This window comes from Oncorhynchus gorbuscha, linkage group LG12 (genome assembly GCF_021184085.1).
Source record: "Oncorhynchus gorbuscha isolate QuinsamMale2020 ecotype Even-year linkage group LG12, OgorEven_v1.0, whole genome shotgun sequence".
In the NCBI taxonomy this organism is placed as follows: domain Eukaryota; kingdom Metazoa; phylum Chordata; class Actinopteri; order Salmoniformes; family Salmonidae; genus Oncorhynchus; species Oncorhynchus gorbuscha.
In genome coordinates this window covers 26,368,531-26,440,619 of record NC_060184.1, presented here as the reverse complement: position 1 = coordinate 26,440,619, position 72,089 = coordinate 26,368,531, and the positions used below count along the sequence as shown (strand labels likewise).

General features: G+C 42.1%; 3 protein-coding genes and 2 long non-coding RNA genes across 13 annotated transcripts; all 5 read left to right on the top strand.

Moving 5' to 3' along the window:
• The first annotated feature begins 5,883 nt into the window (after positions 1-5,883).
• Positions 5,884-8,843, top strand: LOC123991629. 7 transcript variants are annotated; one of them, XM_046293264.1, is made up of 8 exons: positions 5,884-5,971; positions 6,626-6,645; positions 6,802-6,996; positions 7,132-7,337; positions 7,586-7,630; positions 7,770-7,798; positions 8,155-8,200; positions 8,441-8,843. In XM_046293264.1, the coding sequence occupies exons 1-8, from the start codon at positions 5,964-5,966 to the stop codon at positions 8,516-8,518; spliced, it is 627 nt and encodes a 208-aa protein (XP_046149220.1). In that variant the 5' UTR covers positions 5,884-5,963; the 3' UTR covers positions 8,519-8,843. The 7 variants fall into 7 exon arrangements, with proteins under 7 accessions (XP_046149220.1, XP_046149218.1, XP_046149224.1 ...); XM_046293262.1 differs by having other exon boundaries at positions 7,737-7,798; XM_046293263.1 differs by having other exon boundaries at positions 5,885-5,971; positions 6,632-6,645; positions 7,737-7,798.
• A 9,628-nt stretch (positions 8,844-18,471) lies between these two features.
• On the top strand, positions 18,472-21,404 carry LOC123990439. Its single transcript, XR_006830636.1, has 3 exons — positions 18,472-18,531; positions 21,064-21,083; positions 21,263-21,404. It is a non-coding gene; the product is annotated as an uncharacterized LOC123990439 (long non-coding RNA).
• A 135-nt stretch (positions 21,405-21,539) lies between these two features.
• LOC123991628 lies at positions 21,540-26,199 on the top strand. Of its 2 annotated transcripts, XM_046293260.1 has the most exons (11): positions 22,358-22,487; positions 23,185-23,204; positions 23,383-23,577; positions 23,720-23,925; positions 24,174-24,218; positions 24,378-24,393; positions 24,620-24,820; positions 24,924-25,126; positions 25,223-25,258; positions 25,466-25,511; positions 25,752-26,199. In XM_046293260.1, exons 1-11 carry the CDS (start codon positions 22,480-22,482, stop codon positions 25,754-25,756), a joined length of 981 nt encoding a protein of 326 aa, XP_046149216.1. In that variant the 5' UTR covers positions 22,358-22,479; the 3' UTR covers positions 25,757-26,199. The 2 variants fall into 2 exon arrangements, with proteins under 2 accessions (XP_046149217.1, XP_046149216.1); XM_046293261.1 differs by lacking the exon at positions 23,185-23,204 and having other exon boundaries at positions 21,540-22,487; positions 23,381-23,577.
• A 17,815-nt stretch (positions 26,200-44,014) lies between these two features.
• On the top strand, positions 44,015-46,945 carry LOC123990444. The gene is made up of 3 exons (XR_006830639.1): positions 44,015-44,074; positions 46,606-46,625; positions 46,804-46,945. It is a non-coding gene; the product is annotated as an uncharacterized LOC123990444 (long non-coding RNA).
• Positions 46,946-47,080: 135 nt separating this feature from the next.
• LOC123991627 lies at positions 47,081-51,724 on the top strand. Of its 2 annotated transcripts, XM_046293256.1 has the most exons (11): positions 47,899-48,028; positions 48,726-48,745; positions 48,924-49,118; positions 49,261-49,466; positions 49,715-49,759; positions 49,919-49,934; positions 50,161-50,361; positions 50,465-50,667; positions 50,764-50,799; positions 51,007-51,052; positions 51,293-51,724. In XM_046293256.1, the coding sequence occupies exons 1-11, from the start codon at positions 48,021-48,023 to the stop codon at positions 51,295-51,297; spliced, it is 981 nt and encodes a 326-aa protein (XP_046149212.1). In that variant the 5' UTR covers positions 47,899-48,020; the 3' UTR covers positions 51,298-51,724. The 2 variants fall into 2 exon arrangements, with proteins under 2 accessions (XP_046149213.1, XP_046149212.1); XM_046293257.1 differs by lacking the exon at positions 48,726-48,745 and having other exon boundaries at positions 47,081-48,028; positions 48,922-49,118.
• The last annotated feature ends 20,365 nt before the right edge of the window (positions 51,725-72,089 follow it).

The window sequence follows — 72,089 nt, the reverse complement described above, 5'->3', positions numbered from 1 at the left end:
AATTAGTAGATTTGGCTGGAAAACACTCTAAAGTTTCCAAAACTGTTAAAATAATGTCTGTCAGTATAACAACTGATATGGTAGGCGAAAACCCGAGGACAATCCAACCAGGATGTATTATTATTGTGAAAGGCTGTTTTTCCATTGAAAGCCTATCCACCATACAAATACTTAGGACCCAGTTCACAATCTCTATGGCTTCCTCTACACGTGACCCGTCTTTAGGCATTGTTTCAAGCTTTTACTTTGAAAAATGAGGGAGATACACTGCTTTCAATGAGAGGTCAGTGGACATTTCCAGACATGAACCAAGCGCGTGATCGGGAATGTGCATTTCTTGTTTACCTTTTCCATTGAAGAAGCTTTTGTCCAGTTGAAATATTGATTATTTATGACAAAAACAACCTGAGGATTGATTTTAAACATCGTTTGACATGTTTATACTATCTTTTATTGTACCTTTTAAAACTTTTCGTCTTGGTGTTGAGAGCGCACATTGTGCCTTTGGATTTCTGAACTAAACGCAGGTATTTGAACATAAAGATGAACTTTGTTGTACAAAACAAACATTTGTTGTCTAACATAGAGACCTGGGAGTGCCACCAGATGAAGATCATCGAAGGTGATTCATTTTAATGCTATTTCTGACTTTTGTGACACTCTCCTTGGTTGGAAAATGGCTGTATGGGTTTCTGTGTCTCGGCGCTGACCTAACATAATCGCAAAGTGTGCTTTCGCCGTAAAGCCTTTTTGAAATCTGACACAGCGGTTGCATTAAGGAGAAGTTTATCTTTATTTGTATGTTTAACACTTGTATCATTTATCAATGTTTATGATGATTATTTCTGTAATTTGATGTGGCTCTCTGCACTTTCACCGGATGTTTGTTTGAGACGATGCATTTCTGAACATAACACATCAATTTCAAATTAGGTTTTTGGACATAAAGATTAACTTTATCGAACAAGACACACATTTATTGTGTAACATGACATCATGTGAGTGCCATCTGATGAAGATCATCAAAGCCTATTTGAAATCGGACACTATGGCTGGATTTACAAGAAGTTTATCTTTAAAATGGTGTATAATACTTACATTTACATTTACATTTAAGTCATTTAGCAGACGCACTTATCCAGAGCGACTTACAAATTGGTGCATTCACCTTATGACATCCAGTGGGACAGTCACTTAACAATAGTGCATCTAAAACTTAGGGGGGGGGTGGGGTGAGAGGGATTACTTAACCTATCCTAGGTATTCCTTAAAGAGGTGGGGTTTCAGGTGTCTCCGGAAGGTGGTGATTGACTCCGCTGTCCTGGCGTCGTGAGGGAGTTTGTTCCACCATTGGGGGGGCCAGGGCAGCGAACAGTTTTGACTGGGCTGAGCGGGAGCTGTACTTCCTCAGTGGTAGGGAGGCGAGCAGGCCAGAGGTGGATGAACGCAGTGCCCTTGTTTGGGTGTAGGGCCTGATCAGAGCCTGGAGGTACTGAGGTGCCGTTCCCCTCACAGCTCCGTAGGCAAGCACCATGGTCTTGTAGCGGATGCGAGCTTCAACTGGAAGCCAGTGGAGAGAACGGAGGAGCGGGGTGACGTGAGAGAACTTGGGAAGGTTGAACACCAGACGGGCTGCGGCGTTCTGGATGAGTTGAAGGGGTTTAATGGCACAGGCAGGGAGCCCAGCCAACAGCGAGTTGCAGTAATCCAGACGGGAGATGACAAGTGCCTGGATTAGGACCTGCGCCGCTTCCTGTGTGAGGCAGGGTCGTACTCTGCGGATGTTGTAGAGCATGAACCTACAGGAACGGGCCACCGCCTTGATGTTAGTTGAGAACGACAGGGTGTTGTCCAGGATCACACCAAGGTTCTTGGCGCTCTGGGAGGAGGACACAGTGGAGTTGTCAACCGTGATGGCGAGATCATGGAACGGGCAGTCCTTCCCCGGGAGGAAGAGCAGCTCCGTCTTGCCGAGGTTCAGCTTGAGGTGGTGATCCGTCATCCACACTGATATGTCTGCCAGACATGCAGAGATGCGATTCGCCACCTGGTCATCAGAAGGGGGAAAGGAGAAGATTAATTGTGTGTCGTCTGCATAGCAATGATAAGAGAGACCATGTGAGGTTATGACAGAGCCAAGTGACTTGGTGTATAGCGAGAATAGGAGAGGGCCAAGAACAGAGCCCTGGGGGACACCAGTGGTGAGAGCGCGTGGTGAGGAGACAGATTCTCGCCACGCCACCTGGTAGGAGCGACCTGTCAGGTAGGACGCAATCCAAGCGTGGGCCGCGCCGGAGATGCCCAACTCGGAGAGGGTGGAGAGGAGGATCTGATGGTTCACAGTATCGAAGGCAGCCGATAGATCTAGAAGGATGAGAGCAGAGGAGAGAGAGTTAGCTTTAGCAGTGCGGAGCGCCTCCGTGATACAGAGGAGAGCAGTCTCAGTTGAATGACTAGTCTTGAAACCTGACTGATTTGGATCAAGAAGGTCATTCAGAGAGAGATAGCGGGAGAGCTGGCCAAGGACGGCACGTTCAAGAGTTTTGGAGAGAAAAGAAAGAAGGGATACTGGTCTGTAATTGTTGACATCGGAGGGATCGAGTGTAGGTTTTTTCAGAAGGGGTGCAACTCTCGCTCTCTTGAAGACGGAAGGGACGTAGCCAACGGTCAGGGATGAGTTGATGAGCGAGGTGAGGTAAGGGAGAAGGTCTCCGGAAATGGTCTGGAGAAGAGAGGAGGGGATAGGGTCAAGCGGGCAGGTTGTTGGGCGGCCGGCCGTCACAAGACGCGAGATTTCATCTGGAGAGAGAGGGGAGAAAGAGGTCAGAGCATAGGGTAGGGCAGTGTGAGCAGAACCAGCGGTGTCGTTTGACTTAGCAAACGAGGATCGGATGTCATCGACCTTCTTTTCAAAATGGTTGACGAAGTCATCTGCAGAGAGGGAGGAGGGGGGGGGGCGGAGGATTCAGGAGGGAGGAGAAGGTGGCAAAGAGCTTCCTAGGGTTAGAGGCAGAAGCTTGGAATTTAGCGTGGTAGAAAGTGGCTTTAGCAGCAGAGACAGAGGAGGAAAATGTAGAGAGGAGGGAGTGAAAGGATGCCAGGTCCGCAGGGAGGCGAGTTTTCCTCCATTTCCGCTCGGCTGCCCGGAGCCCTGTTCTGTGAGCTCGCAATGAGTCATCGAGCCACGGAGCGGGAGGGGAGGACCGAGCCGGCCTGGAGGATAGGGGACATAGAGAGTCAAGGGATGCAGAGAGGGAGGAGAGGAGGGTTGAGGAGGCAGAATCAGGAGATAGGTGGGAGAAGGTTTGAGCGGAGGGAAGAGATGATAGGATGGAAGAGGAGAGAGTAGCGGGGAGAGAGAGCGAAGGTTGGGACGGCGCGATACCATCCGAGTAGGGGCAGTGTGGGAGGTGTTGGATGAGAGCGAGAGGGAAAAGGATACAAGGCAGTGGTCGGAGACTTGGAGGGGAGTTGCAATGAGGTTAGTGGAAGAACAGCATCTAGTAAAGATGAGGTCGAGCGTATTGCCTGCCTTGTGAGTAGGGGGGGAAGGTGAGAGGGTGAGGTCAAAAGAGGAGAGGAGTGGAAAGAAGGAGGCAGAGAGGAAAGAGTCAAAGGTAGACGTGGGGAGGTTAAAGTCGCCCAGAACTGTGAGAGGTGAGCCGTCCTCAGGAAAGGAGCTTATCAAGGCATCAAGCTCATTGATGAACTCTCCGAGGGAACCTGGAGGGCGATAAATGATAAGGATGTTAAGCTTGAAAGGGCTAGTGACTGTGACAGCATGGAATTCAAAGGAGGCGATAGACAGATGGGTAAGGGGAGAAAGAGAGAATGACCACTTGTATGTTCAAGGAATTTTAATTATCGGATTTCTGTTGTTTTGAATTTGGCGCACTACAATTTCACTGGCTGTTGTCGAGGTGGGACGCTAGCATCCCACTTGTATCAGACAGGTTAACCAGGATGTGGGTAGGTTTCTGCGGTCTTATTACTAGGACCGGGCCGGGGGAGTGGGCGGCGTTCGTGCCCTGGGCAGAGATGGCCCAGAACCTCTCCCCATTCCAGTGCGTACTGGGGTATCTGCCGTTCTGGCTCCTTGGCATCAGAGTCAGAGACCGAGGCTCCTGCGGTGGAGGCTCCTGCGGTGGAGGTTCCAGCGTGGAGGAGACATGGGACGCCGCCCATGTCCACCTTCAGTGCGCCGTGCTGCGCCAGAAAGCCAGCGCAGACCGTCACCCGAAACATGCCCCTCCGCCTGCCCTGCCGGAGGAGGGGTCCGCGGTTTGCGGGGCCATTTAAAGTCCTGAGGAGACTGAACAAGGTGTGTTTCAGGTTACAGCTCCCCCCGATTACCGTATTAACCCCTCATTCCATGTGTCTCTCCTCAGGCCGGTGGTGGCTGGTTCGCTCCAGGAGTCTGAGGTGCCGGAGGTTCTTCCGCCCCCCTCTGGACATCGAGGGGGCCCCGGCATACGCCGTTTGCTCCATTCTGTTCCCCCCATGTCTGTGTGTGGAATTGTTTGTTGTAAGTGTATTGTACATTTCAGACTGGTGTGCGACGGGTTATTTCTACCCATATTTTGCTGTTCTGGGTGCAGTTTGGGTTTTTGCATCATTCAATTTCTCCGGTTGTTACCCATTTCTGCTCTCCTGCGCCTGACTTCCCTGCAGCCAGTTACGCACCACTTACAAGGACTAACTTATTCCTTGCCACCCACTATGAAACTAACTACAACTCTTTGTTAGTTGTGGCAGTCATTTCAGTCACTGTAGTAGCTGACATGTATAGAGTTGAGTCATCCTCATACATAGAAACTCTGGCTTTTCTCAAAGCCAGTGGCATGTCATTAGTAAAAATTAAAAAACGTAATGGGCCTAGACAGCTGCCATGGGGAAATCCTGATTTTACCTGGATTATGGTGGAAAGGCTTCCATTAAAGAACACCCTCTCTGTTCTGTTGGACAGGGTAACTCTTTATCATAAATATAGCTGGGGGTGTAAAGCCATCACACACATGTTTTTCCAGCAGTGGACTATGAACACTATGACACTGCACTAGCCATATCCACCCGCCCACTGCTTAGTACTGCCTCTCAGGGACCTTGTTGCATTACTCTCTTTGCATTCTTCACGGTACTACTGGACTCTGACATTGCTTTTCAAAGTCTGATGAAGGAAATGTTTCCGTTGTACATGTCTACCTCAGTAACCTATTTGCTGCTATCCCTGCAATTCAGTTGCATGCATCCTTTCACTTTCAATTTGCCTTCATTGCACTTTAAGACTTGTCATTTGTACTTGCCATTTGCCTTCATTGTACATTAAGACTTGTCATTTGTACTTGCCATTTGCCTTCATTGTACATTAAGACTTGTCATTTGTACTTTCAATTTGCCTTCATTGTACATTTATACATCCCACTTAATAACATACATTGTATTTAATTGTTTCACTTGTACATTTTTTGCACTCTTTTATTTGCACTTCTGGTCAGATGCAAACTGCATTTCGTTGTAGTGTACTTGATCCAAGTTTTATTCTAATCTAATCTAATGATCAATAATGTCAAAAGCCGCACTGAAGTCTAACAAAACAAATTAACAATACTGGATGCGATTTCTGTCTGAATAATACTCATATCGTTAGTGACAAGTTATCCCTTTTTCTTTTCGTTTTACTTTTACAACGATCGTTATAGATGCTTTTTAGGTTGTTTTGGAGGCTAATGGTTCACTATGGCATACCAATCTTTAACTAAATGCCAGTTGAAAAAACAGGTGATGCTGTAGTTTTAAAAGCCTGCTATAGTGTCTCTTGAATATGAAAGTGAAGCTGTTTCTGATAAAAACCATCTCTCCTCCTCTTTTCCCTCAAGCTGTGAACTTTTCACTTTCCTCTGGGCATCAAAGAAGGGAGTCAGATTGTCTTTCAATAGTCATCATCCAAAGAAATTTACACCATTATGGTTCAGTAAGTCAATTTTCCTCTTTACATTTAGCACTAACTTAGACATGATACAGTTAAAGGCAGATCTGATCTGTGTATCGTTTGTTCAATTGATATCTGTACTTAAACAACAAAGACTGATCTTTTTTTCACTAATTGATCTTTTGAACAAGATCAGCTCTTTTTTAAATAAACTGTCAAAACTTCAGAATTGGTCTGCCTGTGTAAATGAAGTCATTATGTCTCAGATTAGTTGTTCTTAGGAGTGCACCTGTCTGAACTCAAGGAAGGATGAACAATGAGCAATGCATGAGTTATCGTAACACCACTATGATTTATGAATAAGTAAAATTGATGTGGTGTGTATAGGCTATTGGTGCATATTGGAAAATATAATGAGGTTTATGATACTAATTATATGGGTGTAAAATAGATGTGAGCAATCCACTTTCACTTGAAGTTTTCTGTAGATCACATGGTCCAATAAATGCAAGAGGGGATGTGGGTGTGAGACTGCACAGCTTATCTCAGAGGGGTCTGTCATAGTCAGAATGAAAGTGAAAGATGACTTGAAATACTTATATTGTCTGCACACTGGTTGTTATGTTATACAGTAAGATATGTATTTTATTGTCTGTTACATGATGCATATTTTTTCCCTGTTTACTCCACTTACATGTCCAGAATGGAACGCAGAGGTAATTATTTTAACAGGACACAGACCTACCACTTATTTAAGGTCAGATCTTAGGTTAGGCTTATAGCTGTCTGGGCAGTGATCTAAACCAAAACATTGCTACTTTTAGTTTTAGAGTCTGTACTTGACTTTTATTTTTTTGTCCATTATTAAACAGAGGTGCCAAGGTTGATGAGGTACTACACCATCACCATTGGCAAGACTATGAGTTCTCATAATCAGTTTATGAGACAACTTGGAGGAGGCTTCACTGAAGTGTTGTCACCAGCGCAGAGCGATATCATCATGGCTTTCTGTCCCATCGTCTCTCGTGCTGGTACTGATATTGAGGCAGCACTGCCGCAGATTCCAGGTAGCCAAACCTCAAAGTATCCTCCGAAACTATATTACTGTCTCTTCTATCTCCATATCAGAGTTGATCTAGATAGAACATGTATCAAGTGGCTAATGACATGAATAAATGCATTGTCCCTCATTCTTTTGACAGAGGGTAAAGATGTCATTCTGGTAGTTCTGCATCACTATTTTAACCCAGAGTGCACTGTACCTGACAGCAGCAGACTAGTGACCAGAAGTGATGTAATACTCACAGTGGACTGTCTGTTCCATGAGAGTAAGGGAGGACTACTGAACTGTCCTCGCAACAAAGCAGCAGTTGGTAAAATTCGGAACCGGCTGAACATGAAGCCAAAGGTAGTTCACCCATATTCTATGTATATCTGTCATTCAGTCAGGATCATTCATGAATTGGACACACAAACCAGACTCAGCGGGTTAGCAAAAACAGTACATGCAAAAGCAGACATTTTAACTGAAGCGTTTTATTAGACAGGATCCAAGAGTGTAAATAATTTGTTTTCATTTAAATATGAGTATTTGTTATTTTTTATCAAAGTATACTGAACTTCTTTATTCAATACATTTAAATATTATGTTCATAGGTGATAGATGCCATCGTGGACATCCCTGATCACAGAAACAGGCCAGTATGTATATTTTCATTATAGGAGTTGCCACTTAACTCAACAGTTTTATACCACTGTATGATGTCATATTTTAGTCTTATGCATCTTTTTATTTTATTTTACGTAGTTTATAGAGATCCATTTTTTTGTCATTTGTAAGCTCTCTGTCGCAGCACACATTTATTGGAGGTAAGTACTAGCTATAATTCATACATTAATATGATATATACATTATGTATAATATTTACATTCCCTTGTCATTTAAGAAAACTGCTATTGGGGGATCAGTGTTGATGCCTGTAAGAAAAACAGACTGTTAACAGATGGAAGCAGTGTTTGACCACATCCACCACTTTCTCATTTCAAGTGCCTTTACAAGCAGGGTCTATCTTTATTTTCATGATTTCTTCTTTTGTATTGTTGGTCAAAGTCCTATTCAGAGGTCTACGTGTTGCTAGTAATGTAGTACATATACAGTACAACCTCCATACTATTCTGAGGTTTCTGAAGCCAATATGTCTTTTTCCAATTGTTTTAATTTCCAGATGGTGTGTTCCAGTGTCCTTGATTGCATCTGGGCAGACAGGCGTTGTAAGTCCATCATTAAGTAAAACTAAATTCTACAACATTACACTATTTACAGTTGCTTATATACATGTTATATTCATAACTAATAACTATGTAATCCATAGATGTAGATTTGGGTCATTATGACATGTTTTTATAGAGGTTATATTGTTTGCATTTCAGAAACATTGACTGTATTGTGATAATTGTACTTTACTGTAGCTAACTGACATACAGCTTTTAATGTTTTCTACTCTCTTACAGGTTGCCAGAGATCACCATTTGCATGTGTTGTTGGGCTCATTATGTTTATTGTTCTTTTGTGTTTGGTGGTATCTTTGATTGTTTCTTTCAGGAAACAATGAAGTTTATCATAATAACCTAATGGAAATAGAGCAAGTAGGTCTAAACATCAACAGAGGAATAAACTGTAGAAATTACACAGACAACACAGATAAACTGATTTAAATATACATTAAAAATAATGAATAAAGCCTAATAAAGCACCTACTCTACATACCTCTATCTATCTATCAGGATGGTATATTAGTTTAAGATGGCATGATGCTCATGTAATATTGTAGGACTACTCTGATAGTATATTCTGTGTTGCACTTTGTTCTGCTTTGACTGCCCTTCTTTTAGATATTAAAGTCATGAAATTTCAGTTGCTTTATGAGTGTGAGTCATTGATGAAGCACAAATAGTCATCATTACGCTTTGACATTAAGAACATGAACCTGTATTGGGGTAGGAGTGATGCTGCGTTGTTAACCAAGTGGGAAGGTGGTATTTACCAGTTGTGTAGTAAAAATACCAGTTTGCACTCGTTGAGAAACGCTGATTGACTAATGGCCAACAAGTTGTGTCAACCATGAACTAAAACTACAGCTATGCATAGCCGCAGGAAGTAGGGGTCCTGGGGTTGCTACCCCTGAAATATCAGAAGGAAAATATATATATGAGGGGGTGTGGTAGATGGCCAATATACCATGGCTAAGGGCTGTTCTTACACATGATGCAACACAGAGTGCATGGACAAAGCCCAGAGGTGCCTTATAGTTATTATAAACTGGTTACCAACGTAATTAGAGCAGTCAAAATAAATGTTTTGTCATACCAGTGGTATATGGCCTGATATACCACGGCTGTCTGACAATCAGCATTCAGGGCTCGAACCACCCTATTTATAATCTTTGTTTAAATGTGGGCTTCCTGTATACAAAAGTCATTTTCTTTATTTGTTGTTACTGTTTAGGTAATGAAACGATGCATAGCCAACAATGTGCCTGTCACGCCCTGACCTTAGAGAGCCTTTTATTTTCTAATTTGGTTAGGTCGGGGTGTGACTAGGGTGGGTACTCTAGGTTCTTGAATTTCTATGTTGGCCTGATATGGTTCCCAATTAGAGGCCGCTGTCTATCATTGTCTCTGATTGGGGATCATATTTACGCAGCCTTTTCCCACTGGGTTTTTGTGTGATCTTGTTTTTGTGTTGATGCTTGTGAGCTCTACAGAACGTCACGTTTCGTTGCTCTTTATTATTTTTGTGAGTTTCAATTAATTAACATGTGGAACTCTACGTACGCTGTGCCTTTATCCGTTAATTCATTAGACGATTGTGACAGTCCCACAATTTTTTCATAAGTTATTACATTTCCACAAAATAACAACAACAGTGCTTATTTGCAGTGCTGGGCAACTGCTCCGCCCACAACATTAAGGCTCTCCAGAGGGTACTGAGGTCTGCACAACGCATCACCGGGGGCAAACTACCTGTCCTCCAGGACACCTACACCACCCGATGTTACAGGAAGGCCATAAAGATCATCAAGGACAACAACCACCCGAGCCACTGCCTGTTCACCCCGCTATCATCCAGAAGGCGAGGTCAGTACAGGTGCATCAAAGCTGGGACCGAGAGACTGAAAAACAGCTTCTATCTCAAGGCCATCAGACTGTTAAACAGCCACCACTAACATTGAGTGGCTGCTGCTAACACACTGACTCAATTCCAGCCACTTTAATAATGGAAATTGATGGAAATTGATGTAACAATATATTACTAGCCATTTTAAACAATGCTACTTAATATACTGTTGACATACCCTACATTACTCATCTCATATGTATATACTGTACTCTATATCATCTACTGCATCTTTATGTAATACATGTATCACTAGCCACTTTAAACTATGCTACTTTGTTTACATACCCTACATTACTCATCTCATATGTATATACTGTACTCTATACCATCTACTCCATCTTGCCTATGCCGTTCTGTACCATCACTCATTCATATATCTTTATGTACATATTCTTTATCCCTTTACACTTGTGTGTATAAGGTAGTAGTTTTGAAATTGTTAGGTTAGATTACTCGTTGGTTATTACTGCATTGTCGGATGTAGAAGCACAAGCATTTCGCTACACTCGCATTACCATCTGCTAACCATGTGTATGTGACCATTAACATCTGCTAACCATGTGTATGTGACCATTAACATCTGCTAACCATGTGTATGTGACAAATACATTTGATTTGGCTACACTAATCCAGTTCCCTGCAAGTATGTGTAGCTGCAGCCTAAAATGACGACCAGAAAAGTGGGTGAACGGACAGAAAATAAGCACATTGGGCATATTTGTTGCTACTGTTTGTTGCTACATATTGCATGGCTGATTGGGCTGCACAACGAATTGATAAGCCTGGGACCAGTGCTCCTGTTTCCACTAGATAGACAGCCACAAAGTAAAACCTACTTGGTATCAGGGTTGTGTTGCTAACATGGCCATTTTTTTCTAACTCATGATTTTATTTCATGTAGGATAGCAGCCTACACAAGAAATAACTGATATTAAAAGGCAATGTACGGTAGTTGCAAGGTAAAAAACGTATGAAAAAAAACACAGCTTAAAACCTCAGAGCTCTCCCCTACTTTGTGCTATTTCCGCCTGAAGACATACCCAAATCTAACAGCCTGTAGTTCAGGCACAGAACCAAGGATATGCATATTCTTGGTACCATTTGAAAGAAAACACTCTGAAGTTTGTGTAAATGTGAATTGAATGTTGGAGAATATAACACAATAGATCTGGTTTAGATAAAATGGAAAAACCACACGTTTTTTATTTTTATATCATCTTCTTTAAAATGAACAAGATAAAACAAAAATTCAGATAGGATGATGGGGATAATTTCAGTGAAAAATATAAGAGGGCAACAGTACTTGTGCAAAGTGTCAGAATGATAACTTCCAAAATCAGTGTGCTACATGACATTTATCATGAAGTCACCCAGGTGTTCCACACAAGTAGCCCACATGTACCCAAGTGGCCAAATTGGTGAAGGTATACATTTTGAACCAAATAACTATATACAAAAAAACAAAATGGTATTCTAACACCCCCCCCCCCCCCCCCCCAAAAAAAGTGAGAGAAATAAATGGGGGGGAAAAACAGGGCAAAAAAATAATTATTGATCAAATATATATATATATATATATATATATATATATATATATATATATATATATATATATATATATATATATATATATATATATATATATATATATATATATACACATTTACAAAATAACATGGGTAACTATTTACACACTTTCAATATTTGGAAGACCCTCAGTCCTCTATCAAATCAAATCAATTTATATAGCCCCAGCCTAAAACCCCAAACAGCAAGCAATGCAGGTGTAGAAGCACAGTGGCTAGGAAAAACTCCCTAGAAAGGAAAAACCCTAGGAAGAAACCTAGAGAGGAACCAGGCTATGAGGGGTGGCCAGTCCTCTTCTGGCTGTGCCGGGTGGAGATCACAGTGGTTGTAGAGGGTGCAACAGGACAGCACCTCAAGACTAAAAATGAACAGTTTAGGGTTCCATAGCCGCAGGCAGAACAGTTGAAACTGGAACAGCAGCAAGGCCGGGTGGACTGGGGACAGCAAGGAGTCATCATGGCAGGTAGTCCTGAAGCATGGTCCAAGGGCTCTGGTCCTCCGAGAGAAAGAAGGAGAGAAAGAGAGAGCAGACTCACACAAGACACCGAATAAGACAGGAAAAGTAATCCAGATATAACATACTGACCCTAGCCCCCACCCACTACATTAGAGGGAGCATCAAGGAGTTTGCTGGCTACAGCACCACTGCACCAAGCCCTGTTCCTTCTGCTCCTGCCACAAGTGTTCATCTGCACAAATACATTTGCGCAGGCATGGATGTGCCTAAGGGCCAAAAGTATATATATACATACACACACACACAGAGAGACATAGGCTATGGTCGTTCTTATACAAACAAACAGACCTTCACTCACAATGACTAGCTAATGTGTACTTTACCCATTTCATTACATCTTTATATATTGCAAATCAAATGTAAAAACAATCACAAATAATATTTTATATTAATTTAATTTCAAACAACGGCATTAGCATTGTAGTGGCCAATAGATTCAAACATGACACGACCAATAACTTTTTGAATTCAATGATAGACTTTTAATACACCCCCGTATCAGAAGCCGGAGAGCCCCGCAGGACTCACCCCCTTTCCAGAGCTCTGGCTCCAGTATTTATCCACATATTGCATATGAGCCCATCCCATAAGTAAATTACTTACATTTACATTTAAGTCATTTAGCAGACGCTCTTATCCAGAGCGACTTACAAATTGGTGCATTCACCTTATGACATCCAGTGGGACAGTCACTTACTTTACATTCCAATCTGTACATTCTGCTTGTTCAGCCCAGTAACGCCCACATCTGCTTTCGGCCAGATTATATGATGTCAAGACCTTTCCCTTGACCTAAAGATAATAATTTACATCCCTCCTTCCTGTGGCCTGTGCTCAGACCCTGTAATTAACTCTGTGTCCCTATTGTGTGTGTCTCTAGATTTTAGTGTGTTCAGCTGCCCTGGTCGCCTTCTCTCCATATGGTTGTCTAAGATCAAACAGACTTGTGTCCCCTGTGATGTGACCGATGCCTGCAATCCATCAGTTAGTCACCTGGCCGACCCCGTCCCCAGGCAATCCATCAGTTAGTCATTGACTGTCCAGCTAGCCTAAGCATCTATGTGTCTGCATTTTTAGTGTCCCCTATGACCTTTAACTTCTTCCTGCCCTATACAATACAGAATGCATTTTACCAGAACAGAACACATAAGTGTACCTTTTTCTCTTTTGTTATCAAATCATGTATATAATTAAATCATGTATATAATCTCTCCCTCAGCATGAGAGCAATTTACCAGTCCAATACAATGTCCTCTCCGTTCAAAAAATATGCCTCAGTTTCAGTCTTCAAAATGGAGTCTTCAAAAAAGCAGATGCCTCACTTTCACAATGAATCCCCTTTAAAATTGTTTCTACATTTGTATATCTAGCCTTAGAATTAGCTTTCCTTGACTTATTCGCCATGATGTTGGATAAATAAACAGCTGAAGATGCAAGTCACCGAAATACTGCTGTGCGTAATAAGCTTTGCTCCTTCGAGGTAGAATTGTCAATGGCGAAAGAACGGTCCTTACGCCAGCGTTTAATGGAAAGGTTTGTCTTACAACAAAGAATCATGGGATATTACCGTTTACCTATGCTCATTGGCTATCTACCCCAGCTAGATTTCAAGACGATCAGTGGTCATTGGGTTAAAAGACAGACAATCAACGAGACAGTGGTCATATAATTGGTGCACAATGGGCTCGTCGCTTGTTGTCTTCCAATCGTTTTTTCCGAGTCAATATATCCCGCAAAATGACCCATCCTTTTGGTTGTGTTACAAACAAACAGTTGATTGCAAGGAAACCAAACATGACTGGATGAAGTCAGGGAAAGTCTGTCTATTTTACGTTGGATGTTATGCCGAAAGTTGAATGACACGAAATTCAACAAGATAAGCGTTCACAAAATGTTTTGTGTTAGTCTATAAAAAATGGATTTAACCGAACAAAAGACCATTCATTGTGTAACAATGAGCCTTGGGATTGCAACCAGAGCAAGATCTTCATAGGTAAACAATTTATTTCAATGCAATCTGTGATTTCGTTACGCAAGTGCTAGCTGAATAAGTAGTTTGATATGGGGGTCTGTGCTCAGATAATCGCAGCGTATTCTTTCGCAATAAATAATTTTAAAAATCTGACAACACAGTTGGATTTGCAAGATTCTAGGCTTTCAAACCATGTGAGACACTTGTATTTTCATGAATGTTTAATATGACTATTTATGTAGCGATCACCTATGTTGTCGAATTTAATCCCGCTAACGGGTTCGGTGCGCAGAGAGGTTAATGAAAACCATCTAACCTCTACAGCAGAGCGCTTTCTACACACCCACTCCTTTCCACACGCCCAGACTTTCCTTTCGACTCATCCACTGCCTTCAGTTCAACACACCCACTCCTTTCCACATACCCACTGCTTTCCTTTTGACACACCCACTTGCCCATACTCCGATCGCCATATTGAGCTGCAGATTCCCCTTTCTCGTTCTGAGATCACTCACTCTAGACTAATGAAATACACGTCATCAGGCTACCACCACAGAGATACTGTAATCAACAGCTACCACCTCTTCACTCCCTCCTCACACATGCTGTATGTTTAACTTTCTCTTATAATCAAACAGATCAACTGGCAAGAACAGCTACAAGGTATTACATGTTTACTTTTTCAAATACATCACAAACCAACTTTGCACTTGTTGTTGTTGAGTGGATGTCAAGGGAAATGTAAAATATTACGCTGTTATTTATGCATTGCGATACTCCTCTCCAGAGTGGAATGTCGCAATGCACTTGGGATATGTGAGGTGAAAGGCGTGAGATACATCACCATGACAACATGAGATACATCACCATGACAACATGAGATACATCACCATGACACCATGAGATACATCACCATGACACCATGAGATACATCACGCTGGCATAGATGTCCTCTTTTGGGAAGGTCACCACAGGCATGGTTCCAATGGCCAGTACGCAGTTGGTTTCGCAGAGAATCGCGACAGGGCTGAAGAGTGGTCTCGCCTGAAGAAAGGTGCTGGAGTCTTCTGCAGACCTACACAAACACAAAGAGAAAAACAAATATGTCCACAAAGACAATTCACACTCTTTGTATGTTATGGTTAAGTAATGAAAATTCTAATACATGCACACATTTCTTACCTCAAGGATGTGAAGCATAGCCTCACTTGCATGTCCTAACTTATTCAGTGGAGCCACAGGTGATGGGAATATATCTGGTAAAGCCTTCATCATGGCGTTCGAGTGCTTCAATACAATGTGATTTTCTGGATTTTTAAGAAGAAATATCTTATTAGACAAAAAACAAACATATATTGCCTTTATTTAAGATATTTAATCCAACTTTGGTTTCAATTTTTGCAGTGGAAGCCTGAATTATTCTAAGACAAATCAACGTTTCAGATAATTCATCTAGTACTGAAAGCCTAAGCTGTAGCTAGCTAGCACTGCAGTGCATAAAATGTTATGAGTAGTTGCCTCAAAGAGAGAAAATGACAATAGTTGAACAGTTTTGAACAAATTAATTTCTTCCAAAATTAAGGAGAATAGAGAGTGAGATAAATTTGGTTGTATTTTTTAAAACTTTCATTTTCACTTAGCTAGCAAATGGAGCTAGCTAGGTTAGCCTAGGGCTATTGTGGTGACCATATTACCGCCACACCAGCAGTCATTTTTCACCACACCAGCAGTCATGAGTCCTTCTGTAGCTCAGTTGGTAGAGCATGGCGCTTGTAACGCCAGGGTAGTGGGTTCGATCCCCGGGACCACCCATACGTAGAATGTATGCACACATGACTGTAAGTCGCTTTGGATAAAAGCGTCTGCTAAATGGCATATATTATTATTATATTATGAGTCATGACCACAGTAAAATTCCACGTAACCATTGAGTCATGGTAATCTCCTTTTATGCAATCTGGACATGTCTTTGTAGTACCCAACTTGCTAACAACCATCAGGTCGCTAATGGCCTGGTACTCAGGGCTATATTGTCCCTCAACCACAAATGTCCCTCAACCACAAATGCATTGAAAATCACATACAAAACTTATCATCAAAACAGTAGGCCTATCGTACTTTTAAAACTCACCTCACTATGATGATCCATTTGAACAAAGAACTTCAACAGCAGGTTAAAACAGTGTAAAACATGTTTTCTGTGGATGTTGTTTCAAAGCCTAATACATGGACAGTGCTTTCTAAGGTGATGATTCATTCAAAACGCGTATGAGCCCAAGCCCCCCCCCCCACACACAAAAAAATGTTGAATTCAAATTATGATTGTGCCATTATACAATACATAGTCTACCACATAATGTACATGGCAGAAAAAACACAAAATTGATTTAAGATGTCTTTGGTACATAATTGGTCTAGCCTATACTCAAAAATTAAACAATTTGAGTAATCACCATTGAGTGTGGACTGTATTGTTAGGAATACTGGATGGGCTGGTTACCTTATGATACACTCCAAAATGTATATCCATGAGTCTGGGAGAGAAAGTTTAGGCCTAGGCAATGCTGTTGGTTCATTGATTGTGCATGGCGGCTTACAGTTATGCTACAATTAGTGAATTTTTATTTGATTTTGAATATCCTAGTAATAGGGAATCTTTTTTATATTTTAATAATTAATTGATGACACTTTAGCTATACAGAATATTTCCCCACCATGCATTTCCTCCTCTCTCTCCTTTATTCATTTCTTGAGTGTGCAGATGGGCTGTCAACAGTTTAGTGAAATCGTGTAGTGTTGCTATTGATGATCCCGAACATATTTCACTTGATTTCCCAAATTAAGCACTGGGCTTCAGGAACAGGGTTGGAGAGCCCATGGCATACAGAGTTTGGGCAGAATATCACCTGTCACGCAGTGAGAGCATGCTCTTAAAACAGTGATTGATGCTTGGCGTGAAATAAGTCTATATTAAGCACATGATCTGTTATAAAACCGAAGTAGTCTACAAAACGGACCTGCGGGAAAGCGCACAGCCTCCATTCAATGGGCTATTTGAGTGTATACTGATAGCACACTTGATGAGAGATACACACTTGATGAGAGAACAGCTGTGCAGCCTAAGGCAAGGAACAGAGCACAAGGTTTTTTTTTTTCTACTTTCTCAAATCCTCAATAGCCTATATTCGCATCATGCAGCCAATATATGTTTTGATTTCTAAGACATTCTAATGTTTATATCATTCAAAACTAAAGTTGCCAAATAAATCTAAATCTAACATATAGGACCTGCTTCAAATTACAATTTTTCACTCAACTTCGCCACTTCATATGTGCATCTGCTCTGTAATGGGAAAAGTATCCTTTCTATTTTATTCAGCTAAATTTAATTATGTTCTTCTTACTATCAAATCTGAAACAATTAAATAATGACATGGGACTTCTAAGCATGACATGGGACTTCCAAGCATATCTTTTCAGCTAAATGAACAAGTCCACAGCCTATGGCATGGAGCATAACCAGATAACATAGGCCTAATGTCAGAGTCGAGTGTATAGGTGGCAGGGAAGTCAGGCGCAGGAGAGTCAAACGGAGTGTAAATGGAGTCTTTTAATATAAGTCCACTTAACATGCTCCAAATACATACATACATACATACATACATACATACATACATACATACATACATACATACATACATACATACATACATACATACATACATACATACATACATACATACATACATACATACATACATACATACATACATACATACATACATACATACATACATACATACATACATACATACATACATACATACATACATACATACATACATACATACATACATACATACATACATACATACATACATACATACATACATACATACATACATACATACATACATACATACATACATACATACATACATACATACATACATACATACATACATACATACATACATAAACGAACATGGGTATGAGGAACCGTTGTGCACCTATGCAACATAAAACAACACTTGACATAAAGCAATCTCTGACAAAGATATGAGGGGAAACAGAGGGTTAAATACACAACAGGTAATGAATGGGATTGAAAACAGGTGTGTGGGAAGACAAGACAAGACCAATGGAAAATGAAAAATGGGATCAATGATGGCTAGAAGGCCGGTGACGTCGAGTAATGAATGGGATTGAAAACAGGTGTGTGGGAAGACAAGACAAAACCAATGGAAAATGAAAAATGGGATCAATGATGGCTAGAAGGCCGGTGACGTCGACCACCGCCCAAACAAGGAGAGGCAACGACTTCGACAGAAGTCGTGACACCTAAAGTAGGCCAACTCATATTCTGTTCATCTGAAATACATTCTCTTCATTTCGTGAGATGCTAAACCTGTTTATATTAATTCATGTTCAATTACCGTGAGAGCAGCAATCGTTTGCATGACAATAACTGGCTGACAAAATTGAATGACCACCACAGCCCTAGTTTAGCTGTCACGTTGGTATAAAGGGAGCGGGAGACAGGTGCAGGAATGCGTAATAGGGTTTTTATTGACCCAAATTACAGCGTGCCATGTCTCCCGCGTGCCATGTAAACTCACACGACCAAAGGACATTGGAACAATCATCGACCTCGCAATGGAGAAGCAAAGGGCACGTTATTACAAACACAATCAGTAAGGAATTGGAACCAGGTGTGCGTAATTTACATTTACATTTAAGTCATTTAGCAGACGCTCTTATCCAGAGCGACTTACAAATTGGTGCATTCACCTTATGACATCCAGTGGAACAGTCACTTTACAATAGTGCATCTAAATCTTAAAGGGGGGTGAGAAGGATTACTTATCCTATCCTAGGTATTCCTTAAAGAGGTGGGGTTTCGGGTGTCTCCGGAAGGTGGTGATTGACTCCGCTGTCCTGGCGTCGTGAGGGAGTTTGTTCCACCATTGGGGGGCCAGAGCAGCGAACAGTTTTGACTGGGCTGAGCGGGAACTGTACTTCCTCAGTGGTAGGGAGGCGAGCAGGCCAGAGGTGGATGAACGCAGTGCCCTTGTTTGGGTGTAATGACCATAGGTTGACCGATTAATCAGCATGGCCGATTAATTTGGGCTGATTTCAAGTTTTCATAACAATTTTTGGATGCCGATTATGGCCGATTACATTGCATTCCACAAGGAAAGTGCGTGGCAGGCTGACCACCTGTTATGCGAGTGCAGCAAGAAGCCAAGGTAAGTTGCTAGCTAGCATTAAACTTATCTTACAAAAAACAAATTTCTTCACATAATCACTAGTTAACTACACATGGTTGATGATATTACTAGGTTAACATATAATCGATGTAGTGCCTGTTAATTTATCATCGAATCACAGCCTACTTCGCCAAAGGGGTGAAGTTTTAACTAAAGCGCATTCGCGAAAAAAGCACAATCTCTGCATGAATGTACCTAACCATAAACATCAATGCCTTTTTTAAAAACAATACACAGAAGTATATATTTTTAAACCTGCATATTTAGTTAAACGAAATTCATGTAAGCAGGCAATATTAACTAGGAAAATTGTGTCACTTCTCTTGCGTTCATTGCACGCAGTGTCAGAGTATATGCAACAGTTTGGGCCGCCTGGCTCATTGCGAACTAATTTGCCAGAATTTTACATAATTATGACATAACTTTGAAGGTTGTGCAATGTAACAGCAATTTTTAGATATAAATGTAACAGCAATATTTAGACCTTGGGTTGCCACCCATTTGATAAAATACGGAATGGTTCTGCATTTCACTGAAAGAATAAACGATTTGTTTTCGAAATGATAGTTTCCGGATTTGACCATATTAATGACCAAAGGCTCGTATTTCTGTCTCTATTATATTATAATTAATAAGTCTATGATTTGATATTTGATAGAGTGGTCTGACTGAGCGGTGGTAGGCAGCAACAGGCTCGTAAGGTTTTACAGAAATCTATCTAGTAGCAGCCACCACAGCCATTTTAGAATGGCAGTGTAAGCCAATCAGCTCATTTGTTGTTCAACCCTATGTGCCATTCCATAATGGCTGCTGTGGCTACTGGTAGCTAGTATGAGGACTAAAAAGTTTTCTGCGAAAACGAGCAGTATTTCAATCTTCTTGATGGAGAATTGTGGATAAAGGTAACATTTGTAGTACAATGGCATTTCCCATCCCTGCATTGAGGTACGTTTTCTGACCAAATCTGCCGCAGGCTCCATGGTGTCTTGATGAAACCATATTTGCGTTCCGACCTCAGTGTAGGCAGTGTAAACGAGCGTAACTGTAGATGGTATCTTCTGGCAAAGACAAACACTACAGTATCAATTCTCCATAATGCATACCCTCCTTGAGATACCTTCATTCCCGAAACACCCACTTTGCGGAGACAACAAATGAGATTCTCTTCGCATTCACCTCCACTGTAAAAGGGACATTTTCTTTCAGCCAACCAGTAGGAACAGGTTTGTCTTGAGCAGACACGAAACAGATTTGAGATCAGCTACATCCGTACATGCATTTCCCCACATGGCCCCCAAGCATTATAGCTGGTCCAGAGACAGTGTCTAATTAACAATTCTGTAAAATAGATAGATTAGATTAATTTACAACTTTCACTTTCTTGTTTCCTGTAAATCACAAGGTTAAATAAAGGCAAGAGAGGAGGTGGGTGGGAGACTGCATAGTTTATGTCAGAGAGATCTGTCATAGTCAGAATGAAAGTGAAAGATGACTTGAAATATTTACATTGTCTGCACACTGGTTGTTATATTATACAGTAAGATATGTTTTGTTTCCCTGTCTGTTACATGATTCATTAACAAATGTCTCTGTTCACTCCCCTTACAGATCCACAATGGAACGTAGAGGTGATTATTTGAACCGGACACAGACCTACCACTTATTTTATAGAATGTTTGAGGAATGTTTAAGGTCAGATCTTAACTTAGTCTTATAACTGTCTGGGCAGTGAACTAAACCAAAACATTGCTACTTTTAGTTTTAGAGTCTATACTTGACTTTTCTCTTTTTTTCCATTATAAAACAGAGGTGACAAGGTTGATGAAGTACTACACCATCACCATCGTGCACCTGGCGACCTGGTTAGCGTGCACTGCGCCCGGCCCACCACAGGAGTCGCTGGTGTGCAAGGATATCCCTACCGGCCAAGCCCTCCCTAACCCGGACGACACTAGGCCAATTGGACCTCCCGGTCGCGGCCGGCTGCGACAGAGCGCGAACCCAGAGTCTCTGGTAGCACACCGGGAGGCCCCTGTATTTATTTTCTTAGTCAACCTTGTGTTCTGTTTCGTTGTGTTCTTGAACGTAGCCGTGTCTTTGATTTTTGTTAATTGATTTCACCTGTGTTAGTTACTCACCTGGTCTCATCAGCTCCTTATTTAGTTCAGTTCATACGTGTTTGTGCCTTTGTCAGGTATTGTTTGTTTTGACTCTACTAAGCCTTTTCCTAGCGCGATTGTGAGAACCAGTTATAGCCTTCAGTCTTAGTTTTGATTCACAAGCCTGTTCCCTTACCTGTGTATGATCATTGCCTGCTTGTGACCACGATTTCTGCCTTCTGTGAAGGTGAAAAAAATACCTGCTGTGCTCTGCACGTGAATTACAATACCCAAGGCAGTGTAAACAAGCACAGCTGTAGTCGGTATCGTCTGGCAAAGCGAAACACTAAAGTATTAATTCTCCATATTGCATACCTTTTTTGAGATTACGTCATTCCTGAAACGCCCTCTTCGCGGACACAACAAACAAGATTCTCATCTCATTCACCACAACTGAAAAAGGGACCTTTTCTTGCAGCCGACCAGTAGAAACTGGTTTTGTGTTGAGCAGACTCAAAACAGATTCCAGATCAGCTACTTCTACCCTACATGCATTCCCCCACATGGCCCCCGAGCCTTGTAGCTGGTCCAGAGACAGTGTCTAATTAACAACAATATCACAATTGAATCACTAATATGTGATTTCTGTATGAATAATACTCATAATGTTAGTGACAAGTTATGTCATTTTTTATTTTATTTTTTACTTTTACAATGAATGTTAAAGGGGCAGTTGAAAAAACAGGTGATCCTGCAGTTCTAAAAGCCTACTATAGTGTCTCTTGAATATGAAAGTGAAACTGTTTCTGATAAAACCATCTCTTTTCCCTCAAGCTGTGTACTTTTTCACTTTCCTCTGGACATCAAAGAAGGTAGTCAGATTTCCTTTCAGTAGTTATCTTCCAAAAGGAATTCACACATCATTATGGTTCAGTAAGTCAATTTACCTGCTTACATTTAACACTAACTGACACATGATACAGTTAAAGGCGGATCTGATCTGTGTAGTTTTTGTTCAATTGATATCCACACTTAAACATTGAAAACTGATAATTTCCGAATTGATTTTTTAATCTTTTTCCACTAATTGGTCTTTTTGAGAAACAGATCAGCTTTTATTTCAATATTTGGTCTAAACTTTAGAATTCGTGTGCTTGTTAAATGAGGTCATTATGTTGCAGATGAGTTGTTCTTAGGAGATCACCTGTCTGAAAACTCATGCATTGCTCATTGTTCACCTTTCATTGAGTTCTTATTTAACACCACTATGCTTTATGAATAAGTCAAATTGATGTGGTGTGTATAGGCTACTGGTGCAGACAAGAACATATAATGGGGTTTAAGATGCTAGTTATATGGGTGTAAAATAGATGTGAGCAATTCACTTTCATTTTCTTGTTTTCTGTAGATCACATGGTCAAATAGAGGCAAGAGGGGAGGTGGGTGGGAGACTGCATAGCTTATCTAAGTGATATGTTCTAGTCAGAATGAAAGATGACTTGAAATATTTACATTATATGTAAATACAGACATTGTCTGCACACTGGTTGTTATATTATACAGTAATATATGTATTTTATTGTCTGTTACATGTTAATACATATTTGTTCCCTGTTCACTCCCCTTACATATCTACAATGGAACGCAGAGGTAATTATTTTAACAGGACACAGACCTACCACTTATTTAAATAATGTTTCAGGCCAGATCTCAGATCTTTCAGGCCAGGCTTATAGTTGTCTGGGCAGTGATCTAAACCAAAACATTGCTACTTTTAGTTTTAGGGTCTATAATTGACTTTTCTCTTTTTTTATCCATTACAAAACAGAGGTGCCAAGGATGATGAGGTACTACACCATCACCACTGGCAATACTATGGATTCCCATGTCCAATTTATGAGACAACTTGGAGGAGGCTTCACTGAAGTGATGTCACCAGAGCAGAGTGATGTCATCATGGCTTTCTGTCCCATCGTCTCTCGTGCTGGTACTGATATTGAGGCAGCACTGCAGCAGATTCCAGGTAGCCAAACCTCAAAGCATCCTCCAAAACTATACTACTGTCAATTTTACCTCGTCTATCTCCATATCAGTTGATCTAGATAGAACATGTATCAAGTGGCAAATGACATGAATAAATGCATTGTCCCTCATTCTTTTGACAGAGGGTAAAGATGTCATTCTGGTAGTCCTGCATCACTATTTTAACCCAGAATGCACTGTACCTGACAGCAGCAGACTAGTGACCAGAAGTAATGTAATACTCACAGTGGATTGTCTGTTCCATGAGAGTAAGGGAGGACTACTGAACTGTCCTCGCAACAAAGCAGCAGTTGGTAACATTCTGAACCGGCTGAACAGGAAGCCAGAGGTAGTTCACCCATGTTCTATGTATATCTGTCATTCAGTCAGGATCATTCATGAATTGGACACACAAACCAGACTCAGCTGGTTAACAAAAACAGTACATGCAAAAGCAGACATTTTAACTGAAGCATTTTATTAGACAGGGTCCAAGAGTGTAAATAATTTGTTTTCATTTAAATATGAGTATTTGTTATTTTTAATGAAAGTATATTGAACTACTTTATTCAGTGTATTGCAATATTGTATTCATAGGTGGTAGATATCGGCATGGACATCCCTGATCACAGAAACAGGCCAGTATGTATATTTTCATTTTAGGAGTTGCCACTTAACAGCTGACAACATTACCAACAATTGTTAACCACTATATGATCTCATATTTTAGTCTGATACATAGTTTATTTTTTTACAAAGTTTATAGAGATTTTTTATGTCATTTGTAACCTCTCTTTGCAGCATACATTTCTTCAAGGTAAGTACTAACCATAAATCAGACATTAATATGATGTATATGTCCAATATCTACATTCCTTTGTCATTTAAGATATTGGGGGATCAATCAAATAAGCACAGTGGACTACTAGTGTATTCTTCCCCTTGAACTACTTTTGATGTAATACAATTAAAAATATAATGCATTATATCTAGATAATTCACATTATGTCTACATTTTCTTCATATTGTCTATGTCTCTATAGGGATGTCAGGAATGGTGAGATTCTTCATATTTGTGGTTGGCAATACCTTGGGTGCTCATGTGGATTTGACAAGACATCTCGTCATCAGAGGAGGCTGTACTGAAGTGATGCCACAAGAGGAGAGTGACGTCATCATGGCTTTCTGTCCCATCGTCTCTCGTGCTGGGACTGATATTGAAGCAGCACTGCAGCAGATTCCTGGTAATCTAGTCAGGGCAGGTTCAATCCATCCAAAATTCATTGGAAAAGGCAAACAAAATAAAATGGTAATGAGGTGAAGTGTATTTTGTTTTCCTTTTGACAGCTGGGAAACCTGTCATTCTGGTAGTACTGCACCACACCTTCAGCCCAGACTACACTGTACCTGACAGCAGCAGACTAGTGACTAGAGGTGATGTAATACTCACAGTGGACTGTCTCTTCCATGAGAGCCAGGGACTATTGGAGTGTCATCGCAATGAAGCAGCAGTCAAAGAGATTCTGAAGAAGCTTAATATACATCCTGAGGTAATAACTCATCACCGTCATTTTTTCTCGCATCACTTTGTTAGTTATGTACAATGAGAGCTAAAGATAATGTTTTAATATTTCTTTATTTTACAGACCGATTCTGGATCTGTCTGTATGGGTCTGCTCATGGTATGAAAAACCAATGCAAATGACAAAATACATCAGCATTATACTGCATTATACCCTCTCAACCAATTTTCGTATTGGGATTTTTTATAGTTTTTATTCAGAGGTCTACATGTTGCTTGTAAATGTAGTAAATATACAGTACAACCTCCATACTATTCTGAAGGTTCTGAAGCCAATATGTCTTTTTTCAATTGTTTTAATTTCCAGATGGTGTGTTCCTGGATCCTTGATTGCATCAGGGCAGTCAGGCGTTGTAAGTCCATCATTAAGTAAAGCTCAATTCTACAACATTACACTATTTACAGTTGCTTATGTTCACGTTATATTCATAACTAATAACTATGTAATCCATATATGTAGATTTGGGTCATTATGACATATTTTTATAGAGGTTATATTGTTTGCATTTCAGAAACATTGACTGTATTGTGATAATTGTACTTTACTGTAGCTAACTGACATACAGCTTTTAATGTTTTCTACTCTCTTACAGGTTGACAGAGATCACCATTTGCATGTGTTGTTGGGCTCATTATGTTTATTGTTCTTTTGTGTTTGGTGGTATCTTTGATTGTTTCTTTCTGGAAACAATGAGGTTTATCATAATAACCTAATGGAAATAGAGCAAGTAGGTCTAAACATCAACAGAGGAATAAACTGTAGAAATTACACAGACAACACAGATAAACTGATTTAAATATACATTAAAAATAATGAATAAAGCCTAATAAAGCACCTACTCTACATCTATCTATCTATCTATCTATCTATCTATCTATCTATCTATCTATCTATCTATCTATCTATCTGGATAGTATATTAGTTTAAGATGGCATGATGCTCATGTAATATTGTAGGACTACTCTGATAGTATATTCTGTGTTGTCACTTTGTTCTGCTTTGACTGCCCTTCTTTTAAATATTAAAGTCATGAAATTTCAGTTGCTTTATGAGTGTGTCATTGATGAAGCACAAATAGTCATCAAATCTAATCAAATGTATTTTATATAGCTCTTCGTACATCAGCTGATATCTCAAAGTGCTGTACAGAAACCCAGCCTAAAACCCCAAACACCAAGCAATGCAGGTGTAGATGCACTACATGCGCTCAAACAACTTGGCTACAATGTAGCCACCTACTGATTTAATTGTTTGATACATTTACATTGTGAAATGTCTACCCGTACAGTACACTTCCCTTAGCAAGGTGACCTTCCATTTCTCGCTGTTTCAGTCTCCCTCTGTCATTCCGACCTTGCCGTTAAGCTTGTTTACACTGAGCTGCACTAAGGTCAGAACACAATCATGGTTACATTAAAACACAGTGGAGTCCACGTGAGACATAGGTAGGAAAACGTAGGGGTGGTATGTGCTAGGGGTGTGCCGACATGGCCATACTCGTATTTGTAATTGTATCTGTAAATTGACAGTTGATAGTCATATCGGATCGGATAACAGTCGTGATAAAAAAACGAAACTGTTTGAATATTCCCGAGTAGATGTTTGGAAAATTCCTCCCTGTACATTCTCACTGCAAAAAAGCTGCAGATTAGGAGCAGCGAGCGGATGGGTGCTTGTCACGCCCTGACCTGAGATATCGATGTTTTATTTTTATTTTGGTTAGGTCAGGGTGTGACTAGGGTGGGTACGCTAGTTTTGTATTGTCTAGGTTTTTGTAGGTCTAGTGGTTTTTGTAATTCTATGTTGGCCTGATATGGTTCCCAATCAGAGACAGCTGTTTACCGTTTACATATTTAGGTAGCCATTTCCCTTTGGTGTTTGTGGGATCTTGTCCATGTGTAGTTGCCTGTCAGCACTCATTTGTATAGCGTTTCGTGTTGTTATTTTGTTAGTTTGTTCAGTGTTAAGGATGACGCAGAATACAGTTCCCATGCAGGAACATCACTCAGCGGAATTTCAGAGCGCCACCTATAGTTTTTGATAAAACTCAAACTTTCATTAAACTTTCATTAAAATACACATTCAAGGCAGTGAATTAAAGCTACACTCGTTGTGAATCTATCCACCGAGTCAGATTTGTAAAATGCTTTTCGGCGAAAGCATGAGAAGCTATTATCTGATAGCATGTACCCCCAAAATACTGCAACGTCACCTAACACGACAGATTTTGCGGTAGCCGGAGCTACCCAAAACGCAGAAATAAAATATAAAACATTCATTACCTTTGACGAGCTTCTTTCTTGGCACTCCTAGATGTCCCATAAACATCACTTTGGGTCTTTTTTTCGATTAAATCGGTCCATATATAGCCTAGATATCGATCTATGAAGACTGTAATCAAGGAAAAAACTGAGTTTGATAACGCTATGTCATTTTTTTAAATTAAAAAAGTTGACGATAAACTTTCACAAAACACTTCGAAATACTTTTGTAATGCAACTTTAGGTATTAGTAAACGTTAATAAGCGATCAAATTGATCACGAGGCGATGTATATTCTATAGCTGTACGTCTGGAAATAATGTCCGGGTAAATCTCAACTAAAATATCCGGTCGGAGACCTGAAGAAATGGGCTGCCTCTTCTTCGTTTGACCAAGAAACAAATCCGAGACAAATGACAAGACTGTTGACATCGTGTGGAAGCTGTAGGTATTGCAACCTCGGACCCATTTAATCTGGGTCATGTTTAACAATGGGTTGAAGTGGCGCATGGATATATTTTTCCATTTTCAGTGATCAGATTTTCCTGCACTTTTCGATGAAACGCACGTTCTGTTATAGTCACAGCCGTGATTTAACGAGTTTTATAAACGTCTGAGTGTTTTCTATCCCCACATACTAATAATATGCATATACTATATTCCTGGCATGAGTAGCAGGGCGCTGAAATGTTGCGCGATTTTTAACAAAAAGCTGTGAAAATTCGCAGTCTCCCTAAGTTAATAAATAAGAATGTACGCACACCACACTGCGCCTTTGTCTGTTCTTTATAACGAACGTGACAGTGCTTGTTCGTGTCCTCAAGTCACTTAGTCAGAATTCTTATCAGCATTTCATATATTTTCTCTACCCTTGCCCCGCTTGTTAGATATTATGCACATTGATAGCTTGATAGCAAACATCCTCACCATGTGATTTATCATAGTAGCAGGCAGCAGCCATCTAAATAGTGGAGGCTCCTCAGAGGAGGAAGGGGAGGACCATCCTCCTCAGTGAATAAAACTATACTAAATATATTCACGTCACCAAATTATTTATTAAAACAAACTGTTTTGCAATAAAGGCCTCAACAGCACTCTGTAGGGTAGCACCATGGTGTAGCTGGAGAACAGCTGTATTCTGTCCTCCTCTGGGTACATTGACTTCAATACAAAACCTAGGAGGCTCATGGTTCTCACCCCTTCCATAGACTTACACAGTAAATATAACAAGTTCCAATGGACATCCTCCAACCTATTAGAGCTCTTGCAGCATGAACTGACATATTGTACACCCAATCAAAGGATCAGAGAATTAATCTAGTTGTCAAGGGATTCTTCTGTTGAACGAGAGGCGGACCAAAACGCAGCATGGTTATTGTGATACATCTTTAATGAAGATGATAAATGAACAATATACAAAACAAGAAATGTGAAGAACCTAAAACAGCCCTATCTGGTGTAACAAACACAAAGACAGGAACAATCACCCACAAAACCCAACACAAAACAGGCTACCTAAATATGGCTCCCAATCAGAGACAATGACTAATACCTGCTTCTGATTGAGAAGCATATCAGGCCCAAACACAGAAACAGACAAACAAGACATCCAACATAGAATGCCCACTCAGATCACACCCTGACCAAACAAAACATAGAATATACAAAGCAAACTATGATCAGGGTGTGACACTAGTACTGAAGGCATAAACTATAGCTAGCCTGCACTGCAGTGCATAGCATGTGGTGAGAAGTTGACTCAAAGAGAGAGAAAGATAATAGTTTAACAGTTTTGAACAACTTAATTTTAACCAAAATGAAGAAGCAAGATAGAAAAAGAGATATTTTTTAATTTAAATATAATTTATCTAGTTTAGCCTACTCAAACACCTGGCTCAAACAGAGGGATGCTATGTTAGCTAGCTGGCTATGGCTATCCAACATTGGAACTCTTCAAGTCAAGGTAAGCTTTTGGTTTTATTAATTTATTGCCACCAAGGCCCGCTGGTGTAACTGCAAAATTCCTTGTTGACTGTACACTGTACACTGTACTGCATGATTGTAGCTGGTTTACTAATGCGTTAGTTCTAGTAGTTCTCGTTAACTATGACGTGACAGAGATGTACGGTATGTGTAGCAGTTAGTGGTCATGATATGAAGGTTTCGCTTGGAAAGGTTTTTCGCCTGGTCACAGACAGCTGATATTTTGTGCACTGAAGTCCACAATTAAATGGTAAAGGTGAGAGGAGGAGAGTGCGTAGATAGTTGTGCGAGGGAATTATATATACTATGAGCAAAGTGATCATTCTGTTTTTATGTGGCTGTTATGAAAGTGAACTGTGTTTGCGTGTGATCAGGGGGGCACCTACGTTATCGTAAACTTTTATTCATAGGCTAGGTTGTAGCAACCTCATGATGGGTACGGTAAAAATTCTAGTATAATGTTGTTGCCTAAACCTATCGATGTTACATTGAGCTGGGTGAATGGAATATGAATTACAGTCATCCAATATGCTGCCATGCTCATTAAAAAAATAATTTTAAACGGGATACCGACCGCCACTGAATCTAAATGATCAGACCAAAAACATGAAGGGAAAGCTGATAGGGTGAAATTATGAAGCAAGTGGCTGGAGAAATACAGCTTCACTCTATCCAATCAGAGCAGCAGGATCAATGTACAGCCCATCCTTGTTTTTACAGACAGCCAGTTGAGTTCTACAGAAATTTGCCCATATCTGTTATGGTACTCATTTTGTCTGACTATTCGGCACAATCCTAGTATATGCCACTGTACTCAAAATGTTACCTTTTCTACACTGATATATTGAGAAGATTGAAATACTGCTAGTTTTACAGAAAACTGCCCTAGCAGTAGCCACCACAGTCATTTAGAATGGCAGTGTCAGCCAATCAGCGACCTTTGTTGTTCAACTCTACGTGCCATGCTGGTAGCTATCATGAGGACGAAAAGGGAAGTTATTTGGAGTACAGTGGCATATCCCATCCCTGCATTGAGGTACGTTTTCTGACCAATATCTGCCGCCGGCTCGACGGTGTCTTGATATAACCATATTTGCGTTCCGACCTCAGTGTAGGCAGTGTAAACAAGCACAGCTGTAGTCTGTATCTTCTGGCAAAGACAAACACTACAGTATCAATTCTACGTATTGCATACTTTCTTTGAGATTACTTCAATCCCGAAACGCCCTCTTTGCGGAGACAACAAATGAGATTCTCAACTCCTTCACCACAACTGTAAAAGGGGCAGTTTCTTGAGGCCAACCAGTAAGAACAGGTTTTGTGTTGAGCAGATGCAAAACAGATTCCAGATCAGGTACTTCTACCCTATATGCATGAAACCCAAAAGGCCAACAAAAATACACTCAAACAAGGAAATAGGAGAACAAGCCCGCACGAAACAGAAGCGGGCTGAACAGACTATATATAACCCTATCCTAACAACCAAACTAGAAACAGGTGCTACCAATTAGACAAAACTAAACGAACACAGAACAATGGATCGGCGATAGCTAGTAGACCGGCGACGACGACCGCCGAGCGCCACCCGAACAAGAAGGGGAGTCACCTTCGGTAATATTCGTGACAGTACCCCCCTCCTGACGCGCAGCTCCCGCAGCGCGCCGACGCCGGCCTCGGGGACGACCCGGAGGCCGAGGCGCTGGGCGATCCGGACGGAGGCAATGGAATTCACTCAACATAGATGGGTCTAGAATATCCCTCACCGGAACCCAGCAGCCTCTCACCCGGCGTCTCGAGTCCAGAATAGCTCGTATCTTGTACGCCGGGGACCCCTCGATGTCCAGAAGGGGCGGAGGAACCTCCGGTACCTCATCTTCCTGCATGGGACCAGCTACCACCGGCCTGAGAAGAGACACATGAAATGAGGGGTTAATACGATAATACGAAGGAAGTAATAATTGATAACAAACCTCATTTATTCTCCTCAGGACTTTAAATGGCCCTATACACTGCGGACCCAGCTTCCGGCAGGGCAAGCGGAGAGGCAGGTTTCGGGTCGAGAGCCAGACCCTGTCTCCAGGTGCAAACACGGGGGCCTCACTGCGGTGACGGTCAGCGCTCTTCTTCTGCCTTATACTCGCTTGGCGTAATGACTCTTGGACCGCCCTCCAGGTCTCCTTAGAGCGCTGTACCCACTCCTCCACTGCAGGAGCCTCAGTCTGGCTCTGATGCCACGGTGCCAGGACCGGCTGGTACCCCAACACGCACTCAAATGGTGACATGTTGGTAGAGGAGTGGCTTAGTGAATTCTGGGCTATTTCTGCCCAGGGAATATATCTTGCCCACTCCACTGGCCGGTCCTGGCAATACGACCGCAGAAACCTACCCACCTCCTGGTTAACTCTCTCCACCTGACCATTACTCTCCAGGTGATACCCTGAGGTCAGGCTGACCGAGACCCCCAGACGTTCCATAAATGCCCTCCAAACACGGGAGATAAATTGGGGGCCCCGATCAGAAACTATATCCTCGGGCACCCCGTAGTGCCGGAAGACATGGGTGAAAAGAGCTTCCGCAGTCTGTAGGGCCGTAGGGAGACCGGACAATGGGATAAGACGGCAGGACTTAGAGAACCGATCCACAACGACCAGGATTGTAGTGTTACCCTGAGAGGGGGAGGTCCGTAAGAAAATCCACCGAAAGATGGGTCCACGGCCGTTGTGGAACGGGAAGAGGTTGTAATTTACCTCTTGGCAGGTGTCTAGGAGCCTTACTCTGGGCGCACACCGAACAGGAGGAAACATAGAATCACACATGCCTCCTCAAAGTGGGCCACCAGTATTTCCTCTCAAGACCTCTCACTGTCCTATAAATACCTGGATGACCCGACGAGGGTAGACAATGAGCCCATCGAATCAATTGATCACGGACAGCCAGCTGCACGTACCTACGACCCTCTGGATACTGTGGAGGCGCAGGTTCCCCCCTTAGCGCCCGCTCGATGTCCGCGTCCACATCCCATACTACCGGTGCCACCAGCTTAGCTGCCGGAATGATGGGAGTAGGATCGATGGACCTGTCCTCAGTGTCATAGAGTCTTGACAGCGCGTGAGCCTTAGTGTTGAGGGAACCTGGTCTATACGAGATAGTGAAACGAAATCTGGTGAAAAACATGGCCCACCTTGCCTGACGAGGATTCAGTCTCCTAGCTGATCGGATGATATACTCCAGGTTACGATGGTCAGTCCAGATAAGGAAAGGGTGCTTAGCCCCCTCAAGCCAGTGTCTCCACACCTTCAGGGCCTTAACCATAGCCAACAACTCCCTATCCCCCACATCATAATTCCGCTCCGCTGGCCCGAGTTTCTTTGAAAAAAAAGGCACAGGGGCGGAGCTTCGGTGGCACACCCGAACACTGTGAGAGCACCTCTCCAACCCCAGCCTCGGATGCGTCCACCTCTACTATAAACACCAAAGAAGGGTCCGGATGTGCAAACACCGGCGCCTCAGTAAACATCGCCTTCAACTTATGAAAAGCTCCGTTCGCCTCTGCTGACCACTGCAAACGCACCGGCCCCCCCTTCAGCAGTGAGGTAATAGGGGCAGCTACCTGACCAAAACCCCGGATAAACCTCCGGTAGTAATTGGCAAATCCCAAGAACCGCTGCACCTCCTTTACCGTGGTCGGAGTCGGCCAATTACGCACGGCCTTAACGCGGTCACCCTCCATTACCAAACCAGAGCTGGAAATGCGATAACCCAGGAAGGAAACTGATTGTTTGGAAAACTCACATTTCTCCGCCTTCACATACAGGTCATGCTCCAGCAGTCGTCTAAGAACCTTGCGCACAAGAGATACATGCGCAGTGCGTGTAGCGGAGTAGATCAAAATATCGTCAATATACACCACTACACCCTGTCCGTGCAGGTCTCTGAGTATTTCATCCACGAAGGATTGAAATATAGCTGGAGCATTCTTTAGACCGTATGGCATGACGAGGTACTCATAATGGCCCGACGTAGTGCTAAATGCAGTTTTCCACTCATCTCCCTCCTGAATACGCACCAAATTATAAGCACTCCTGAGATCCAGTTTAGTGAAGAACTGCGCTCCGTGAAATGATTCCACTGCCGTAGCAATGAGAGGTAGTGGGTAACTAAAACCCACTGTGATGGAATTTAGACCTCTATAATCAGTACACGGACGTAAATCACCATCTTTTCTTCACAAAAAAGAAACTCGAAGAGACAGGTGACATGGAGGGCCGAATGTACCCCTGTCCCAGAGCCTCGGTGATATAAGTTTCCATAGCCACCTTCTCCTCCTGGGACAAAGGATACACATGACTCCTGGGGAGTGCAGCGTTAACCTGGAGATTTATCACGCAATCCCCCTGCCTATGGGGTGGTAATTGGGTCGCTTTCTTTTTACTGAAAACGATAGCCAAATCGTCATACTCAGCTGGAATGCGCACTGTGGAAACCTGGTCTTGACTCTCCACCGTTGTAGCACCATGGAAACCCCTACACACCTGCCTGAACACTCATCAGACCACCCCTGTAGAGTTCCCTGTTTCCACGAAATCGTAGGATTATGAATAGCTAGCCAGGGAATCCCCAGAACAACTGGAAACGCAGGTGAATCGATAAAGAACAAACTAATTCGCTCCTTGTGATTCCCCTGCGTAATCATCTCCAACGAAATTGTGGCTATTCACCAGCCCTGACCCTAATGGTCGACTATCTAAAGAGTGCACGGAAAAAGGGGCGTCTACTTTTACTAACGGAATCCTCAACCTCTGAGCGAGTCCGCAATCTATAAAGTTTCCAGCTGCGCCTGAATCTACCAAGAGGTTCTAGTTACTTGTTAGCTCTTATTCTTATCCATATTTTTTAAAAACTGCACTGTTTTTTAGGGGCTCGTAAGCATTTCACTGTTGTATTGGGTGCATGTGACTAATACAATTTGATTTGATTTGTTTTATTTTTCCTTGTCTGCCACCTATCCCTGCTTTGTCAGTCTTGATAAGCCCAGTGTATGCACTTCTGGGTGAGGCTGTGGCTGTGGTGGAGTGCATGGCAGATCTGAAAGAGAGATGCACAAACAGACAGTAAGTATACAGCTCAACAACATGTCTGCGTGTACATCTGTTGGTGTGGATGAGCATATGCAATATAATTCTGAATTACCTCTATCCATCTCGGTATCCTCAAAAGTTTCTCCCTTCACGGCCAGTGTAGTAGGAACTGGTGCAGCCGGTAGATTAAATACCACAGCAGAGGACTGCTGTGAATGCAGCTGAACTGCTGGGGTGGCAGATCTAAAAGAGAGAGGCACAATTTTCTTAATTGACAATAATCATACAACTAAATAGACTGAATGAGTGTAAAGGCCTAGATTCAATCAGATCAAACGTTAACCGGCGATAGCCAACACCCGCATAGCTGATGTTTTGGTGGTGTCTGAGGTGTAACTGCGTTGGATCTGTCAAATCAGTAAGCAGCAGCTCTTGATCAGTGTCACAAAACTACACCCGTCCTACTCACGTTACAAGTTCAGAACCAGAAAGTACTTTCACTTTTTATTTCCTTCATTACAGGTTATGAGAATCTATCATCTGAGGCTGCAGCAATATCCCTTGACTGTACCTGAAACGATACAAGTGCTATCTGTGGAACAGAAGAAGAATTCCTCACTACCGGCAGACTGTCAGAACATCATTTCTAATAGTTATCTATGTGCGACTGATAACAGTGTGGAAGAGCTGGTCATTTTTAAAGGACTTTGTTAATGATTACCTTGACAATAGGACAATTGAATATTATTGTCTTGCAGACAAGTGAAATATGTTTGAAATTATTTTCCTTATGAGTCTCCTCCTAATACAGGATGTGGGTGGTGTTTCCATTTCTAACACAGAGATTATTGGTACTAATTGGGGTAAGAATGTGTAATGAATTTCCTCCTCTTCTTCCGAAGAGGAGAGGCGAAACGGATCAAAGGACCAATACGCGGCGTGGTAAGTGTCCATGGTTCTTTTTAATACGTTAAGGTACACATGAACAACTGACTACAAAAAACAATAAATGTGAAAACTCAAAACAGTCCTATCTGGTGCAATCACAGAGATAGGAACAATCACCCACAAACACACAGTGAAACCCAGGCTACCTAAGTATGATTCTCAATCAGAGACAACTAATGACACCTGCCTCTGATTGAGTACCATACTAGGCCGAAACATAGAAATTCCCAAAACCTAGAAAAACAAACATAGACTGCCCACCCAAATCACGCCCTGACCATACTAACTAAATACAAAACACAGGAATATAAAGGTCAGAACGTGACAGTACCCCCCCCCAAAGGTGCGGACTCCGGCCGCAAAACCTTGACCTATAGGGGAGGGTCTGGGTGGGCGTCTGTCCGCGGTGGTGGTTCTGGCGCGGGACGCGGACCCCACTTCACCATTGTCTTAGTCCGCCTTATTGTCCGCCTCCGTGGCTTTCTCACCATGGCAACCCCTCTAAATGACCCCACTTCACAGAGGGGCAGCTCGGGACAGAGGGGCAGAAGCTCTGGACAGAGGGGCAGGGGCTCGGGACAGAGGGGCAGGGGCTCTGGGCTGAGGGGCTCTGGCGCCTCTGGGCTGAGGGGCTCTGGCGCCTCTGGGCTGAGGGGCTCTGGCAGTGGCGCCGGACAGGCGGGACGCTCCGGCAGCGGCGCCGGACAGGCGGGAGGCTCCGGCAGCGGCGCCGGACAGGCGGGACGCTCCGGCAGCGGCGCCGGACAGGCGGGACGCTCTGGCAGTGGCGCCGGACAGGCGGGAGCACCTGCAGGGAGGAGACAGAGAGACAGCCGGGAACGTGGAGCTGCCACAGGAGGCAGCGGAGCCGGACAGGCGGGACCACCTGCAGGGAGGAGACAGAGAGACACCCTGGTGCGTGGAGCTGCCACAGGAGGCAGCGGCGCCGGACAGGCGGGACGCTCCGGCAGCGGCGCCGGACAGGCTGCACAACGAATTGATAAGCCTGGGACCAGTGCTCCTGTTTCCACTAGATAGACAGCCACAAAGTAAAACCTACTTGGTATCAGGGTTGTGTTGCTAACATGGCCATTTTTTTCTAACTCATGATTTTATTTCATGTAGGATAGCAGCCTACACAAGAAATAACTGATATTAAAAGGCAATGTACGGTAGTTGCAAGGTAAAAAACGTATGAAAAAAAACACAGCTTAAAACCTCAGAGCTCTCCCCTACTTTGTGCTATTTCCGCCTGAAGACATACCCAAATCTAACAGCCTGTAGTTCAGGCACAGAACCAAGGATATGCATATTCTTGGTACCATTTGAAAGAAAACACTCTGAAGTTTGTGTAAATGTGAATTGAATGTTGGAGAATATAACACAATAGATCTGGTTTAGATAAAATGGAAAAACCACACGTTTTTTATTTTTATATCATCTTCTTTAAAATGAACAAGATAAAACAAAAATTCAGATAGGATGATGGGGATAATTTCAGTGAAAAATATAAGAGGGCAACAGTACTTGTGCAAAGTGTCAGAATGATAACTTCCAAAATCAGTGTGCTACATGACATTTATCATGAAGTCACCCAGGTGTTCCACACAAGTAGCCCACATGTACCCAAGTGGCCAAATTGGTGAAGGTATACATTTTGAACCAAATAACTATATACAAAAAAACAAAATGGTATTCTAACACCCCCCCCCCCCAAAAAAAGTGAGAGAAATAAATGGGGGGGAAAAACAGGGCAAAAAAATAATTATTGATCAAATATATATATATATATATATATATATATATATATATATATATATATATATATATATATATATATATATATATATATATATATATATATATATATATACACATTTACAAAATAACATGGGTAACTATTTACACACTTTCAATATTTGGAAGACCCTCAGTCCTCTATCAAATCAAATCAATTTATATAGCCCCAGCCTAAAACCCCAAACAGCAAGCAATGCAGGTGTAGAAGCACAGTGGCTAGGAAAAACTCCCTAGAAAGGAAAAACCCTAGGAAGAAACCTAGAGAGGAACCAGGCTATGAGGGGTGGCCAGTCCTCTTCTGGCTGTGCCGGGTGGAGATCACAGTGGTTGTAGAGGGTGCAACAGGACAGCACCTCAAGACTAAAAATGAACAGTTTAGGGTTCCATAGCCGCAGGCAGAACAGTTGAAACTGGAACAGCAGCAAGGCCGGGTGGACTGGGGACAGCAAGGAGTCATCATGGCAGGTAGTCCTGAAGCATGGTCCAAGGGCTCTGGTCCTCCGAGAGAAAGAAGGAGAGAAAGAGAGAGCAGACTCACACAAGACACCGAATAAGACAGGAAAAGTAATCCAGATATAACATACTGACCCTAGCCCCCACCCACTACATTAGAGGGAGCATCAAGGAGTTTGCTGGCTACAGCACCACTGCACCAAGCCCTGTTCCTTCTGCTCCTGCCACAAGTGTTCATCTGCACAAATACATTTGCGCAGGCATGGATGTGCCTAAGGGCCAAAAGTATATATATACATACACACACACACAGAGAGACATAGGCTATGGTCGTTCTTATACAAACAAACAGACCTTCACTCACAATGACTAGCTAATGTGTACTTTACCCATTTCATTACATCTTTATATATTGCAAATCAAATGTAAAAACAATCACAAATAATATTTTATATTAATTTAATTTCAAACAACGGCATTAGCATTGTAGTGGCCAATAGATTCAAACATGACACGACCAATAACTTTTTGAATTCAATGATAGACTTTTAATACACCCCGTATCAGAAGCCGGAGAGCCCCGCAGGACTCACCCCCTTTCCAGAGCTCTGGCTCCAGTATTTATCCACATATTGCATATGAGCCCATCCCATAAGTAAATTACTTACATTTACATTTAAGTCATTTAGCAGACGCTCTTATCCAGAGCGACTTACAAATTGGTGCATTCACCTTATGACATCCAGTGGGACAGTCACTTACTTTACATTCCAATCTGTACATTCTGCTTGTTCAGCCCAGTAACGCCCACATCTGCTTTCGGCCAGATTATATGATGTCAAGACCTTTCCCTTGACCTAAAGATAATAATTTACATCCCTCCTTCCTGTGGCCTGTGCTCAGACCCTGTAATTAACTCTGTGTCCCTATTGTGTGTGTCTCTAGATTTTAGTGTGTTCAGCTGCCCTGGTCGCCTTCTCTCCATATGGTTGTCTAAGATCAAACAGACTTGTGTCCCCTGTGATGTGACCGATGCCTGCAATCCATCAGTTAGTCACCTGGCCGACCCCGTCCCCAGGCAATCCATCAGTTAGTCATTGACTGTCCAGCTAGCCTAAGCATCTATGTGTCTGCATTTTTAGTGTCCCCTATGACCTTTAACTTCTTCCTGCCCTATACAATACAGAATGCATTTTACCAGAACAGAACACATAAGTGTACCTTTTTCTCTTTTGTTATCAAATCATGTATATAATTAAATCATGTATATAATCTCTCCCTCAGCATGAGAGCAATTTACCAGTCCAATACAATGTCCTCTCCGTTCAAAAAATATGCCTCAGTTTCAGTCTTCAAAATGGAGTCTTCAAAAAAGCAGATGCCTCACTTTCACAATGAATCCCCTTTAAAATTGTTTCTACATTTGTATATCTAGCCTTAGAATTAGCTTTCCTTGACTTATTCGCCATGATGTTGGATAAATAAACAGCTGAAGATGCAAGTCACCGAAATACTGCTGTGCGTAATAAGCTTTGCTCCTTCGAGGTAGAATTGTCAATGGCGAAAGAACGGTCCTTACGCCAGCGTTTAATGGAAAGGTTTGTCTTACAACAAAGAATCATGGGATATTACCGTTTACCTATGCTCATTGGCTATCTACCCCAGCTAGATTTCAAGACGATCAGTGGTCATTGGGTTAAAAGACAGACAATCAACGAGACAGTGGTCATATAATTGGTGCACAATGGGCTCGTCGCTTGTTGTCTTCCAATCGTTTTTTCCGAGTCAATATGTCCCGCAAAATGACCCATCCTTTTGGTTGTGTTACAAACAAACAGTTGATTGCAAGGAAACCAAACATGACTGGATGAAGTCAGGGAAAGTCTGTCTATTTTACGTTGGATGTTATGCCGAAAGTTGAATGACACGAAATTCAACAAGATAAGCGTTCACAAAATGTTTTGTGTTAGTCTATAAAAAATGGATTTAACCGAACAAAAGACCATTCATTGTGTAACAATGAGCCTTGGGATTGCAACCAGAGCAAGATCTTCATAGGTAAACAATTTATTTCAATGCAATCTGTGATTTCGTTACGCAAGTGCTAGCTGAATAAGTAGTTTGATATGGGGGTCTGTGCTCAGATAATCGCAGCGTATTCTTTCGCAATAAATAATTTTAAAAATCTGACAACACAGTTGGATTTGCAAGATTCTAGGCTTTCAAACCATGTGAGACACTTGTATTTTCATGAATGTTTAATATGACTATTTATGTAGCGATCACCTATGTTGTCGAATTTAATCCCGCTAACGGGTTCGGTGCGCAGAGAGGTTAATGAAAACCATCTAACCTCTACAGCAGAGCGCTTTCTACACACCCACTCCTTTCCACACGCCCAGACTTTCCTTTCGACTCATCCACTGCCTTCAGTTCAACACACCCACTCCTTTCCACATACCCACTGCTTTCCTTTTGACACACCCACTTGCCCATACTCCGATCGCCATATTGAGCTGCAGATTCCCCTTTCTCGTTCTGAGATCACTCACTCTAGACTAATGAAATACACGTCATCAGGCTACCACCACAGAGATACTGTAATCAACAGCTACCACCTCTTCACTCCCTCCTCACACATGCTGTATGTTTAACTTTCTCTTATAATCAAACAGATCAACTGGCAAGAACAGCTACAAGGTATTACATGTTTACTTTTTCAAATACATCACAAACCAACTTTGCACTTGTTGTTGTTGAGTGGATGTCAAGGGAAATGTAAAATATTACGCTGTTATTTATGCATTGCGATACTCCTCTCCAGAGTGGAATGTCGCAATGCACTTGGGATATGTGAGGTGAAAGGCGTGAGATACATCACCATGACAACATGAGATACATCACCATGACAACATGAGATACATCACCATGACACCATGAGATACATCACCATGACACCATGAGATACATCACGCTGGCATAGATGTCCTCTTTTGGGAAGGTCACCACAGGCATGGTTCCAATGGCCAGTACGCAGTTGGTTTCGCAGAGAATCGCGACAGGGCTGAAGAGTGGTCTCGCCTGAAGAAAGGTGCTGGAGTCTTCTGCAGACCTACACAAACACAAAGAGAAAAACAAATATGTCCACAAAGACAATTCACACTCTTTGTATGTTATGGTTAAGTAATGAAAATTCTAATACATGCACACATTTCTTACCTCAAGGATGTGAAGCATAGCCTCACTTGCATGTCCTAACTTATTCAGTGGAGCCACAGGTGATGGGAATATATCTGGTAAAGCCTTCATCATGGCGTTCGAGTGCTTCAATACAATGTGATTTTCTGGATTTTTAAGAAGAAATATCTTATTAGACAAAAAACAAACATATATTGCCTTTATTTAAGATATTTAATCCAACTTTGGTTTCAATTTTTGCAGTGGAAGCCTGAATTATTCTAAGACAAATCAACGTTTCAGATAATTCATCTAGTACTGAAAGCCTAAGCTGTAGCTAGCTAGCACTGCAGTGCATAAAATGTTATGAGTAGTTGCCTCAAAGAGAGAAAATGACAATAGTTGAACAGTTTTGAACAAATTAATTTCTTCCAAAATTAAGGAGAATAGAGAGTGAGATAAATTTGGTTGTATTTTTTAAAACTTTCATTTTCACTTAGCTAGCAAATGGAGCTAGCTAGGTTAGCCTAGGGCTATTGTGGTGACCATATTACCGCCACACCAGCAGTCATTTTTCACCACACCAGCAGTCATGAGTCCTTCTGTAGCTCAGTTGGTAGAGCATGGCGCTTGTAACGCCAGGGTAGTGGGTTCGATCCCGGGACCACCCATACGTAGAATGTATGCACACATGACTGTAAGTCGCTTTGGATAAAAGCGTCTGCTAAATGGCATATATTATTATTATATTATGAGTCATGACCACAGTAAAATTCCACGTAACCATTGAGTCATGGTAATCTCCTTTTATGCAATCTGGACATGTCTTTGTAGTACCCAACTTGCTAACAACCATCAGGTCGCTAATGGCCTGGTACTCAGGGCTATATTGTCCCTCAACCACAAATGTCCCTCAACCACAAATGCATTGAAAATCACATACAAAACTTATCATCAAAACAGTAGGCCTATCGTACTTTTAAAACTCACCTCACTATGATGATCCATTTGAACAAAGAACTTCAACAGCAGGTTAAAACAGTGTAAAACATGTTTTCTGTGGATGTTGTTTCAAAGCCTAATACATGGACAGTGCTTTCTAAGGTGATGATTCATTCAAAACGCGTATGAGCCCAAGCCCCCCCCCCCACACACAAAAAAATGTTGAATTCAAATTATGATTGTGCCATTATACAATACATAGTCTACCACATAATGTACATGGCAGAAAAAACACAAAATTGATTTAAGATGTCTTTGGTACATAATTGGTCTAGCCTATACTCAAAAATTAAACAATTTGAGTAATCACCATTGAGTGTGGACTGTATTGTTAGGAATACTGGATGGGCTGGTTACCTTATGATACACTCCAAAATGTATATCCATGAGTCTGGGAGAGAAAGTTTAGGCCTAGGCAATGCTGTTGGTTCATTGATTGTGCATGGCGGCTTACAGTTATGCTACAATTAGTGAATTTTTATTTGATTTTGAATATCCTAGTAATAGGGAATCTTTTTTATATTTTAATAATTAATTGATGACACTTTAGCTATACAGAATATTTCCCCACCATGCATTTCCTCCTCTCTCTCCTTTATTCATTTCTTGAGTGTGCAGATGGGCTGTCAACAGTTTAGTGAAATCGTGTAGTGTTGCTATTGATGATCCCGAACATATTTCACTTGATTTCCCAAATTAAGCACTGGGCTTCAGGAACAGGGTTGGAGAGCCCATGGCATACAGAGTTTGGGCAGAATATCACCTGTCACGCAGTGAGAGCATGCTCTTAAAACAGTGATTGATGCTTGGCGTGAAATAAGTCTATATTAAGCACATGATCTGTTATAAAACCGAAGTAGTCTACAAAACGGACCTGCGGGAAAGCGCACAGCCTCCATTCAATGGGCTATTTGAGTGTATACTGATAGCACACTTGATGAGAGATACACACTTGATGAGAGAACAGCTGTGCAGCCTAAGGCAAGGAACAGAGCACAAGGTTTTTTTTTCTACTTTCTCAAATCCTCAATAGCCTATATTCGCATCATGCAGCCAATATATGTTTTGATTTCTAAGACATTCTAATGTTTATATCATTCAAAACTAAAGTTGCCAAATAAATCTAAATCTAACATATAGGACCTGCTTCAAATTACAATTTTTCACTCAACTTCGCCACTTCATATGTGCATCTGCTCTGTAATGGGAAAAGTATCCTTTCTATTTTATTCAGCTAAATTTAATTATGTTCTTCTTACTATCAAATCTGAAACAATTAAATAATGACATGGGACTTCTAAGCATGACATGGGACTTCCAAGCATATCTTTTCAGCTAAATGAACAAGTCCACAGCCTATGGCATGGAGCATAACCAGATAACATAGGCCTAATGTCAGAGTCGAGTGTATAGGTGGCAGGGAAGTCAGGCGCAGGAGAGTCAAACGGAGTGTAAATGGAGTCTTTTAATATAAGTCCACTTAACATGCTCCAAATACATACATACATACATACATACATACATACATACATACATACATACATACATACATACATACATACATACATACATACATACATACATACATACATACATACATACATACATACATACATACATACATACATACATACATACATACATACATACATACATACATACATACATACATACATACATACATACATACATACATACATACATACATACATACATACATACATACATACATACATACATACATACATACATACATACATACATACATACATACATACATACATACATACATACATACATACATACATACATACATACATACATACATACATACATACATACATAAACGAACATGGGTATGAGGAACCGTTGTGCACCTATGCAACATAAAACAACACTTGACATAAAGCAATCTCTGACAAAGATATGAGGGGAAACAGAGGGTTAAATACACAACAGGTAATGAATGGGATTGAAAACAGGTGTGTGGGAAGACAAGACAAGACCAATGGAAAATGAAAAATGGGATCAATGATGGCTAGAAGGCCGGTGACGTCGAGTAATGAATGGGATTGAAAACAGGTGTGTGGGAAGACAAGACAAAACCAATGGAAAATGAAAAATGGGATCAATGATGGCTAGAAGGCCGGTGACGTCGACCACCGCCCAAACAAGGAGAGGCAACGACTTCGACAGAAGTCGTGACACCTAAAGTAGGCCAACTCATATTCTGTTCATCTGAAATACATTCTCTTCATTTCGTGAGATGCTAAACCTGTTTATATTAATTCATGTTCAATTACCGTGAGAGCAGCAATCGTTTGCATGACAATAACTGGCTGACAAAATTGAATGACCACCACAGCCCTAGTTTAGCTGTCACGTTGGTATAAAGGGAGCGGGAGACAGGTGCAGGAATGCGTAATAGGGTTTTTATTGACCCAAATTACAGCGTGCCATGTCTCCCGCGTGCCATGTAAACTCACACGACCAAAGGACATTGGAACAATCATCGACCTCGCAATGGAGAAGCAAAGGGCACGTTATTACAAACACAATCAGTAAGGAATTGGAACCAGGTGTGCGTAATTTACATTTACATTTAAGTCATTTAGCAGACGCTCTTATCCAGAGCGACTTACAAATTGGTGCATTCACCTTATGACATCCAGTGGAACAGTCACTTTACAATAGTGCATCTAAATCTTAAAGGGGGGTGAGAAGGATTACTTATCCTATCCTAGGTATTCCTTAAAGAGGTGGGGTTTCGGGTGTCTCCGGAAGGTGGTGATTGACTCCGCTGTCCTGGCGTCGTGAGGGAGTTTGTTCCACCATTGGGGGGCCAGAGCAGCGAACAGTTTTGACTGGGCTGAGCGGGAACTGTACTTCCTCAGTGGTAGGGAGGCGAGCAGGCCAGAGGTGGATGAACGCAGTGCCCTTGTTTGGGTGTAATGACCATAGGTTGACCGATTAATCAGCATGGCCGATTAATTTGGGCTGATTTCAAGTTTTCATAACAATTTTTGGATGCCGATTATGGCCGATTACATTGCATTCCACAAGGAAAGTGCGTGGCAGGCTGACCACCTGTTATGCGAGTGCAGCAAGAAGCCAAGGTAAGTTGCTAGCTAGCATTAAACTTATCTTACAAAAAACAAATTTCTTCACATAATCACTAGTTAACTACACATGGTTGATGATATTACTAGGTTAACATATAATCGATGTAGTGCCTGTTAATTTATCATCGAATCACAGCCTACTTCGCCAAAGGGGTGAAGTTTTAACTAAAGCGCATTCGCGAAAAAAGCACAATCTCTGCATGAATGTACCTAACCATAAACATCAATGCCTTTTTTAAAAACAATACACAGAAGTATATATTTTTAAACCTGCATATTTAGTTAAACGAAATTCATGTAAGCAGGCAATATTAACTAGGAAAATTGTGTCACTTCTCTTGCGTTCATTGCACGCAGTGTCAGAGTATATGCAACAGTTTGGGCCGCCTGGCTCATTGCGAACTAATTTGCCAGAATTTTACATAATTATGACATAACTTTGAAGGTTGTGCAATGTAACAGCAATTTTTAGATATAAATGTAACAGCAATATTTAGACCTTGGGTTGCCACCCATTTGATAAAATACGGAATGGTTCTGCATTTCACTGAAAGAATAAACGATTTGTTTTCGAAATGATAGTTTCCGGATTTGACCATATTAATGACCAAAGGCTCGTATTTCTGTCTCTATTATATTATAATTAATAAGTCTATGATTTGATATTTGATAGAGTGGTCTGACTGAGCGGTGGTAGGCAGCAACAGGCTCGTAAGGTTTTACAGAAATCTATCTAGTAGCAGCCACCACAGCCATTTTAGAATGGCAGTGTAAGCCAATCAGCTCATTTGTTGTTCAACCCTATGTGCCATTCCATAATGGCTGCTGTGGCTACTGGTAGCTAGTATGAGGACTAAAAAGTTTTCTGCGAAAACGAGCAGTATTTCAATCTTCTTGATGGAGAATTGTGGATAAAGGTAACATTTGTAGTACAATGGCATTTCCCATCCCTGCATTGAGGTACGTTTTCTGACCAAATCTGCCGCAGGCTCCATGGTGTCTTGATGAAACCATATTTGCGTTCCGACCTCAGTGTAGGCAGTGTAAACGAGCGTAACTGTAGATGGTATCTTCTGGCAAAGACAAACACTACAGTATCAATTCTCCATAATGCATACCCTCCTTGAGATACCTTCATTCCCGAAACACCCACTTTGCGGAGACAACAAATGAGATTCTCTTCGCATTCACCTCCACTGTAAAAGGGACATTTTCTTTCAGCCAACCAGTAGGAACAGGTTTGTCTTGAGCAGACACGAAACAGATTTGAGATCAGCTACATCCGTACATGCATTTCCCCACATGGCCCCCAAGCATTATAGCTGGTCCAGAGACAGTGTCTAATTAACAATTCTGTAAAATAGATAGATTAGATTAATTTACAACTTTCACTTTCTTGTTTCCTGTAAATCACAAGGTTAAATAAAGGCAAGAGAGGAGGTGGGTGGGAGACTGCATAGTTTATGTCAGAGAGATCTGTCATAGTCAGAATGAAAGTGAAAGATGACTTGAAATATTTACATTGTCTGCACACTGGTTGTTATATTATACAGTAAGATATGTTTTGTTTCCCTGTCTGTTACATGATTCATTAACAAATGTCTCTGTTCACTCCCTTACAGATCCACAATGGAACGTAGAGGTGATTATTTGAACCGGACACAGACCTACCACTTATTTTATAGAATGTTTGAGGAATGTTTAAGGTCAGATCTTAACTTAGTCTTATAACTGTCTGGGCAGTGAACTAAACCAAAACATTGCTACTTTTAGTTTTAGAGTCTATACTTGACTTTTCTCTTTTTTCCATTATAAAACAGAGGTGACAAGGTTGATGAAGTACTACACCATCACCATCGTGCACCTGGCGACCTGGTTAGCGTGCACTGCGCCCGGCCCACCACAGGAGTCGCTGGTGTGCAAGGATATCCCTACCGGCCAAGCCCTCCCTAACCCGGACGACACTAGGCCAATTGGACCTCCCGGTCGCGGCCGGCTGCGACAGAGCGCGAACCCAGAGTCTCTGGTAGCACACCGGGAGGCCCCTGTATTTATTTTCTTAGTCAACCTTGTGTTCTGTTTCGTTGTGTTCTTGAACGTAGCCGTGTCTTTGATTTTTGTTAATTGATTTCACCTGTGTTAGTTACTCACCTGGTCTCATCAGCTCCTTATTTAGTTCAGTTCATACGTGTTTGTGCCTTTGTCAGGTATTGTTTGTTTTGACTCTACTAAGCCTTTTCCTAGCGCGATTGTGAGAACCAGTTATAGCCTTCAGTCTTAGTTTTGATTCACAAGCCTGTTCCCTTACCTGTGTATGATCATTGCCTGCTTGTGACCACGATTTCTGCCTTCTGTGAAGGTGAAAAAAATACCTGCTGTGCTCTGCACGTGAATTACAATACCCAAGGCAGTGTAAACAAGCACAGCTGTAGTCGGTATCGTCTGGCAAAGCGAAACACTAAAGTATTAATTCTCCATATTGCATACCTTTTTTGAGATTACGTCATTCCTGAAACGCCCTCTTCGCGGACACAACAAACAAGATTCTCATCTCATTCACCACAACTGAAAAAGGGACCTTTTCTTGCAGCCGACCAGTAGAAACTGGTTTTGTGTTGAGCAGACTCAAAACAGATTCCAGATCAGCTACTTCTACCCTACATGCATTCCCCCACATGGCCCCCGAGCCTTGTAGCTGGTCCAGAGACAGTGTCTAATTAACAACAATATCACAATTGAATCACTAATATGTGATTTCTGTATGAATAATACTCATAATGTTAGTGACAAGTTATGTCATTTTTTATTTTATTTTTTACTTTTACAATGAATGTTAAAGGGGCAGTTGAAAAAACAGGTGATCCTGCAGTTCTAAAAGCCTACTATAGTGTCTCTTGAATATGAAAGTGAAACTGTTTCTGATAAAACCATCTCTTTTCCCTCAAGCTGTGTACTTTTTCACTTTCCTCTGGACATCAAAGAAGGTAGTCAGATTTCCTTTCAGTAGTTATCTTCCAAAAGGAATTCACACATCATTATGGTTCAGTAAGTCAATTTACCTGCTTACATTTAACACTAACTGACACATGATACAGTTAAAGGCGGATCTGATCTGTGTAGTTTTTGTTCAATTGATATCCACACTTAAACATTGAAAACTGATAATTTCCGAATTGATTTTTTAATCTTTTTCCACTAATTGGTCTTTTTGAGAAACAGATCAGCTTTTATTTCAATATTTGGTCTAAACTTTAGAATTCGTGTGCTTGTTAAATGAGGTCATTATGTTGCAGATGAGTTGTTCTTAGGAGATCACCTGTCTGAAAACTCATGCATTGCTCATTGTTCACCTTTCATTGAGTTCTTATTTAACACCACTATGCTTTATGAATAAGTCAAATTGATGTGGTGTGTATAGGCTACTGGTGCAGACAAGAACATATAATGGGGTTTAAGATGCTAGTTATATGGGTGTAAAATAGATGTGAGCAATTCACTTTCATTTTCTTGTTTTCTGTAGATCACATGGTCAAATAGAGGCAAGAGGGGAGGTGGGTGGGAGACTGCATAGCTTATCTAAGTGATATGTTCTAGTCAGAATGAAAGATGACTTGAAATATTTACATTATATGTAAATACAGACATTGTCTGCACACTGGTTGTTATATTATACAGTAATATATGTATTTTATTGTCTGTTACATGTTAATACATATTTGTTCCCTGTTCACTCCCCTTACATATCTACAATGGAACGCAGAGGTAATTATTTTAACAGGACACAGACCTACCACTTATTTAAATAATGTTTCAGGCCAGATCTCAGATCTTTCAGGCCAGGCTTATAGTTGTCTGGGCAGTGATCTAAACCAAAACATTGCTACTTTTAGTTTTAGGGTCTATAATTGACTTTTCTCTTTTTTTATCCATTACAAAACAGAGGTGCCAAGGATGATGAGGTACTACACCATCACCACTGGCAATACTATGGATTCCCATGTCCAATTTATGAGACAACTTGGAGGAGGCTTCACTGAAGTGATGTCACCAGAGCAGAGTGATGTCATCATGGCTTTCTGTCCCATCGTCTCTCGTGCTGGTACTGATATTGAGGCAGCACTGCAGCAGATTCCAGGTAGCCAAACCTCAAAGCATCCTCCAAAACTATACTACTGTCAATTTTACCTCGTCTATCTCCATATCAGTTGATCTAGATAGAACATGTATCAAGTGGCAAATGACATGAATAAATGCATTGTCCCTCATTCTTTTGACAGAGGGTAAAGATGTCATTCTGGTAGTCCTGCATCACTATTTTAACCCAGAATGCACTGTACCTGACAGCAGCAGACTAGTGACCAGAAGTAATGTAATACTCACAGTGGATTGTCTGTTCCATGAGAGTAAGGGAGGACTACTGAACTGTCCTCGCAACAAAGCAGCAGTTGGTAACATTCTGAACCGGCTGAACAGGAAGCCAGAGGTAGTTCACCCATGTTCTATGTATATCTGTCATTCAGTCAGGATCATTCATGAATTGGACACACAAACCAGACTCAGCTGGTTAACAAAAACAGTACATGCAAAAGCAGACATTTTAACTGAAGCATTTTATTAGACAGGGTCCAAGAGTGTAAATAATTTGTTTTCATTTAAATATGAGTATTTGTTATTTTTAATGAAAGTATATTGAACTACTTTATTCAGTGTATTGCAATATTGTATTCATAGGTGGTAGATATCGGCATGGACATCCCTGATCACAGAAACAGGCCAGTATGTATATTTTCATTTTAGGAGTTGCCACTTAACAGCTGACAACATTACCAACAATTGTTAACCACTATATGATCTCATATTTTAGTCTGATACATAGTTTATTTTTTTACAAAGTTTATAGAGATTTTTTATGTCATTTGTAACCTCTCTTTGCAGCATACATTTCTTCAAGGTAAGTACTAACCATAAATCAGACATTAATATGATGTATATGTCCAATATCTACATTCCTTTGTCATTTAAGATATTGGGGGATCAATCAAATAAGCACAGTGGACTACTAGTGTATTCTTCCCCTTGAACTACTTTTGATGTAATACAATTAAAAATATAATGCATTATATCTAGATAATTCACATTATGTCTACATTTTCTTCATATTGTCTATGTCTCTATAGGGATGTCAGGAATGGTGAGATTCTTCATATTTGTGGTTGGCAATACCTTGGGTGCTCATGTGGATTTGACAAGACATCTCGTCATCAGAGGAGGCTGTACTGAAGTGATGCCACAAGAGGAGAGTGACGTCATCATGGCTTTCTGTCCCATCGTCTCTCGTGCTGGGACTGATATTGAAGCAGCACTGCAGCAGATTCCTGGTAATCTAGTCAGGGCAGGTTCAATCCATCCAAAATTCATTGGAAAAGGCAAACAAAATAAAATGGTAATGAGGTGAAGTGTATTTTGTTTTCCTTTTGACAGCTGGGAAACCTGTCATTCTGGTAGTACTGCACCACACCTTCAGCCCAGACTACACTGTACCTGACAGCAGCAGACTAGTGACTAGAGGTGATGTAATACTCACAGTGGACTGTCTCTTCCATGAGAGCCAGGGACTATTGGAGTGTCATCGCAATGAAGCAGCAGTCAAAGAGATTCTGAAGAAGCTTAATATACATCCTGAGGTAATAACTCATCACCGTCATTTTTTCTCGCATCACTTTGTTAGTTATGTACAATGAGAGCTAAAGATAATGTTTTAATATTTCTTTATTTTACAGACCGATTCTGGATCTGTCTGTATGGGTCTGCTCATGGTATGAAAAACCAATGCAAATGACAAAATACATCAGCATTATACTGCATTATACCCTCTCAACCAATTTTCGTATTGGGATTTTTTATAGTTTTTATTCAGAGGTCTACATGTTGCTTGTAAATGTAGTAAATATACAGTACAACCTCCATACTATTCTGAAGGTTCTGAAGCCAATATGTCTTTTTTCAATTGTTTTAATTTCCAGATGGTGTGTTCCTGGATCCTTGATTGCATCAGGGCAGTCAGGCGTTGTAAGTCCATCATTAAGTAAAGCTCAATTCTACAACATTACACTATTTACAGTTGCTTATGTTCACGTTATATTCATAACTAATAACTATGTAATCCATATATGTAGATTTGGGTCATTATGACATATTTTTATAGAGGTTATATTGTTTGCATTTCAGAAACATTGACTGTATTGTGATAATTGTACTTTACTGTAGCTAACTGACATACAGCTTTTAATGTTTTCTACTCTCTTACAGGTTGACAGAGATCACCATTTGCATGTGTTGTTGGGCTCATTATGTTTATTGTTCTTTTGTGTTTGGTGGTATCTTTGATTGTTTCTTTCTGGAAACAATGAGGTTTATCATAATAACCTAATGGAAATAGAGCAAGTAGGTCTAAACATCAACAGAGGAATAAACTGTAGAAATTACACAGACAACACAGATAAACTGATTTAAATATACATTAAAAATAATGAATAAAGCCTAATAAAGCACCTACTCTACATCTATCTATCTATCTATCTATCTATCTATCTATCTATCTATCTATCTGGATAGTATATTAGTTTAAGATGGCATGATGCTCATGTAATATTGTAGGACTACTCTGATAGTATATTCTGTGTTGTCACTTTGTTCTGCTTTGACTGCCCTTCTTTTAAATATTAAAGTCATGAAATTTCAGTTGCTTTATGAGTGTGTCATTGATGAAGCACAAATAGTCATCAAATCTAATCAAATGTATTTTATATAGCTCTTCGTACATCAGCTGATATCTCAAAGTGCTGTACAGAAACCCAGCCTAAAACCCCAAACACCAAGCAATGCAGGTGTAGATGCACTACATGCGCTCAAACAACTTGGCTACAATGTAGCCACCTACTGATTTAATTGTTTGATACATTTACATTGTGAAATGTCTACCCGTACAGTACACTTCCCTTAGCAAGGTGACCTTCCATTTCTCGCTGTTTCAGTCTCCCTCTGTCATTCCGACCTTGCCGTTAAGCTTGTTTACACTGAGCTGCACTAAGGTCAGAACACAATCATGGTTACATTAAAACACAGTGGAGTCCACGTGAGACATAGGTAGGAAAACGTAGGGGTGGTATGTGCTAGGGGTGTGCCGACATGGCCATACTCGTATTTGTAATTGTATCTGTAAATTGACAGTTGATAGTCATATCGGATCGGATAACAGTCGTGATAAAAAAACGAAACTGTTTGAATATTCCCGAGTAGATGTTTGGAAAATTCCTCCCTGTACATTCTCACTGCAAAAAAGCTGCAGATTAGGAGCAGCGAGCGGATGGGTGCTTGTCACGCCCTGACCTGAGATATCGATGTTTTATTTTTATTTTGGTTAGGTCAGGGTGTGACTAGGGTGGGTACGCTAGTTTTGTATTGTCTAGGTTTTTGTAGGTCTAGTGGTTTTTGTAATTCTATGTTGGCCTGATATGGTTCCCAATCAGAGACAGCTGTTTACCGTTTACATATTTAGGTAGCCATTTCCCTTTGGTGTTTGTGGGATCTTGTCCATGTGTAGTTGCCTGTCAGCACTCATTTGTATAGCGTTTCGTGTTGTTATTTTGTTAGTTTGTTCAGTGTTAAGGATGACGCAGAATACAGTTCCCATGCAGGAACATCACTCAGCGGAATTTCAGAGCGCCACCTATAGTTTTTGATAAAACTCAAACTTTCATTAAACTTTCATTAAAATACACATTCAAGGCAGTGAATTAAAGCTACACTCGTTGTGAATCTATCCACCGAGTCAGATTTGTAAAATGCTTTTCGGCGAAAGCATGAGAAGCTATTATCTGATAGCATGTACCCCAAAATACTGCAACGTCACCTAACACGACAGATTTTGCGGTAGCCGGAGCTACCCAAAACGCAGAAATAAAATATAAAACATTCATTACCTTTGACGAGCTTCTTTCTTGGCACTCCTAGATGTCCCATAAACATCACTTTGGGTCTTTTTTTCGATTAAATCGGTCCATATATAGCCTAGATATCGATCTATGAAGACTGTAATCAAGGAAAAAACTGAGTTTGATAACGCTATGTCATTTTTTTAAATTAAAAAAGTTGACGATAAACTTTCACAAAACACTTCGAAATACTTTTGTAATGCAACTTTAGGTATTAGTAAACGTTAATAAGCGATCAAATTGATCACGAGGCGATGTATATTCTATAGCTGTACGTCTGGAAATAATGTCCGGGTAAATCTCAACTAAAATATCCGGTCGGAGACCTGAAGAAATGGGCTGCCTCTTCTTCGTTTGACCAAGAAACAAATCCGAGACAAATGACAAGACTGTTGACATCGTGTGGAAGCTGTAGGTATTGCAACCTCGGACCCATTTAATCTGGGTCATGTTTAACAATGGGTTGAAGTGGCGCATGGATATATTTTTCCATTTTCAGTGATCAGATTTTCCTGCACTTTTCGATGAAACGCACGTTCTGTTATAGTCACAGCCGTGATTTAACGAGTTTTATAAACGTCTGAGTGTTTTCTATCCCCACATACTAATAATATGCATATACTATATTCCTGGCATGAGTAGCAGGGCGCTGAAATGTTGCGCGATTTTTAACAAAAAGCTGTGAAAATTCGCAGTCTCCCTAAGTTAATAAATAAGAATGTACGCACACCACACTGCGCCTTTGTCTGTTCTTTATAACGAACGTGACAGTGCTTGTTCGTGTCCTCAAGTCACTTAGTCAGAATTCTTATCAGCATTTCATATATTTTCTCTACCCTTGCCCCGCTTGTTAGATATTATGCACATTGATAGCTTGATAGCAAACATCCTCACCATGTGATTTATCATAGTAGCAGGCAGCAGCCATCTAAATAGTGGAGGCTCCTCAGAGGAGGAAGGGGAGGACCATCCTCCTCAGTGAATAAAACTATACTAAATATATTCACGTCACCAAATTATTTATTAAAACAAACTGTTTTGCAATAAAGGCCTCAACAGCACTCTGTAGGGTAGCACCATGGTGTAGCTGGAGAACAGCTGTATTCTGTCCTCCTCTGGGTACATTGACTTCAATACAAAACCTAGGAGGCTCATGGTTCTCACCCCCTTCCATAGACTTACACAGTAAATATAACAAGTTCCAATGGACATCCTCCAACCTATTAGAGCTCTTGCAGCATGAACTGACATATTGTACACCCAATCAAAGGATCAGAGAATTAATCTAGTTGTCAAGGGATTCTTCTGTTGAACGAGAGGCGGACCAAAACGCAGCATGGTTATTGTGATACATCTTTAATGAAGATGATAAATGAACAATATACAAAACAAGAAATGTGAAGAACCTAAAACAGCCCTATCTGGTGTAACAAACACAAAGACAGGAACAATCACCCACAAAACCCAACACAAAACAGGCTACCTAAATATGGCTCCCAATCAGAGACAATGACTAATACCTGCTTCTGATTGAGAAGCATATCAGGCCCAAACACAGAAACAGACAAACAAGACATCCAACATAGAATGCCCACTCAGATCACACCCTGACCAAACAAAACATAGAATATACAAAGCAAACTATGATCAGGGTGTGACACTAGTACTGAAGGCATAAACTATAGCTAGCCTGCACTGCAGTGCATAGCATGTGGTGAGAAGTTGACTCAAAGAGAGAGAAAGATAATAGTTTAACAGTTTTGAACAACTTAATTTTAACCAAAATGAAGAAGCAAGATAGAAAAAGAGATATTTTTTAATTTAAATATAATTTATCTAGTTTAGCCTACTCAAACACCTGGCTCAAACAGAGGGATGCTATGTTAGCTAGCTGGCTATGGCTATCCAACATTGGAACTCTTCAAGTCAAGGTAAGCTTTTGGTTTTATTAATTTATTGCCACCAAGGCCCGCTGGTGTAACTGCAAAATTCCTTGTTGACTGTACACTGTACACTGTACTGCATGATTGTAGCTGGTTTACTAATGCGTTAGTTCTAGTAGTTCTCGTTAACTATGACGTGACAGAGATGTACGGTATGTGTAGCAGTTAGTGGTCATGATATGAAGGTTTCGCTTGGAAAGGTTTTTCGCCTGGTCACAGACAGCTGATATTTTGTGCACTGAAGTCCACAATTAAATGGTAAAGGTGAGAGGAGGAGAGTGCGTAGATAGTTGTGCGAGGGAATTATATATACTATGAGCAAAGTGATCATTCTGTTTTTATGTGGCTGTTATGAAAGTGAACTGTGTTTGCGTGTGATCAGGGGGGCACCTACGTTATCGTAAACTTTTATTCATAGGCTAGGTTGTAGCAACCTCATGATGGGTACGGTAAAAATTCTAGTATAATGTTGTTGCCTAAACCTATCGATGTTACATTGAGCTGGGTGAATGGAATATGAATTACAGTCATCCAATATGCTGCCATGCTCATTAAAAAAATAATTTTAAACGGGATACCGACCGCCACTGAATCTAAATGATCAGACCAAAAACATGAAGGGAAAGCTGATAGGGTGAAATTATGAAGCAAGTGGCTGGAGAAATACAGCTTCACTCTATCCAATCAGAGCAGCAGGATCAATGTACAGCCCATCCTTGTTTTTACAGACAGCCAGTTGAGTTCTACAGAAATTTGCCCATATCTGTTATGGTACTCATTTTGTCTGACTATTCGGCACAATCCTAGTATATGCCACTGTACTCAAAATGTTACCTTTTCTACACTGATATATTGAGAAGATTGAAATACTGCTAGTTTTACAGAAAACTGCCCTAGCAGTAGCCACCACAGTCATTTAGAATGGCAGTGTCAGCCAATCAGCGACCTTTGTTGTTCAACTCTACGTGCCATGCTGGTAGCTATCATGAGGACGAAAAGGGAAGTTATTTGGAGTACAGTGGCATATCCCATCCCTGCATTGAGGTACGTTTTCTGACCAATATCTGCCGCCGGCTCGACGGTGTCTTGATATAACCATATTTGCGTTCCGACCTCAGTGTAGGCAGTGTAAACAAGCACAGCTGTAGTCTGTATCTTCTGGCAAAGACAAACACTACAGTATCAATTCTACGTATTGCATACTTTCTTTGAGATTACTTCAATCCCGAAACGCCCTCTTTGCGGAGACAACAAATGAGATTCTCAACTCCTTCACCACAACTGTAAAAGGGGCAGTTTCTTGAGGCCAACCAGTAAGAACAGGTTTTGTGTTGAGCAGATGCAAAACAGATTCCAGATCAGGTACTTCTACCCTATATGCATGAAACCCAAAAGGCCAACAAAAATACACTCAAACAAGGAAATAGGAGAACAAGCCCGCACGAAACAGAAGCGGGCTGAACAGACTATATATAACCCTATCCTAACAACCAAACTAGAAACAGGTGCTACCAATTAGACAAAACTAAACGAACACAGAACAATGGATCGGCGATAGCTAGTAGACCGGCGACGACGACCGCCGAGCGCCACCCGAACAAGAAGGGGAGTCACCTTCGGTAATATTCGTGACAGTACCCCCCTCCTGACGCGCAGCTCCCGCAGCGCGCCGACGCCCGGCCTCGGGGACGACCCGGAGGCCGAGGCGCTGGGCGATCCGGACGGAGGCAATGGAATTCACTCAACATAGATGGGTCTAGAATATCCCTCACCGGAACCCAGCAGCCTCTCACCCGGCGTCTCGAGTCCAGAATAGCTCGTATCTTGTACGCCGGGGACCCCTCGATGTCCAGAAGGGGCGGAGGAACCTCCGGTACCTCATCTTCCTGCATGGGACCAGCTACCACCGGCCTGAGAAGAGACACATGAAATGAGGGGTTAATACGATAATACGAAGGAAGTAATAATTGATAACAAACCTCATTTATTCTCCTCAGGACTTTAAATGGCCCTATACACTGCGGACCCAGCTTCCGGCAGGGCAAGCGGAGAGGCAGGTTTCGGGTCGAGAGCCAGACCCTGTCTCCAGGTGCAAACACGGGGCCTCACTGCGGTGACGGTCAGCGCTCTTCTTCTGCCTTATACTCGCTTGGCGTAATGACTCTTGGACCGCCCTCCAGGTCTCCTTAGAGCGCTGTACCCACTCCTCCACTGCAGGAGCCTCAGTCTGGCTCTGATGCCACGGTGCCAGGACCGGCTGGTACCCCAACACGCACTCAAATGGTGACATGTTGGTAGAGGAGTGGCTTAGTGAATTCTGGGCTATTTCTGCCCAGGGAATATATCTTGCCCACTCCACTGGCCGGTCCTGGCAATACGACCGCAGAAACCTACCCACCTCCTGGTTAACTCTCTCCACCTGACCATTACTCTCCAGGTGATACCCTGAGGTCAGGCTGACCGAGACCCCCAGACGTTCCATAAATGCCCTCCAAACACGGGAGATAAATTGGGGGCCCCGATCAGAAACTATATCCTCGGGCACCCCGTAGTGCCGGAAGACATGGGTGAAAAGAGCTTCCGCAGTCTGTAGGGCCGTAGGGAGACCGGACAATGGGATAAGACGGCAGGACTTAGAGAACCGATCCACAACGACCAGGATTGTAGTGTTACCCTGAGAGGGGGGGAGGTCCGTAAGAAAATCCACCGAAAGATGGGTCCACGGCCGTTGTGGAACGGGAAGAGGTTGTAATTTACCTCTTGGCAGGTGTCTAGGAGCCTTACTCTGGGCGCACACCGAACAGGAGGAAACATAGAATCACACATGCCTCCTCAAAGTGGGCCACCAGTATTTCCTCTCAAGACCTCTCACTGTCCTATAAATACCTGGATGACCCGACGAGGGTAGACAATGAGCCCATCGAATCAATTGATCACGGACAGCCAGCTGCACGTACCTACGACCCTCTGGATACTGTGGAGGCGCAGGTTCCCCCCTTAGCGCCCGCTCGATGTCCGCGTCCACATCCCATACTACCGGTGCCACCAGCTTAGCTGCCGGAATGATGGGAGTAGGATCGATGGACCTGTCCTCAGTGTCATAGAGTCTTGACAGCGCGTGAGCCTTAGTGTTGAGGGAACCTGGTCTATACGAGATAGTGAAACGAAATCTGGTGAAAAACATGGCCCACCTTGCCTGACGAGGATTCAGTCTCCTAGCTGATCGGATATACTCCAGGTTACGATGGTCAGTCCAGATAAGGAAAGGGTGCTTAGCCCCCTCAAGCCAGTGTCTCCACACCTTCAGGGCCTTAACCATAGCCAACAACTCCCTATCCCCCACATCATAATTCCGCTCCGCTGGCCCGAGTTTCTTTGAAAAAAAAGGCACAGGGGCGGAGCTTCGGTGGCACACCCGAACACTGTGAGAGCACCTCTCCAACCCCAGCCTCGGATGCGTCCACCTCTACTATAAACACCAAAGAAGGGTCCGGATGTGCAAACACCGGCGCCTCAGTAAACATCGCCTTCAACTTATGAAAAGCTCCGTTCGCCTCTGCTGACCACTGCAAACGCACCGGCCCCCCCTTCAGCAGTGAGGTAATAGGGGCAGCTACCTGACCAAAACCCCGGATAAACCTCCGGTAGTAATTGGCAAATCCCAAGAACCGCTGCACCTCCTTTACCGTGGTCGGAGTCGGCCAATTACGCACGGCCTTAACGCGGTCACCCTCCATTACCAAACCAGAGCTGGAAATGCGATAACCCAGGAAGGAAACTGATTGTTTGGAAAACTCACATTTCTCCGCCTTCACATACAGGTCATGCTCCAGCAGTCGTCTAAGAACCTTGCGCACAAGAGATACATGCGCAGTGCGTGTAGCGGAGTAGATCAAAATATCGTCAATATACACCACTACACCCTGTCCGTGCAGGTCTCTGAGTATTTCATCCACGAAGGATTGAAATATAGCTGGAGCATTCTTTAGACCGTATGGCATGACGAGGTACTCATAATGGCCCGACGTAGTGCTAAATGCAGTTTTCCACTCATCTCCCTCCTGAATACGCACCAAATTATAAGCACTCCTGAGATCCAGTTTAGTGAAGAACTGCGCTCCGTGAAATGATTCCACTGCCGTAGCAATGAGAGGTAGTGGGTAACTAAAACCCACTGTGATGGAATTTAGACCTCTATAATCAGTACACGGACGTAAATCACCATCTTTTTTCTTCACAAAAAAGAAACTCGAAGAGACAGGTGACATGGAGGGCCGAATGTACCCCTGTCCCAGAGCCTCGGTGATATAAGTTTCCATAGCCACCTTCTCCTCCTGGGACAAAGGATACACATGACTCCTGGGGAGTGCAGCGTTAACCTGGAGATTTATCACGCAATCCCCCTGCCTATGGGGTGGTAATTGGGTCGCTTTCTTTTTACTGAAAACGATAGCCAAATCGTCATACTCAGCTGGAATGCGCACTGTGGAAACCTGGTCTTGACTCTCCACCGTTGTAGCACCATGGAAACCCCTACACACCTGCCTGAACACTCATCAGACCACCCCTGTAGAGTTCCCTGTTTCCACGAAATCGTAGGATTATGAATAGCTAGCCAGGGAATCCCCAGAACAACTGGAAACGCAGGTGAATCGATAAAGAACAAACTAATTCGCTCCTTGTGATTCCCCTGCGTAATCATCTCCAACGAAATTGTGGCTATTCACCAGCCCTGACCCTAATGGTCGACTATCTAAAGAGTGCACGGAAAAAGGGGCGTCTACTTTTACTAACGGAATCCTCAACCTCTGAGCGAGTCCGCAATCTATAAAGTTTCCAGCTGCGCCTGAATCTACCAAGAGGTTCTAGTTACTTGTTAGCTCTTATTCTTATCCATATTTTTTAAAAACTGCACTGTTTTTTAGGGGCTCGTAAGCATTTCACTGTTGTATTGGGTGCATGTGACTAATACAATTTGATTTGATTTGTTTTATTTTTCCTTGTCTGCCACCTATCCCTGCTTTGTCAGTCTTGATAAGCCCAGTGTATGCACTTCTGGGTGAGGCTGTGGCTGTGGTGGAGTGCATGGCAGATCTGAAAGAGAGATGCACAAACAGACAGTAAGTATACAGCTCAACAACATGTCTGCGTGTACATCTGTTGGTGTGGATGAGCATATGCAATATAATTCTGAATTACCTCTATCCATCTCGGTATCCTCAAAAGTTTCTCCCTTCACGGCCAGTGTAGTAGGAACTGGTGCAGCCGGTAGATTAAATACCACAGCAGAGGACTGCTGTGAATGCAGCTGAACTGCTGGGGTGGCAGATCTAAAAGAGAGAGGCACAATTTTCTTAATTGACAATAATCATACAACTAAATAGACTGAATGAGTGTAAAGGCCTAGATTCAATCAGATCAAACGTTAACCGGCGATAGCCAACACCCGCATAGCTGATGTTTTGGTGGTGTCTGAGGTGTAACTGCGTTGGATCTGTCAAATCAGTAAGCAGCAGCTCTTGATCAGTGTCACAAAACTACACCCGTCCTACTCACGTTACAAGTTCAGAACCAGAAAGTACTTTCACTTTTTATTTCCTTCATTACAGGTTATGAGAATCTATCATCTGAGGCTGCAGCAATATCCCTTGACTGTACCTGAAACGATACAAGTGCTATCTGTGGAACAGAAGAAGAATTCCTCACTACCGGCAGACTGTCAGAACATCATTTCTAATAGTTATCTATGTGCGACTGATAACAGTGTGGAAGAGCTGGTCATTTTTAAAGGACTTTGTTAATGATTACCTTGACAATAGGACAATTGAATATTATTGTCTTGCAGACAAGTGAAATATGTTTGAAATTATTTTCCTTATGAGTCTCCTCCTAATACAGGATGTGGGTGGTGTTTCCATTTCTAACACAGAGATTATTGGTACTAATTGGGGTAAGAATGTGTAATGAATTTCCTCCTCTTCTTCCGAAGAGGAGAGGCGAAACGGATCAAAGGACCAATACGCGGCGTGGTAAGTGTCCATGGTTCTTTTTAATACGTTAAGGTACACATGAACAACTGACTACAAAAAACAATAAATGTGAAAACTCAAAACAGTCCTATCTGGTGCAATCACAGAGATAGGAACAATCACCCACAAACACACAGTGAAACCCAGGCTACCTAAGTATGATTCTCAATCAGAGACAACTAATGACACCTGCCTCTGATTGAGTACCATACTAGGCCGAAACATAGAAATTCCCAAAACCTAGAAAAACAAACATAGACTGCCCACCCAAATCACGCCCTGACCATACTAACTAAATACAAAACACAGGAATATAAAGGTCAGAACGTGACAGTACCCCCAAAAGGTGCGGACTCCGGCCGCAAAACCTTGACCTATAGGGGAGGGTCTGGGTGGGCGTCTGTCCGCGGTGGTGGTTCTGGCGCGGGACGCGGACCCCACTTCACCATTGTCTTAGTCCGCCTTATTGTCCGCCTCCGTGGCTTTCTCACCATGGCAACCCCTCTAAATGACCCCACTTCACAGAGGGGCAGCTCGGGACAGAGGGGCAGAAGCTCTGGACAGAGGGGCAGGGGCTCGGGACAGAGGGGCAGGGGCTCTGGGCTGAGGGGCTCTGGCGCCTCTGGGCTGAGGGGCTCTGGCGCCTCTGGGCTGAGGGGCTCTGGCAGTGGCGCCGGACAGGCGGGACGCTCCGGCAGCGGCGCCGGACAGGCGGGAGGCTCCGGCAGCGGCGCCGGACAGGCGGGACGCTCCGGCAGCGGCGCCGGACAGGCGGGACGCTCTGGCAGTGGCGCCGGACAGGCGGGAGCACCTGCAGGGAGGAGACAGAGAGACAGCCGGGAACGTGGAGCTGCCACAGGAGGCAGCGGAGCCGGACAGGCGGGACCACCTGCAGGGAGGAGACAGAGAGACACCCTGGTGCGTGGAGCTGCCACAGGAGGCAGCGGCGCCGGACAGGCGGGACGCTCCGGCAGCGGCGCCGGACAGGCGGGACGCTCCGGCAGCGGCGCCGGACAGGCGGGACGCTCCGGCAGCGGCGCCGGACAGGCGGGAGGCTCCGGCTGCGGCGCCGGACAGGCGGGACGCTCCGGTAGTGGCGCCGGACAGGCGGGAGCACCTGCAGGGAGGAGACAGAGAGACAGCCTGGTACGTGGAGCTGCCACAGGAGGCAGCGGCGCCGGACAGGCGGGACCACCTGCAGGGAGGAGACAGAGAGACACCCTGGTGCGTGGAGCTGCCACAGGAGGCAGCGGCGCCGGACAGGTGGGAGGCTCTGGCAGCGGCGCCGGACAGGCGGGACGCTCCGGCAGCGGCGCCGGACAGGCGGGACGCTCCGGCAGCGGCGCCGGACAGGCGGGACGCTCCGGCAGCGGCGCCGGACAGGCGGGACGCTCCGGCAGCGGCGCCGGACAGGCGGGACGCTCCGGCAGCGGCCCCGGACAGGCGGGAGGCTCCGGCAGCGGCGCCGGACAGGCGGGACGCTCCGGCAGCGGCGCCGGACAGGCGGGAGCACCCGCAGGGAGGAGACAGAGAGACAGCCTGGTACGTGGAGCTGCCACAGGATGCAGCGGCGCCGGACAGGCGGGACCACCTGCAGGGAGGAGACAGAGAGACAGCCTGGTGCGTGGAGCTGCCACAGGAGGCAGCGGCGCCGGACAGGCGGGACGCTCCGGCAGCGGCGCCGGACAGGCGGGAGCACCTGCAGGGAGGAGACAGCTGTATCAACATGCGAGAGTATCTAGTTCTGCAGTACCTTTCTTCATTTGAGATCACCAATGACCCTAATCAGCGACCACCTTACCTAGTTATTACACATGCCCCTGTTGGGTGGTTATGTTTTAATAGGTCACTCTTTGAATTTGTCTCAACTGCACCAGGACAAGTTTTTCAAAGTAGGGCAGAGTAAGTGTGAGCAGAAAACAGAGCAGAAAACAGATCTACCTATCTGCCTGTGACGGTACTAAGGTTGTGGAACGTTTACTGTCTGTTGAATTGACTCTCGGTAATGGCACTAGGACTACTTTTTATGCCAATACCTTCGGTAATATCATCAATAATGGTATGACAGCTCCTAAGGGGACTTACTTTATCTGTGGATCCTATGCCTATACCTGGTTACCAAAGTTGAGGCAAGGGTCGTGTTATTAAGGGTGTTATTTGGGATATGTCATATGCCATGAAGGACATTCTGTGAATTCTTCTTTTTCACAACGTCATAAACGTGTGATTACAGAAACGGAGAGATTCTTTGCTTTCTCTTTTCTTTGCGATTGCTTTTCCATTTTATGGCATTTCTAAAATAGCACGGGAAGTTATTAATATGTCTAATTCTTTGGAAATCCTAGCTAATAGTACAGTTAATTACAGCTGAGATGGTTGCCATTTGGACTGTGGTGATGCAAAATCGTTTGGCCCGTGATTATCTTCTGTCCGCACAAGGGGGTACATGTCCTGTTATTGGTGCTGAATGCTGTACTTACATTCCTGATAATTCTGAGGAAATAACTGACCTAATCCAAAAGATCAGAACTGAGGGCGCTAAATATCATGATTACAATCCAGATGATTTAGGCCTAGTCATGTGGTTGTCTTCATCATTCGGTAAATAGGGAATATTTTGGTGAGCATTTTTTGGTGTGTTTCTTTTTCTTATCCTCATCCAGGTTATCAAGTGTGCTATTGCCCGATGTTTATCTGCAAAAATCTGATGATTACGTGATAGGGGACATCATAAGATTAATCAACCGTGTCCTTTTGGAGATGGGTGTCAGTAGTGTTCACAAAAACGTGGTGGGGATCATAAGGGTCATCATCATCACATCAAGCCTCATGATTGTGGTCAAGGTAACAATGGTAACTATTCTCGGTGCTGTAACGAACCATGCTCTCTCAGGTGTGGTATCACAACTGTTAACCTGTTACGGCTGGGGGTTCTGCTAGCGGAACGTTTTGACAACATCCGGTGAAATTGCAGGGTGCGGAATTCCCCAAAAATGATTAGAAATATTTCCCTTTCATACAATTAAGTGCAATACACCAAATTAAAGCTTCACTTCTTTGGGACTGGGGGGCAGTATTGAGTAGCTTGGATAATAAGGTGCCCAGAGGAAACTGCCAGCTACTCAGGCCCAGAAGCTCTGATATGTATATAAGATGGTCGATTTGGATAGAAAACACTCTGAATGATGTCTGTGAGTATAAAAGAACTCATATGGCAGGCAAAAACCTGAGAAAAATCCAACCAGAAAGTAGGAAATCTGAGATGTGGTTTTTCAAGTCATTGCCTATCGAATATACAGCGTCTATGGGGTCATATTGCACTTCCTAAGGCTTCCACTAGATGTCAACAGTCTTTAGAATCTTGTTTCAGGCTTCTACTGTGAATGAGGAGAGAATGAGAGCTGATTGAGTAAGGGTTCTGCCAGAAGGCCATGTGCTTTGTCAGGTGCGCTCCCGTGAGAGGTAGCTGCGTTGCATTACATTTCTAAAGACAAAGGAATTCTCCGGTTGAAACATTATTCAAGATTTATGATAAAAACATCCTAAGCATTGATTCTATACATCGTTTGACATGTTTCTACGAACTGTAATATGACTTTTCATCTGAACTTTCGCCTGGACTTGCCCTCGCTTCCTGAGTTTGGATTTGTGTACTAAACGCGCAAACAAAAAGGAGGTATTTGGACATAAATGATGGACTTTATCGAACAAAACAAACATTTATTGTGGAACTTGGATTACTGGGAGTGCATTCTGATGAAGATCATCAAAGGTAAGTGAATATTTATAATGGCATTTCTGACTTTTGTGATACCTCTCCTTTGGAAAATGGCTGATTGTTTTTCTGTGACTTGGCGCTTAACATAATGGCAAGGTGTGCTTTTACCGTAAAGCGTTTTTGAAATCTGACACAGCAGTTGCATTAAGGAGAAGTTTATCTATATTTCCATGAATAACACTTGTATCTTGTATCAATGTTTATGATGAGTATTTCTGTAATTTGATGTGGCTCTCTGCACTTTCACCGGATGTTAGTTTGAGATAATGCATTTCTGACCATAACCCTTTCAAATTAGGTTTTTGGACATAAAGATTAACTTTATCAAACAAAACACACATTTATTGTGTAACATGAAGTCCTGTGAGTGCCCTCTGATGATCATCAAAGGTTAGTGATTCATTTAATTGCTATTTCTGACTTTTGTGAGGGCTCTCCTTGGCTGGAAAATGGCTTTATGGTTTTCTGTGACTAGGTGCTGACCTAACATAATAATTTAGTGTGCTTTTGGAGTAAAGCCTATTTGAAATCGGACACTGTGGCTGGATTTAAAAGAAGTTCAGCTTTAAAATGGTGTAAAATACTTATGTTTGAGGAATTTTAATTATGGGATTTTTGTTTTGAATTTTGCACCCTGCAATTTCACTGTCTGTTGTCGAGGTGGGACGCTAGCCTCCCACTTGTCCCAGAGAATATAACTTCTTGTTAATCCAGCCACGGTGTCAGATTTCAAAAATGATTTAAGGCAAAAGCAGACCATGAGATTATCTGAGGACAGCACAATAAAAAAACATTAGCAGTAAACCTAGAACCATTGACATTAAACACCTTGCATTCCTATAAAACACAAAGGGCATATTCTACTTGCCGTTGCAATAAGAAATAGATTTCACACAGTTATAGAAGAGTGGTCTCACTCTTTGGGCTAGGGGGCAGTATTTTCACGTACGGATGAAAAGCGCGCCCAAAGTAAACTGGCTGCTACTCAGGCCCAGAAGCAAGGATATGCATATAAGTGGTAGATTTGGATAGAAAACACTCTGAAGTTTCCAAAACTGTTTGAATGATGTCTGAGTATAACATAACTTATTTGGCAGGCAAAACCTGAGGACAAACCATCCAGAATGTTTTATTTTTGAGGTAACAATGTTTTCAATGGGTTTTCTAGGGGATCCCAGATTTCTGTGGCATTTTTGTTGCAGTTCCTACCGATTCCACTGGATATCAACAGTCTTTAGAAATTTGTTGATGTTTTTCTTTAGAGAAATACAGCTATTCAGAATGAGTGTCCATGTTAGGGCTCTGAACACAGTTCATCCGGCCTTAAATTTTATCGATTATTTACATTTAAAAAAATGCCTAAAGTTGTATGACAAAAGTTGTTTGAATTTTTATTTCATTTATTATTTAAAAAAAAAAGATTTTTCCCCATTTTCTCCCCAATTTCATGGTATCCAATTGTTTAGTAGCTACTATCTCGTCTCATCGCTACAACTCCCGTACGGGCTCGGGAGAGACAAAGGTTGAAAGTCATGCATCCTCCGATACACAACCTAACCAAGCCACATTGCTTCTTAACACAGCGCGCATCCAACCCAGAAGCCAGCCGCACCAATGTGTCGGAGGAAACACCGTGCACCTGGCAACCTTGGTTAGCGCGCTCTGCACCCGGCCCGCCACTGGGGTCGCTGGGTCACGATGAGACAAGGATTTCCCTACCGGCCAACCCCTCCCTAACCCGGACGAAGCTAGGCTAATTGTGCGTCGCCCCACAGACCTCCCGGTCGCGGCCGGTTACGACAGAGCCTGGGCGGGAACCCAGAGTCTCTGGTGGCACAGCTGGTGCTACAATACAGTGCCCTTAACCACTGCACCACCCGGGAGGCATGTTGTTTGACATTTTTGGACAAAGATTACAGGTATTTTATGATATATTTTATAGTCATGTTGCGCGAGTTGGAACCTGTGTTTTTCTGGATCAAACGCGCCAAATAAATGGACATTTTGGATATATAATGGCGGAATTAATCGAACAAAAGGACCATTTATGATGTTTATGGGACATATTGGAGTGCCAACGAAAGAATATCTTCGAAGGTAAGGCATGAATTATATCTTTATTTCTGAGTTTTGTGTCGCGCCTGGAGGGATGAAATATGATTTTCTGTGCTTGTTTGATGGGGTGCTATCCTCAGATAATAGTGTTTGCTTTTTCCATAAAGCCTTTTTGAAATCTGACACAGCTGTTGCATTAAGGAGAAGTTTATCTTTAATCGTATGCTAAACACTTGTATCTTAGATCAACGTTTATGATGAATATTTCTGTAATTTGATGTGGCTCTCTGCACTTTCACCGAATGTTTGTTTGAGACAATGCATTTATGAACATAACGCGCCAATTTCAAATGAGGTTTTTGGACATAAAGATGAACTTTATCGAACAAAACACACATTTATTGTCTAACATGGAGTCCTGGGAGTGCCACCAGATGAAGATCAAAGGTTAGTGATTAATTGAATTGCTATTTCTGACTTTGTGAGCCCTCTCCTTTGCTGGAAAATGGCTGTATGGCTTTCTGTGGATAGGTGCTATCCTAACATAATCATGGTGTGCTTTTCCCGTAAAGCCTTTTGAAATCTGACATGACGGCTAGATTAACAAGAAGTTCAGCTTTAATTTGGTGTGTTGTACTTGTGAATGTATGAAAGTTTTATATTTTGTATATATTTTTTAAATTTTGCGCTCTGCAGTTCCCCCGGATGTTGTCGAAACGTTCCGCTAGTGGTACCCCTTTCCCAAACAGGCTAGCCTCTTTGGGCTAGACATGCTGCTAGCTGCCCACCTTCACAACATAAATTGAAATTCAAGCGCGAAATTAAAAAATACAAAAATCGTAATATTAAACATTCATGAAAATACAAGTGTACATACATCATTTAAAAGCTTAAATTCTTGTTAATCCAGTCGCTTTGTCAGATTTCAAAAAGGCTTTACGGTGAAAGCATACCATGCAATTATCTGAGGACAATGCCCCGCACACAAAATCATTAAAAACATTTTCCAAACCAGCAGAGGCGTCACAAAAGTCAGAAATAGCGATAAAATAAATCACTTACCTTTGTTTGCAATCTCAAGGGTCCCAGCTACATAACAAATGGTCCTTTTGTTCGAGTAAGTCCTTCTTTATATCCCAAAAATGTCAGTTTAGTTGGCACGCTTGATTCAGTAATCCACCTGTTCCCCTTGTTCAAAATGCATACAAAGGAATCACAAAAGTTACCAATAAACTTCGTCCAAACAAGTCAAACAACATTTCTAATCAATCCTCATGTACCCTAATATGTAAATAAACAATCAAATTTAAGACGGAGAATAGTGTGTTCAATACTGGAGATAAATAACGAAGTGCGTACCCTCATCCACGAGCGCCAAAAGACTACAGTCAAAATGAGGGCCACCTCGAAAAACTACAAATTCCAGCTAATTTTTCAAAAAACAAGCCTGAAACCCTTTCTAAAGACTTGACATCTAATGGAAGCCATAGGAACTGTAATCTGGGAGAGTTTCCTTTGATTTTTCCATAGAAAGGCATTTGAATGGGTGATGACCTCAATTTTTTATTCTAGATGGATTCTCCTCGGGTTTTCGCATGTCATATCAGTTATGTTATACTCACAGACATTATTTTAAAAGTTTTAGAAACTCAGAGTGTTTTCTATCTAATACTAACAATTACAGTGGGGCAAAAAGGTATTTAGTCAGCCACCAATTGTGCAAGTTCTCTCACTTAAAAAGATGAAAGAGGCCTGTAATTTTCATCAAGGTACACTTCAACTATGACAGACAAAATGAGAAAAAAACATCCAGAAAATCACATTGGAGGATTATTAATGAATTTATTTGCAAATTATGGTGGAAAATAAGTATTTGGTCACCTACAAACAAGCAAGATTTCTGGCTCTCACAGACCTGTAACTTCTTCTTTTAAGAGGCTCCTCTATCCTCCACTCGTTACCTGTATTAATGGCACCTGTTTGAACTTGTTATCAGTATAAAAGGCACCTGTCCACAACCTCACAGTCACACTCCAAACTCCACTATGGCCAAGAACAAAGAACTGTCAAAGGACACCAGAAACAAAATTGTAGACCTGCACCAGGCTGGGAAGACTGAATCTGCAATAGGTAAGCAGCTTGGTTTGAAGAAATCAACTGTGGGAGCAATTGATGGAAGACATACAAGACCACTGATAATCTCCCTCGATCTGGGGCTCCACGCAAGATCTCACCCTGTGGGGTCAAAACGATCACAAGAACGGTGAGCAAAAATCCCAGAACCACACAGGGGGACCCAGTGAATGACCTGCAGAGAGCTGGGACCAAAGTAACAAAGCCTACCATCAGTAACACACTACGCCGCCAGGGACTCAAATCCTGCAGTGCCAGACGTGTCCCCCTGCTTAAGCCAGTACATGTCCAGGCCCGTCTGAAGTTTGCTAGAGAGCATTTGGATGATCCAGAAGAAGACTGGGAGAATGTTATATGGTCAGATGAAACCAAAATATAACTTTTTGGTAAAAACTCAACTCGTCGTGTTTGGAGGACAAATAATGCTGAGTTGCATCCAAAGAACATCATACCTACTGTGAAGCATGGGGGTGGAAACATCATGCTTTGGGGCTGTTTTTCTGCAAAGGGACCAGGATGACTGATCCGTGTAAAGGGAATGGGGCCATGTATCGTGAGATTTTGAGTGAAAACCTCCTTCCATCAGCAAGGGCATTGAAGATTAAACGTGGCTGGGTCTTTCAGCATGACAATGATCCCAAACACACCGCCCGGGCAACGAATGAGTGGCTTCGTAAGAAGCATTTCAAGGTCCTGGAGTGGCCTCGCCAGTCTCCAGCTCTCAACCCATAGAACATCTTTGGAGGGAGTTGAAAGTCCGTGTTGCCCAGCAACAGCACCAAAACGCCACTGCTCCAGAAGAGATCTGCATGGAGGAATGGGCCAAAATACCAGCAACCGTGTGTGAAAACCTTGTGAAGACTTACAGAAAACATTTGACCTCTGTCATTGCTAACAAAGGGTATAACAAAGTATTGAGATAAACTTTTGTTATTGAACAAATACTTATTTTACACCATAATTTGCAAATAAATTCATTAAAAATCTTACAATGTGAATTTTTCTGGATTTTTTTTCTCATTTTGTCTGTCATAGTTGAAGTGTACCTATGATGAACATTACAGGCCTCATCTTTTTATGTGGGAGAACTTGTACAATTGGTGGCTGACTAAATACTTTTCTGCCCCACTGTATATGCATATCCTAGCTTCTGGGCCTGAGTAACAGGCAGTTTACTTTGGGAACCTCAGTCATCCGAACTTCCCAATACTGCCCCCTATCCATACAGAAGCTTAAAGTTTAGTTTCACATACAACCATTTTTTTATAGAGTGCCTAGGCTGGGATTCGACCCATACCCTGTCGTCTGAGAGTTCAATGGTTCCCAACTCTACCTGCTGCACTACCAATCGAGTGCAGTAATTTGAAAACATTTGAACTAGATTTATAGGTACGGTGTCGAGTAGAGGTCGGGGTTTGAAAGAAACTTTGAATCGAAGAAAGCACCCGGAAACACTGCGAAATCAATGGGATCTTGCATTTTGCAACGCCCGGTTTGAAAATGCACGTGATCTAATGAAGCTTCGGACATCATTGACCATGTGATAATGTTACTTTAAAGCGATCATTGGTATGTGGTATCGGATCAGTAGTGCTTTCAAAACTGCTTCGGGGTGCTGTATTAATCGTCCCATCACTAGTTAAAAAACACAACCAACGCATTCAACTTCTTATGGATCAGTGTCTCAATAGTTGTTGCTCAATATGCATAACGTGATTAAAGCAACAATTTAAAAAACAACTAAATTCAGTACAATACGTGTCTTATTTGGGCAGAAAGCTTAAATTCTTGTTAATCTAACTGCATTGTCCAATTTACAGTAGCTATTACAGCGAAAAAAATACCATTGCTATTGTTTGAGGAGTGCACAACAACAAAACCCTTTTTTCACCGTGACAGGTTTGATAGATTCACATTTGAAGGTAAATAATTTACTTACATTCTGAAATCTTTCTCTGATTTGTCATCCTAAGGGTCCCAGAGATCAAATGTAGTGTAGTTTTGTTTGATAAAATAATTTTTCATATCCTAAACAGGTCCATATAGTATGCACGATTGATTTTGTATTTCCACTTGTTCAACTTGCAAAGAAAGAAATCTGTGAAAATCTAACGCTAAACGTTGTTTCAACCAGTCAAATTACGTTCGTATTTATTCCTCAGACACTCTAAGAAGCCTACAAGTAGAGGATGGTAAGTGCTTTACAGCACAATGAGACTTGGGACTTGGGATCAGCAGCAGAATTTTGTGTAGTGTGTGTTCTGAATTCTGTAATTGTAAATAGCGTGTGCATTTTGATTTTTCACTTTGTTTGTGGTTTGTAGTGTGTTTACTTACGACATTAGATCAGTGTTGGCTGCTAACTTGGCCATTATCTTAAATATTTCACTTCTGTTTTTGGAGACATTGGATCAGCATTCTTGTCGCGTCTCCCGTTTGTACACTTTATGTTGGGAAGCTAATGTTCCGTAATGTATGACATTCCTAGGAGTGTGTAAACTTGTATTTTTTATTAGCATAGCATTTTTGTTCGTTTTCTATAGTTATGTTCTTGAAAATGTATCAATTTACCAATTCGGCCACTTGGGTAGATTTGGGCAAATCGTGAAGGACACCTGGGTGACTTCATTCTAAAATGTCATGCAGCTTGCTCTTTCTTGAAGTTATTAGTCTGAAACTTTGCACATACACTGGTGCCCTCTTGTGGACACCATCTGAATGGTCACCAAAGATGATGGTACAAAAGTATTCTGGTATTTTCTTTTACCAGATCTAATGTGTTATATTCTCCTACATTCATTTACACAAACTTCAAAGTGTTTCCTTTAAAATGGTATCAAGAATATGCATATCCTTACGTCAATGCCTGAGCTACAGGCAGTTAGAGCAAGGCTGCAGGCTTCCGAGCGAAGAGCTATCCCGACACGCACTGCGATATGTTTGGAGTTTGCCATAGATTATCCATTATATTGACCAGGAGCCAGTTTCCCCAAAACCATTTTAAGGCTAAATTCATCTAATGAACATAGTAGCCTTAAGATGCTTTTGGGAAAACGGGCCCAGATACTTAAGTGGCCGCTCTAAAATCTTTAAATATATATATATATATTTCTCATATACACAGGGTGTGTAAACTGTGTAATGAAATGCTTACTTGCAAGCTACCTCAACATA

What these genes read in the sequence shown, in the direction of transcription:
- LOC123991627 (XM_046293256.1), top strand. An exon ending in ATCTACAATGGAACGCAGAG is followed by an intron (nt 48,746 to 48,923) that starts GTAATTATTTTA and finishes ATTACAAAACAG; the next exon opens with AGGTGCCAAGGATGATGAGG. An exon ending in TCTGTATGGGTCTGCTCATG is followed by an intron (nt 50,800 to 51,006) that starts GTATGAAAAACC and finishes TTTAATTTCCAG; the next exon opens with ATGGTGTGTTCCTGGATCCT.
- LOC123991629 (XM_046293262.1), top strand. An exon ending in GGCTGAACATGAAGCCAAAG is followed by an intron (nt 7,338 to 7,585) that starts GTAGTTCACCCA and finishes TTATGTTCATAG; the next exon opens with GTGATAGATGCCATCGTGGA. An exon ending in CATCTGGGCAGACAGGCGTT is followed by an intron (nt 8,201 to 8,440) that starts GTAAGTCCATCA and finishes ACTCTCTTACAG; the next exon opens with GTTGCCAGAGATCACCATTT.
- LOC123991628 (XM_046293260.1), top strand. An exon ending in GGCTGAACAGGAAGCCAGAG is followed by an intron (nt 23,926 to 24,173) that starts GTAGTTCACCCA and finishes TTGTATTCATAG; the next exon opens with GTGGTAGATATCGGCATGGA. An exon ending in TCTGTATGGGTCTGCTCATG is followed by an intron (nt 25,259 to 25,465) that starts GTATGAAAAACC and finishes TTTAATTTCCAG; the next exon opens with ATGGTGTGTTCCTGGATCCT.